Source organism: Canis lupus, chromosome 13, assembly GCF_048164855.1.
Source record: "Canis lupus baileyi chromosome 13, mCanLup2.hap1, whole genome shotgun sequence".
Lineage (NCBI taxonomy): Eukaryota > Metazoa > Chordata > Mammalia > Carnivora > Canidae > Canis > Canis lupus.
In genome coordinates this window covers 5,646,240-5,717,771 of record NC_132850.1, presented here as the reverse complement: position 1 = coordinate 5,717,771, position 71,532 = coordinate 5,646,240, and the positions used below count along the sequence as shown (strand labels likewise).

Here is a 71,532-nt window from a genome sequence, read left to right as displayed (position 1 = left end):
TGGTGAGGTCTTTGTCTGGTTTTGGAATTAAGGTGATGCTGGCCTCATAGAATGAATTTGGAAGTACTCCATCTCTTTCTATCTTTCCAAACAGCTTTAGGAGAATAGGTATGGTTTCTTCTTTAAACGTTTGATAAAATTCCCCTGGGAAGCCATCTGGCCCTGGACTCTTATGTCTTGGGAGGTTTTTGATGACTGCTTCAATTTCCTCCCTGGTTATTGGCCTGTTCAGGTTTTCTATTTCTTCCTGTTCCAGTTTTGGTAGTTTGTGGCTTTCCAGGAATGCGTCCATTTCTTCTAGATTGCCTAATTTATTGGCGTATAGCTGTGTGAGCCACTTAGTTTGTGATACTTTGCTATAACGGTTCTAGAAAACGAACACCTTAGCGAAAGCCTCTCTCGCTCTGATGTTCTCTGAGTCTATAGTACTAGGATTCAGCCTTGGGTAGCAGCGAGGACAGGGACACCTGCCTTGGGGCTGACGCCACTGGCTCTCTTTGTCCCTGAAACCAAAATGATTAGAAAGGCTCAGGAGTCCAGGAAATGCTGCTTGTCCTTCGGAAAGAGTGGGGAGAAGGAAGGGCTACTTTCCTTGCAAGTGTAGGAGCCCAAGCAGAGGTCTGATGCTGAGTTTAGGGTCCTCTAAGTCTCTGGATGAGGGGCCTGGAATCCCCACCTGGAAACATGAAACAGGGAGTAGGGGGGTCTCTACTCTGGACATTCGGGACAAAGTGGGTGCGAAGGTTCAAATTCAGGTCCCCCCAGGGGTCAATTTGTTTTTCTCCCAAATGATAAGTCAAAAAAAATTTTACACGGTAATTCAAGCCCACTTGAGGTAGATAATCGGGTGCATTATAGAAAAATAAAGTTAAAATTGCTGCACAGCTGAGTGTGTGGTCTGGAATACAGACCCGTGAATATTCACGGAGCACCCAGCACCACCAGACGGTTTGTTAACTGAGTTCCATCGGTCCTGTCGACAACTCTGTTCCTCCGTGTTCCAGGTGAGGACAACTGAGACACAAGGAAGGGACATGACTTACCCAAGTCACATAGACAGTAAGTGGTACTGCTTGGATTGACCTTGCAGGGCACTGACCCCACAGTGCCCAGGGGTGGGTCCCTCAGAGGACTGGCCCCCCTAGTGGCAATCTCCTCATGAGAAGGCTAGGAGCTGGCGATCACACAGCGACCCAGGAAGAGTGGGGGGCAATCATGATGTCATCGAAGGTTTGACAAGCTCATCCTGGCTGTACGGTGTCGGTTCTACAGAAGTACCTGGTGATCCAAAGGGCTGTGTTTATTGCAGGCCCACCCTATTTACCCAACTCAAGTTTTGGGGGCCGAGCCAGGACCCTATGCTCTCTGGTTCCTGGGAGGTGGCTGGGTGGGGGGCAGCGTCTGCTCTCGGGTGATGGGTGATCTGGCTGGTGCGTGACTCCGTCCCGGCCCCTCTCCTACGTGGCAGGTAGCGCCAGGTGTACTGGCAAAGCCGCTGGGGCAGGCCAATCAGCGAGAGTGAGCCGGGCTGTGCAGGGGCGCGGGATTGCTGGGGATTGCACTTGCAATCAGGGCATTTCACACAGCAAATTGTGGTCATTTAGGCTTCTCTACAGCGAGCTTAATTTCGGGTCCAAGCACGGAGGATATTCAGAGACACAATGAGGTAATTTCACATTTTAAAGCAGAGAATGCAGCGTAAATTAGTAGAAAAATCATGACACTTATAAACCCGTTCTAAAGATGTATTGTTCCTTTTTCTTCTGGGAGAAAAAAATCAGCTTCTATTAAGATTGAATTAACCACTGGAGGAGAATTCCTCAGACGGCCAATTCATAAGGAGAAATCTATTTTAAACTTGGTCAAAGGCTTTTGTAGAAAGTAGTAGGAAGAGAGTTCCTAAGGAAATGCAGGTGCTCTGGTAGTCATCCCCGCATCTGGGTGTGGAGGGCGGCCGCGCATGCCCGCTGTGGGTTGACCCCTGGGTACTGCCTTGAGCAGTCCAGTTGCTGAGCTCAGATGCCACGCCCTCCCCCCCGGCAATGGGGTCCACCACCTTCAAGTGCTATGACTCTGGACTTAAAATGTTCAGTGAAATGGTTGGATACACAGATTTGGGAGTCCCTGACTCTAGTTGGCTCTGTGACCCTGAACAAGGACTTGATTTTCCATCCTCTGGTCACATCATTGGCAATGGAGTAATAAAAGCACTTGTTTTGAGGCTCATTTGAGAGGAGAGATGCATACAAAGAGCCTGACACACAGGAAGCCTTCAGATAGGGTGACTGTCTTAGTTTTGGGATCCCCTCAGAAGAGGACCCTGTGCCAAGAACTTGAACATAAGGTTAAGGCAGGGGAGAGGGGACATGAGGTGCCAAAGGTAGACACCACCAAAGGTACAGCAGCAAGGCAGCTACCTCTGGGTTCCCTGGGTTCCCTCCTCCTCATGTAGGAGATGCACCCTAGAGTTAGCTGACATGAATTGCGAGGGAGCTGGGGTATGTATACACCAAATCCCCAAGTCGGTCCTGGAGGGCTGCTCCAGGGGTTTAATTTCGTGGTGTTTCCGGCCTCTCCCTTGAGGTGTCAACGTGAGCTCCGGGAGCCAGAGAAGGGCCCTGGTAAGGACTGGCGAGTCATGGAGAGAGTCAGGGAAAAGGGACACAGGCATCTATTGGCCACCCCGCTGCTGGCACTGTTATTCCAAGCCCCACCCAAGGGCTCTTCCTTGGGCTTTAGCATTTCTTTTACTCCAGACAGACACGTGCCATGCCAGCTGTCGGTGTCTCCTGTGCCCATGCCCGGGAGAAAAGTTCTGGGTCGCAGTCCCAGCTTTTCCCTGAACTGCACACATCAGCTCCTTCTTTTTCCCTAGGTCATGATGTTCTGGGATGCCCTTGGAAGCCCTTTCTTGCTCCGAAGTCATAGCCTTGATGGAGAAGGGTGGAGAGGTGATGGGCACCCAGCTCTGGCTCGTGGGGCCTGGCAGGCTAGTCTGGCTTTGCTGCACGGGCCTGAAAAGTAGAGCTTGGCCAGATGCACAGGCTCCTGATTTCCTGAGCCAGAGAGAAGCCAGGGTACCAGCCCCACAGAATGGCCCTGCTGCCTCTGAGCATGGCCAGGGTGGGGGCCAGGAAGTGCTGGGGAGAGGTGGCTCCAGGCCAGAAGCCTGAGCTCCAGGCCCAAGACACCAGGATGCTTTTTATCCTTAAAATGACACCCAATTCAAGGCGAATCCGTCAGCAAACGGGTGAATTTGTCTGCACGTGGCACACACAGAAGCAGGAGACCGAACCTCGCTGGGTGTCCCGCTCTTCTCCGCGTGCTCCTGCCTCGACCCGTGTCACGCAGGTTCCAAGCACACTCTGCCTGTAGCCCTCACAAGCCTTTTTAACCCACCAAACTTTTCATGAGAAAAATCCCCCAAGTACCAGAATATCCCTTGGCTTCCTCCCACCCCCATCCTTTTCCAGCGAGTTTCCAGTTCATTTTTTCAGAAAAATCCATTTTGATCTTGATCAAAAGGCTTTCTCCGAGAGTGGGTGACAGATCCCAAGAAGTCAGTTCTTAGGGCAGTGGGAGCTCCCGGAGCTGGTCCCCAGAGCTGGAAGTAGGGTGCAGGGGTGGCGGGCGGCCCAGGCCGCGGAGCCCTCCCTACTGCCACCTGAGCCTCCCGTCCCCACCAACCCAGGCTAGTGGCCTCTCGGGGCCTCGTCCCCAGCCCCTGTGACAGCCCATGGCAGTGAGATGGCTGCTCTGAGAGTCAGCTTTCTACAAAGACAGAAATAATCAGGTTGACCAAAGGGGAAAACAGGGGAAATTGAGCATTATGAGGGTGATAATTCAGAAAGTGTCAGCCTCAGAATAATTGAATCGGATGACATTTCGTGCTACGGGAAACAATAGCAACTAGCCCGCTGCCCGTCTGATTCATGTCTGGTTCATGTTTAACAAAACAAGGGCAAGGGTCACGCAGCCACGAGCCCCATAAATAACCCGTTAATGGGATTTCCAAACAAGCTGTCCTCAAAGTGGCTTTCCGTCTCACTGAGAGAATATTAAAATGCAAATGGATTCGGGCTGTGTCTTCATAAACAACCGTGTTCATTTAACCTCCGACCTCCCCGCTTAACTGCCCATTCCAGCAATTTGTACCGGCTCCTCGGCCGGCTCCTCGCGGTAATTCAGGGAAAGTGCATTAACGGAAAGGGTTACAGTTGGCGATGCTCAGTTAATCACGCTATTGAGATGTTTATGGACAGAATCACGCTCCTCCTCACACTTGTCTCAGGTCCTGGGCCCCTACCAGCCGGGGGTGGCCTGGCCACCCCAGTTCCCTTTGTTGTCTTGAGAGTCTGGGGAGGTGGGTGCGGGCCCGGGCCTGCCTTCCCCGCAGAGAGGGCCCCTCCTCAGGCCTCCAGTCACCAGCCCGATCGCCTTCCTTGGTGGCTTTCCCCCCTTGAGGGCTGGCCAGAGACCCCCAGTTAAATGTGCCTCCTCTTAGACCGTCTCAAGGCCCATCCTCCTCGGTAGAAGGGCCCAGATCCTCCCGAGGCAAGCGTCTGTCCCCAGTGTTCTTGCACGGAGCCCCCCGTGTGCGTGTGGTTTCCCGCAAGCCTGCCCAGACTCCAGCCCTGGCATTGGCCTGACAGAGGGCCCCTGCCTTGACCAGCTCTTCGAGGGGCAGCTGGAGTGTGTACGCTTTCTCTGCAGCCTCCGGGCTTTCTCCTCGAGCCCTGACCCTCCATCCATCTAGCCGTGCAGAAGGACAGGACGTGCACGAAGAGAATAAGTGGGGATGTGAGCCAGGGGCCAGGGCGTGAGGTCTGACACCCTGGGCATACATTTCAGGGAATGAGACAGGCGCTCTGCTGCAGGAGGGCCTCGTTATCTCCTCAAATGCCCACGCGGATCACGCGCCCACTGCACGCTGGTGTACAGAGGACTTTTTGCAGAGAGGATTTCAGCAGATTGTTTGGCATTTAGGGGCTCAGGCCCGAGGTTATGCTCCACTCTCAGAGAGGAAGAAAATGAAACTCAGAGGGGCCAGGCGACTTGCCTGTGGGCGCCCAGTGAGCGGAAGGCGCAGCGATTCTGCAGACCTGGCCTGAATCCAGGTGCGGATTTACCACTTGCCCGGAGGAGGCTCCCTCCAGGACCCGACAGCCTGTGTCTTGCTGAATGTCGGTGCCATTCTCCGGGGTCAGCACCTCTGTCCTTCAGCTTTCCCTGCTAGCACTTTACGAGGATGAATCCCTGAGAATTTTTGCAGTTCACTAAAGGAAACTCCGTCCTCTGGAGCTGGTCAACAGAGGAATATCCAACTGGGCCTTCCTCCCTTGCTTGATCAACTCAAAAATGCTCCCAGTTGCAGATCTGTACGTAAGGCTGGAAGGGCACGTGAAGGCTGGAAGGGCAGGTGGCAGCCGGCTAAGGAGCTGGGCTGAGGCCACGGCCGCTGGCTGCACAGGCCTGCTGAGGTGACCCCCTGCCCCCTGCCCCAGGCCTCCCCACCCCGCCCTGGGCCTCATCTCCACCCCAGGCCCAGCACCTGAGACCAAGCACAGAGGGTGGTGGGAAGGCTCCCCTAGACTCCCGCCCCCCACATTTCCCGCCAGGCTTCTCCCACTTTCTATGCCTGGATAGAATTTCTGTCTTTCTCTTCCTCTTCCCATTTGCCTGTCTCTGGTTCTCTCTCTCTTCTCTAAGTCTCCTGGACTCTCTCTCTCATTCCCTGTACCTTTGTCTGTCCCCTTGTCCCTTCTTGCATGTCTTTCCTCTGCCTTTCTGTCTCTGCTCTCTCATGCCCTCATATCTCCCTAGGCCTCCCTCTGGCCCCACCCTGCCACCCCCCGCCCCTGGTTTAGCTCCCTCATGTCCTGCTGGGTTCCCCAGGACATCCCACTCTTGTTGTTTGTCTCCAGGCGCATCCTATTCCCTGCTGTGTCCACATAGCGATTTACCTGAAGTCTACACTGGACTGTGTCCTTCCCTGACCTAAACTCCTATAAGGCTCCCTATTACCCTCAGGATCCATCCCAGACTCCTTACTGAGACATGCTGGGCCCTGATCAGATCAGTCTCTGCCTCTCCAGACCCATCTCTCCCTTCCCTCTCTTCCCACCCATTCTGCAGAGAGTGTGTATGGAGACAGAAAGAGAGAGAGAGACAGACAGAGAGAGAGAGAGAGACACGCATATGAACAATGGCACTCTAGAGGAGAAAGACACTCACCTAGAGAAATAGACACAAGAGAGAGGGGAGAGATGGAGACAGAGAGGCAGAGGAGCCGCTCTGTTGGAAGAGGAGTGGGCCATTTTTGTCCACTGCAGGGCCAGGCCATAGGTGCAGGGACTTTCCACCCACTCAGACCATCTAACCCCAGAACCTGCCCTCCTGACTACCTTGACACATTCACTCTCCTGGAGTCGCCATAGGTGGGGGGAAGGAGGACTTTCTGACTGTGGAAGGTAAGAGGAAGACAGGGGCCTAGACAGGCAGGCAAGTTTGCAGGTGGCTGCAGGATGTTGGTGGCCCCGTTTCTTGGTGAAAAGGGAGGTGACTTCACTGCCTGTGGAGTGTTATAGGGCATTAGTAGGAGAGGAGAAGTGTGAAGGCTTGGATGGGCCTGTGGGCCATGGGACAGGAATCCAACCAGGCAAACACAGAGGCCTGGCGGGCAGCAGTGGGACCTCGGATGACAGCCATGAGTCTGCGGGAGGGCCACCCCTGAAGCTGGACGATCGGCAGTGGCAGTGATGGGCAGCACAGAAGGGGGCGGTGGGCTTGATCCAGGAACGAGGTTTCTCCAAAGGTGTGATGTGAAGACAAGGGCCAAAGGAACTGAAGGCTTTGGCAGATGGTGTAACGGGCATGTGATCTGGGGGGTGGGGGGGTGGGGGTGGGAGGGAGAAAAAGACAGGATGGGCAGATGGGGAAAATCAGAGGGAAGAAGGAGTTGGTGATGGCCCTGATGAAACGGAAGAACTGGAGTGAAGATAGGAGGGTGAGGGGCTGCAAGGGAGTCAGTCTCGGGTCAGAGAGTGGGGGACAGATTGCCCACGTCAGAGGCGCGGGGTCCCGGGTCACAGAACGGTGGCTGAGGCACAGTTCAGGGTGTTTGCTGCCGCGTAACAAACTACTCACAGACCTGGTGGCTCAAAGCAACCACAGCTCATTACTCCTTCCAGGTCCAGAGTCAGCGGGGAGGCTCTGCTGGTCTCGGCCAGGCTTGGCTGGTCTTGGTGGGCTCACTCCTGTGTCTGAGGCCGGCTGGCAAGTGGTTGGCACTGGCTGCTCTGAGATGGCCTCACTCACAGGTCTGGGGTTGGGCTGGCTGTTGGCTAAGGTGTTGGGAAGAACCAGACGTGGTGTCTATCTGTCATCACCTAGCTCAGGTCGGCACTGAGAACGTGCGCAACCTCCATTCTCCTGCATTGTATTGGCCAAAATGAGTCCTAAGCCCCGCCCCAAATCAAGGAGCAGAGAAATAGGCTCCTCATCCTGCAGAGGGTAGCTGAAGAGAAGTGTGGCCATTTTCTAGTGTAGCATAGTTAAGACCCTGAGAGTCGGGGGGGTGGGATGGATCATCAGTCCAAACACAGAGGTCCTCCAGGACAGAGACTAAGATCTGGGTGCTAAGGTGCCAGAGAGTGAGGGGGAGCGACACGGAGTGTCAGGAAGGACAGAGGTGGTTCAGGTCCTCAGGGGGGTGGCCGTGTGTGTGTGTGTGTGTGTGCACCTGCACGCGCGCACGCGGGTGGTGGTGGTGGGGTTGAGCCATGGGGGTGTTGAGAAGATGCCAACCTCTGACAAGGGGTGGGGGGGCGGCAGTGACAACCCTGGGAAATAGTTCCTGGTACTTTGGGGAATCACAGCATTAGCAATTCTATCCCTTTCTTTGCCCTGCTCCACCCCCACTGCTGCTAACTGACAGAAGGTCACGGCCCATCAAGGCGCTGCCCAGGGGAAGGTTGCTACATCAGCTCTTTCTTATTGACCGGACTGTCTTCACTTTCTTTCACTCAACAAGTAATTATTGAGCATCAGTCATGTGCCAGGCTCTGTGTGGGGGACAGGAAAGAAGACACAGTCCCTGCCCTTGGGGAACTCAACATTGAGGCATTATAGCCCAGGTGTGTCTGCACGCACTGCTCCCCTGGCACCCACATGTGCTTTGTGAATGAAAACACACGCACTTGTTAATTAGAAAAAACAAAACTTCAAAATCATTCCGATCATTTGTCTTTCTCCCTGACTCTCGGATGAGTCTGAGATTTTTCTAGAATAAAAACCAATATTTTAAAAAGTAATCACGGAATCTATTCTGTGGCTTATCTGAAATCTCTCGTACGCAGGCTGATTCTTGAATCTTTTTCTACGAACAAAGGGAACGCCAGGAACCCTCCTTCAAAAATCAAAACGACACGAACAACAGTCACAATAATTGTGATGACCTTCCTATCTGTGACACTCTGATTCCAGAAGCTCAGCCATGAATGTTATGTAGCTTGTCCCATAAATAGCAACTTGAGGTTGGTCTTAAGGCCCCTGGGAGGCTTATGGAACAGAGTGTGGCTTGCAATCCCTGCCCTACCCGAAGGGCAGGCTAACCGGGTCGCTAGATGCAAACCAGCTTTGGAGGGTCATGGTGGGCCCTTCTAAGGGGAAGAGATGCCTCCTCGGTCCGCCAGGCTTGCTGCCTCTTTTCCAGCAGGACCTGGGCTCCCAGCAGAATACTTGAGAGCCAGGGTGAGTATTAGGCTCTACGGCCAGAGTCATGGCTGGTCCCCATGCATCAGGTTCAGGAAGAGCCATCGTATCAAGGAAACGTTGGAGCTGGAAGGGGTGCAGGAGACCCCTGTGTCTCAGTTACCATCTGTCAGACAGGGCCACCATTCACCCGGACTTCAGGGTTGTGGTGAAGTAGAAATACTACAGGTTGGGATGACATTGGGACAGATGCTCTAGAGACACTGACTATGAAGTAGTGTTGGGATGGTTGATCCCACCTCCTCCATGTGAGGTCTTCGTGGAACTTTGTCGCTTTGACCTCCCAGTCCATGCTACTTTCTCCTTTCCTCATCTCTGGAGATTTTGCTCAGGCCCCTAACTCCATGCTTTCCAGAGCTACCTGGGTCCTAAACTTTCAACCCATGTCCCAGGGAGCAGAAGATCTTGCCCACACGCATGTGTGAACCAGCTCAGATGCAGAGAAATGTCTCTCCCCCCGCAGCCAGTAGTGCGTGAGCTTCCATACTGGATTAGGTCAAGTGCTGTACTTGGGATAGAGATGAATCTGCAGGGAGCTCACAGTTGGTGTGAGGAGACAGACAATAGATGATCCCGAGGCAAAGGGGTGCAAGAGGAATCAGAGGGGGAAAGGACATGGACCAAGTGCCTTGGTCCTCCTGGGGAAATCCGGGAGGAACTTGCGCTGAATAGGAGTTCCCTGAACTGCCAAAGTGGGGAAGGGCCATGCAGGCAGGAGGATAGGGACCAGGTATGCTGGAGGCGCGGCCAGAGTAGACCTTTGAGGAAGGCACGGCAAGAAGTTGGTGAGGGTCAGGTGAGGGACCACCCGATGGGACTTGCCAAGCAGTCTAGGCTGTTCCCACTGGATAAAGTTCATAGGAGCCATTGAACAGGTCTTAGGGCACGCCCAGCCCGTGCCAGGCTGGAGCACAGGTATAATTCACCACCCACGTGGCTATGTCAAAGCGTGAACAGTGGGGTGTTTCCCATTACGAGCTGGGGGGCTGACAGCAATGCCCACCATCTCTTCCTGATCCCTACACTGTCCCTGCCCTGTCCCATCTCTTCTCATGTCTCGAGTCTTGTCTACCTCCCCCAAGGCTCCCTCATCACTCAGGCTCAGGGAAGGAATGGCATTCTGGGATGTCCATGTTACCTGTTATTTGGTACTAACCCAGAATGGAATGTTCAGTGATTTCTTTTATAAGCCACATCAAAAATCCCTGCTTGAAATGGCTGCATAAAGACCCCTGAGTCTGCCCACCCAGGGGCTACTCCTGGCAGCAACCCAGATGCTACAGAGACAGAGGCCAACAAGTAGCTTCCGCTCCGTGGGAGACGGACCAGGACCTGTAATTTTATCCCATATCTTAGAGGCTTTTGTAGAAGGGCTCAGAGGGGTTTGGGGGACTCCAAGAAAACAAACCTAACCCAGCCTGGGGTGGAGGGCATTCTGGGAGGTGTCTCAGGTCAGCTTCCCTGGAGGTGGAGTCTGAGGCTGAGACTACGTGGGGAAATGTTGCAGGGAGCTGTTTCTGGGAGCCGTTTCTGCGAGGAAGTGAAGGGAGCAGTCGAGGCAGAGGGAGAGGCTTGACTACTGGGCACAGGTTGCTGCGGAGCTGGGAAGGGCAGGGTTGTCCAGAAGTAGTCAGGGGAGCTGGGTCTGGATCCCTCACAGTCTCAGTCTGTGCTCCTGCTCCGGGTATTGGACACCGAGAGCCTTGTCCCAGAGGGTGATGCCCAGGCCCAGACTGGAAGAAAGGGCAGGAGGGATTCAGGCGAGGTGGGCGACGTAGTGGGAATACCTTGTGCAAGGCCAGGGGCCTTACATTTTGGGACAAGAACAAGTAATTTAATGTGGCTCAAGCCCAGAGCTCGGAAGGTCGTGGTAAAAGAAGAGGCGGGGTAGGTAAGCAGGGGGCAAACCCCTGGAGGGCGTCGTCTGGCAAGACCAGGTTCGGAAACTTGAACTTCGTCTCAATGGCAATGAGGAGGCCAGAGGGCTGCAATGTCCTCTGTCCTCTGGAGTCACTCTGGGGATATAATGAAGGGGACAAATCAATGGAAGCAGAATAGTTAGGAGGTTTTTGGAATAAGTCCTGAACTTACAAGTATTGACAGTGTGGGATGAAAAGAAGGTTCGGGCAGCATTTAGGGGACAGAACTGATCCAGTTAGTGACGAATTGGATGAGGTTATTCTTCTAACTTTATGTGGATTAACTCATTTGCGGTTCACAACAACTCACCAGGTGAGAACTATTGTCCCCTTTTGCAGATGGGGAAGCTGAGGCTCAGAGAAATAAGCAGTTTGCTAAGATCACACAGCTGTTAAGTGTTGGAGCCTGGATCAAAACCCAGATTTTCTGGCTTCCCGATTTCTGTCTCCGCCAGATGGATGGATGTTGGTATTGTTCAGTGAGACGGGGGGGGGGGGGGGGCGGGGGGGGGGGACGATGCGGGAAGATAGCTGGCTGGTGACACTTGCTTTGGATACGTTGACACCGGGTTTCCCGGAAAGTCACCTGAACCGGGATGTTCAAAGGGTGGTTGACGAGCCCTGGCTAGAGTGGGTGATTTGGTGATGGTGGTGATGGCGGGGTGGGGGCAGTCGCCTGGAGGTGACACACGGAGCCAGAGGGCTGGGCGACCTCATCCAGGGAGAAGGCCAAGGGTGAGAACACAGGGTGGAAGCCAGTGGAACACGAACTGTTAAGAGGAAGGCAGAGCAAGAAATCCCTGGGATCTAAGACACCAGGGGCGCTGGGCCAGAGATTTTGGAGGAAACTCAGAAGCCAGAGGAAGGGAACATTTTCAAATTAGAAGCGTCCGAGGCCGCAGAGGTCCACTGAGGTGAGGACTGAAGGTTGTCGTCAACTGACTGAGGGACAGACTGGACTGCCCAAGCGCCCACGGCCTGGAGGACACGGAGGCCCCGGGCACAGCTTAACACCAACTTCCTCACTCTTGGCAGGAGTAGCAGCGAGGGGCTTTCAGAACAGAATCTCTCTTTGGAGACGGATTGGAACAAACACCCCGTTTATCATCCCCACACCACCCTCCCCGGGATTTCCCTAGCACCTCTCTGCTGAGATAGAAATCTGAGGCTTGTCATCAAAAAGGGGGAGACAGATCATGACAGCATGTCCTCTGAAACCTGCCCGCTGCCTCCCGCACCTGGAGAGCCCCCGGAGGCTCGGGCGCCGGCAGGCGGGGGAGCTGCCCCCCCAAATCTGCTCCCCTCGGCTCCTGCAGGCAAACACCTGCAGCTCTCCTAGCAGGCCCGGGCTGTCCTGGGACAAAGGCCTGCATCTGATGGTGCTGCGCGGCTGCGCCGTCCCACCTGCAAGCTCGCGTATGCAGGCGCACACACGTGCACACACACATGCATGTGCACACGCACGCCCCCCTGGCTGTTGTGTACAATCGCCCAGTGTGCTGGGGAGACGGAGAGGAAATGATGCCGGTTTGGGATCCAGGATCTCACACTTCATACTATCTAAGTATGCCAGTTACGTTACCTTTCCACATTTTTGTTTCCTCATTGGATAAAATGAGGGTCCATTTTAACTTATTTTATATTTTATATTTTAATTTTAATTTTAATTTAATTTAATTTAATTTTACTTTACTTTACTTTTATTTTATTTTATTTTATTATTTTATTTTATAGTGTCTGATATGCAGCAACTATAGCAATAGTCAAAAGTGCCAGGGATCACGTGAAATGTTTTACAGGCATTTCTCTTGTAATCCTCACCACAACCTCATGAGGTGGTTTCGCTAGTCTTCCCATCTCACCCAGGTGGAAAGTGATGCCACAGAAGGTAGTTTGATCCAAATCTCACAGGTTGTAAGGTCCAGGGTTGGGGTGCGAACCCAGGCAGTGGGGTTTTGGGCTTTTGGTCACTTTCTTTCCCTTTTGCTTATTTCTTTCCATACCCACTCCTTGCAAGTGGCTGGAGGCATCTGCTAATATTATGTCTGCCCAGGCCACCCTTGAGCTTAAAGTCACCTGCTGGCTTTCCTACAGCTGCATATTAAAACCCAGATGCCCTAGCTGGGCCTTCAAGACCTCATATATCATCCTCCCTCACACAGGCCTTGGACCCTAGCACCCAGCAAGATGTGCTGTTTGAGAAACCTATTGTGTGCATCGCTGTCCAGGAGGCAGGTGAGGGGTCCTGGGGGGCCGGGCTCACGTCTTATCTCTAAGCACCTCCAACTCTGGTATCTTCTCTGTCAGGCCCATGACTCCCCCCACCCTTCTCCTATCCTAATGTTTGTGCAGTAAAAGCTAACCATGGGAATAACAGCAGCAGTGGGAATGCTGGGAAGATGCAAATGGAATGGTTAACAAGCCCTGGGTAAGTGCCATCTATATGCCCAAATCTGTGGTTGGGCCAGGAAAGGATGAAGACACTCTGTCTCTATTCTCAAGGAGACGCGTGTCTATAAAACATGCAGGAAACAAGGAGATGCTAACAAGTGCAGCCCTGATGCTAGCTGGTGGTTGTAGCCTGCCAGGAAAGTAAGGAAAAATCAGGGCAGACTTCCTGGGAGAGACAGCATTGGCACTGAGACCTTAAGGACTGGGGACAGAGAGGGCATTCTGAGACGGGAGAGACTTGCATTACTCAAATGCTTCCATCCCTCTGGTCTGCCTCCTCCCATACCCCAAGTCCCCCACCTCTCGCTCTCAGGGCCTCTACCAATCCCTGCAGCTTCATCTCTCACCATCTGCACACAGTAGGTGCTCAACAAATTTATATAGAATCAATGACGGAGCACTTGACTCATAGTAACTAGTCGTCTTCTTAGCATCACCTTGAACGCTCTTCCCGGTCAACACCTCTCCCTCTGCCACTGACCCCTGCCTTGGTCTTTTGGGCGCCGGCTCCAACCCCAGCCCCGGAGTGCAGAGTTGTGTCCAGGCCCCAGGGATGCTGGTGATGTCTTGAGAACAGGGCTGTGAAAGCCACAGTGGGCCTGATCCAGAGCACTTGTCCCTGCTAATTATTACGGACAAGCCTCCTTATTGAACCTCGTCCTCTTATTGACATTCGGATGCATGAGCTGAGGCTGTTGTTTTAAACGCACTCATTAGCCACACAAATCAGTCCTGTTGACAGAGCGCCTTTGAATTAAGCATCTCGCTGTAGTCATTGGACAAGGAGCAATTTATAATGCCATTAGCAACGCTTTCGAAGGTTACAGGCATCAAAAATTGTTCAGCCGTAATTATTCTTAATGGATACAAGAAATAAACTGACGCAGGACAGCTTTTTCATTAGCCTTCAATCAAGGCTGATGGCTTTGAGAAATGTACAGTAAGTGCGTTTTGGGGAGAAATAATGATGTTACAGCACCTTTCCCAGGAAAATGCTCTCGGTACACAGCTTAACTTTTAATGGCCTTAATTTGACATAATTAAAAAAAATTTGAATTTGTTTTTGAAGATCTTGAAATAAATTATTTTGTTCCCATTTTTAACCCTTGGGAGAACTCAATAGCAGTCAGGGAGTGAGGGAGCCAGCCTCTGGGAATGGAAAGGCCATACAGGGAGCTGGGTTTGTAGGGTGCAGAACCCCAGAAAGCCCACGTACCCTGCAGTTGTGAGGTCTGTACTCCCACCCTAGGGTTCTTGAACGACCTTGGAGAAAGGATTGGTTTCCTGAATCCCAAAGGGATTCGAAGGCAAGTCTATACATGCAGAACCCTTTTGCATCGTCCAGGAAGTAGGGCCCATATTGGGAGGGAGAAAGGAATCCCACCCCCTGGGGCAGGGCAGACTAAGAAAAAGCAGAAATAGGAATAAACCCAGGTCCCGAGCTATGGGACCTCAGACAAGTGACAGCATCTCTCTAAGCCTTGGTTTCTTCATCTGTGAAATGAGGATGACAATACCTATATCTTGGGGCCATTGGAAGTTTAAAGGAACAACTGATGTGGAAGCTGTGGGCCAGTGCCCGGCACATAGTAGGTAGTAAATTAAATGTTCATTCCTGAGGTCAGGGTTTAATCCACTTTGCTATGGTAGTTCCTACTGGCCAAGCCTAGGGCACCCAAAACACTGGAAATGCACCAAGATGGGGACGACTGTGCTTGTCACAACTTGTCTCAGGGAGGACCCTGGATATGGCTGAACAGAAGCTGCTTAGGGTGGGAATACGATGTCTCCTTGCAACCTCCCCCCGAAGGCCAGAGGGAAAATGGGCGGCTTCTAACCTGTCTTCTAAGGACAGTGGGTCAGTTGAGTGCTAAAGACATTTGCTTTGCTAAGTGGAAGCATGCAAGTTTGGGGTAGAACGGAATTGCTCAGACAGTGAGGACATGACAGAAAGCAGAAGAGGCCGAGCGTCTGTCCCATCCTTCCCTCATCAGGCAGGACTCAATTTCTCCCCCAAATAAACACTAAACAAACCCTTTAAAATCTATCAGATTGGAGAGGGATCAATCCTGACTTGCCTGGAGAGCTGATGAGTGTGGGTGAGGCCCGGTTGTGCTAAGACAGTACGCACCCAAGGCTCACTGCACACTGTGCTGAGTAAACGAAGCGAGACATATTTACTGTCATCATTGCTGGCATTGCATAGGCTTCCTCAGTGCCTCCTCAGACTTGGCAGTTGCAGACACCTTGCAGCACCCTGGGCAGGCCCACAGACCTGGCGTCAGGGCTTGGCTCCATGCTGCCCACTGTGTGACCTAGACTATGATGCCCCTTCTCCCTGGGTCTCAGATTCCTCATCTAAAAATGAGAGAGGAGCTGGGAGTCACTCTTCCAGACACCAGGACAGCTGAGCCCACTGCTCCTCAGGATGCCATCTTCACCAGGCCCACCTCAGAGCAGAGACATGCCCAGACAAAGGCTTCAGACTCTTTCATGGCAGAAATGTTGCAAGTGGGAAGCATTTTGTCCATTGGCTTAGTGCCTTCTGGGACTTGGGAGGGGCGGCCCCTGTTGCATCCACTGGGCCGTGGGGCACTCAGGCTAGCAGAAGCTGATCTTGGGGTTCCACTCGTGTGCAGCCTCAAGGCCAAATGGAGAAACAGTGTCTGGAAGCTGGCAGACTGGGATTCTGCTCCTGGCTTGGCCATAAATTCCCTATATGACCCCATGGTTGTCTGTTAACCTCTCAGGGCTCAGACTCCTTATTGTTACATCCTATGGAGTTTGGACCTAATGCTATTTGTTCCTCTTTCTCCCATCCTCTGTCCCTTCCTTTCTTTCTTCTCTCATCTTCCCTTCCTTCTTTTCACCTGTCAAATCCCATTTTCAAGTGGACTCTTATGCAGATATCCAATATAGGAAAGAAAGAAAGGTGGAGCTCATCCTGCTGGAATGTGGGTGGGGGCCCCCGAAACCTACCTTCTACAGCTCCTCTGCAGACCTATTCGGCTCCTCAGAGCAGGGATGACCGCTCACTAGATGGCTCTAGCCTACCGGCGAAGCTTTATCTCCTGCTGTCTCCTCACCGCCACCCCCCACCCCTGCCCCAGCATTGGCCAACTTACTGGTGTCCCCAAAAATGTTCTGCACGGTCATGCTTCCCTATCTTGCTTCAAGTTGTTCCTCTTCCTGGAATGCTCTTGCCTTGTTTGTCTGGCAAACTCCAACTCCTCCTTTGAGACCTGCCTCAAAGGCAGCCTTTCTCAGGAGGCCACCCCCACCCCCGACCCCATGCAGAGTGATCTCTCACCTGTCTAGGTCCCTATAGGACTTTGTAAGGCAACCTGTAAGAGCTGGCCCAGAGGGCATTTTAGCAACTGGGTCATATGTCTTTTTACCCCAAGCTGCAAATGCCCTATAGACAGGGATGATCTCAGATTGAGCTTTAAGGCCCAGCACTTGACACTGATGGCATGGGAACGTGGGACACCATGGAAGCCCAGCCATCCCATGGTCTGCGACCCACCAGGTGCCCACCTGGCATAGGTCCCAGTGTGTGCTGGTGACTCCCCCCTCCAAGGCATGGCACAAAGCAGGCATTCACGGAGCTTAGCTCCCAGTAGGAGTGCGGGGCCTGGCTCTCAGGTGCTCTGTAAGTATTGCTGAGTGGAATTGCAATGGGATAGAAGGCCCATTTCTGGGAAATCTGTTGGCTTTTTCCTAGTCAACAAAAATGTATTTTCTCTTCCTTTGCCACTGGTCAAAAGAGCGAATGTAATCAGCCCCTAAAGCCAGGAGCAGGCAGGGCTGTGGGTTTGAGGTGGTGGGAGAGGTCCCCAGGGTAATGAGCAGATACTGTTTCCTTATCACCATCGGCATGTTCTCAAGCTATTACTCCCCGTCACCCTCGCGGCTCAGCCTCCATTTGGACTTCTTCTGATAAACACCAATATCTGTGCAAATTCTTGAGGCCGACTGCCTCCCCAGCCCAGGGGCTGCTCTGCTGGAACTCCAGATGTGTGATAAGGCAGGGAAATACATTTTCAGTCCACTAAGTCATCACATTTTCTGACAAGGATTCTCCGACGCGCACCGATCTCTGATGACTAATATTGCCTTCACTCAGCAGAGGGCTTCAGAAACCATCCAAACCATCACCAGGCTGTCAGGTGTCAGCTCATCCCCTGCCTTCACATTTTGAGAGGCCCTCTGAGGAGCTCTGGGGCCTGATATGGAAAAGCAGCAGGCTCTCTGCAGGGGAAAAGGGACTGGCCAGCGGTCCGCCGTCGTGGGCCCCAAACTGCTCAGCATGGGTGACTTTGGTAGGTCCGTTAACTTCTCTGGGCCTCAACTTCCCCACCTGGCCAGTGAGGGAGGGATGGATCCCACAGTCTGAGGGACTTTTCAGCTCTGAGACTTGGATTCTCTTACTTTTCTGCCCAGAACGCAGAATCGCAGCGCTGGGAAATGTAACGGAGGGGCTCAGGTCCTGGGGAAAAAGTAGCAGGAGTAGCTGCATTCATAGGAGTAGTAATAAAAATCATAGAGCTGTCATTTGCATGAGTTATTTCACCTGTTTTTGGCTCTGGACTCAGCCCTAGATTCAAAGCCCTGTGCGTCACCAGCTAGCTGTGCGACTTTGGGCAAGTTACTTAACCCCTCGGAGCCTCAGTTCCCCCCCACCCCCGTGATATAAGGAGATAATAAGAATTTAATGAGACTATATAAGGTACTTGAAGCACAGGGCCTAGGACACTGGGGACACCCCTAAAGGTTGCCTTTTTCAAGATCAACATTACTAACCATCCTTATAATCCCAATGTTGTGACTCCTAATAATCCTTACGAAGTAATGATCTACTAATCTTGATTCTACTAACGAGGGACGTGAAATATAGAGAGTTTAAATAACCTTCCAGAAGGTTGGAGCCTGGGTTGTCCCAGGTCTGTCTGGCCCCAGGCCGTGCACTTAACCCCTGCACCGTGTGCCGTTGCAAGGACCCCTCAGCCCGCCGGCACTGCACCCCTTGGCCAGCCAGTGCGGGCGCCTGTGGAAGTGGAGGCGACTGGCCGAGAGCCGGTGAGTTGGACAGGATTGTGGGCGAGCTGCCAGCCTTTGGGGGCTCTGAACCCTTGGAGGGGCGGGCCGGGACTGAGGTATGGGAATCACCTGGTCACTGCAATTTGGGCTTCTCTCTGGGGAAGAAAAAAGTTGGGAAGAAAATAGATTGCAGTCTGTTACAGACCCAGTGGCTGCAAATCATTCTGAAAATTAGCTTTCTATGGGAAAATCTATATACTAATTAACTCCATGGCCTCTCTAACGAGTTTAAGCACAATAAGGCCGCTGAAAATATCGAGGCATTTTGCAGCTGCCTTAAATTCTACCTTGGGAGACATGCTCACAGCTCATGAGGCTGTTTGAGAGGCTCCAGAATGAAAGAGGAATCTTAAATGATTCATTTCCAAGGGCAGAAGGTGGGGAGTTGGGAGTCTGGTTTATTGCAGAGGGAAGCACAGAGCTCCAGGCTCGTCGGGACGGGATAGAGTCCCTGCTTGGTGGCCTCGGTTGGCATCTGGGTGTGGCCCAGGGTTTCCCACTCCTCGGAACTCTGTCCTCAGTGTGAAGACTGAGAAGCCACCACCAGGTCGAGGCAGAGACGGGCTTCCTGGGACTTGGCCCCAGAAACCAGGTTGGGAGCCTCCTGCCAACAGCTGTGCAGGGGCGACATGACGTCAGGCCAGGGAAGGTGGCAGCCCCATTCCCGTGTGTGATGCAGGAGAGAGCGTGGCCGTGGAGCCCTCGAGCACTTTTCCTAGGACATCACTTGGCTCCTGGGCTGGCTGCTGCCCCCAGACCTCTAGCCTCTGCCCATCACTTCTTTTACTTGTGCAAGGAGCGGCTGATACGGTGCAGCAGAGCGCACAGGCCGGCTCACCCGAGGGCACGTGCACACCCGGGAGTGCCCATGAACAGTCACATGTGTGAGCTGCCATGCTCTGTACGCCCCACACTTGTAAAAGCACACATGCAAGAACACCACTCACACGCACATCTTCATCCATCCCTATACACAGCACTGGGGCAGGGTAGATGCCCTTACTGTTGCTCCCTGGAGACCGGTCACCAACTCACAGCCCCAGATAACCCAGCTGGGTGGGGGGTGAGGCTCAGCGTGTTTCTGGGGGGCAAGACCCCAAGCCCTGCTCTGCCTCTGACCCTTCCAGGGAATGCACACTCGTGCCACCAGTGCCCCCCTCTGTAAAGCGACAGTCCAGCCGGGGTTCTGAACAGAAATCCCAGCAGGGCCTGTCCAAGGTCTAGACATCCCTCCAGACATCCCTCTGGGTCTGGCCTGCTACTGCCCTCCAGCCTCTGCACTGTAGGCCTTGCTCCCAACAGGCCCCCAAGGAACACCTCATGGCGAGCCCACTCCCCACGAGTGAGGCCTCCTCGTTTCTCAAAGGGAGGATGCCCCAGCCTCCGCCAGCAGTTCCTGTTGGCTGTGAGTCTGTCCCACCCACTCTCGAGAGGTGGGGACGGTTGTCCCTGCTTCCCGAGGAAGAGATCAAGGCTCAGAGAGTTGGAGTGACCTGCCCGAGGTCCCACCTCTGATCCCCAAGTCTGCTCTTTATGTTAAACTGCCCCCTGGGGGTCTGGCTAAAATGTCCAGATCCCTCTCCAGCCTCGAGGACGAAGGTCTACGAGACCAACACACGCTGCAGTCAGATTGTGGGGCAGAGGAGGGCGGCCCGGCTGGATGACCCTGAGCACCTGGTTCAACCCTGCAGGCACTTTCTGGTCCCCCCTCACTGGGCCTCAGAGCACAGGACAGAGCCGACCACCGCCTCCTCCTTGAACCCCTCCCTGCCGCTTGTCTTCCTGGACAGCACAGTGCTCACAGCCACTCCTTCCTCACTGGCCACCTGCCTGGGGCTTTCGGCTGCCTCACTCTCACCTGTCCAGCGTGTAGTGCCACGGCCCTGGCTCCTCCTGGTTTACCCCAACCCCCTATGATCTCATCCAGCCTCGTGGTGTTAAATGCCGTCTTGGGCTCACGCCCTGCAAATGCACCCCTCCGTCCCAGAGCCCCCTCCAACCTCAGGCCCGTCAAATCTCTTGGGCCTAATGACGCCTAATGACGTCTCAAATGAACGCCAAATGCTTTGGTTGCTTGGGTCACAGAGACCCGGAGGCCTCCTTACCCCCCTCTTTCCCTCACCTGCCATATCTGCTCAATTGAGAAGCTTCACAGCCTCTTCCTTCCACAAACATCCAGGATCTGACCGCTTCCCACCACGTCTACTGCCTGGAACAGTCCTCTTCCCTGCCTCGAGGTATCGGCGGGGGGCACCCTGGTCCAAGCCGCCGTCCTATCTCACTTGGATTATTCCAACTGCCTTCTTAATGAAGCGCGCTTCTTCCATTTTTGCCCTCTGGGGTGTCGTTCAGCAGCCAGAGAGATCCTGTAAAATACAACTCACGTCATTTTCCTGGGCTCAGAGGCTTGCAGGGGCTCCCCTGTTTTGCTCAGAGCAAAAGCCAAGGTCTATGATGGCTCAAAGACCCCTACGATCTGGCATCCTCATGATGGGTATATCCCCTTGGCCTTGTGACCCCCTTTCTAGAGCCTTTTCCCTTCACTCACCACGTCAACCACAGGGCATTTGCCCTTCGTGCCCCATTGTCTCCAACACTTCCTGAGATAGCCACGGGGCTGACACACTTACCTATGCCGTGTCACCTTTAGGGTGAGGTCTACCCTGGCCATCCCTCTCCCCTGACCCCATGGCAGGTGTTCCCATCCCTTCTTACCTTGCGTATGCCTTATCTCCCTTCTGACTTGCTCTTTGTTCTACGTACGCTTGTGTTTATTATTCTATTGCCCCTCTAGCCAGAACATCCGCTCTGTCCAAACGGAAGTCTGTCTGCCTGCTTTGCTCCCTGAACATCCCCAGTGTCCGTCCACTGTGGGCATCCAAATCTATTTATTGAATGATTATTGTTTCTCAACCTCTACGAGCCTTGGCTCCTTCATCTGTAGAAGTGGGTGACTTTGGGGATTAATTACTGTGTTTAAACCCCACACTGGTGCAGGCACAACATCCCTCCTTGGCTCTCGTGAGTGTGCTGGCTTCTCTCTCAAGTCTCTGCCTCATTTCAGACACCATTGTTTTGGTGCCTTTGGCTTTCTTGGGGGGGCAGGGACAGTGGTGTTGGGAGGGAAGGCAGTGTTGGGGCCTTGAAGCCCTTCCCCTGGAACCTCATCCCTGTTCCACCACAGGCTCGGGGAGGGGGGACTCCCCCAGGAGCTTTCTGGGTCCCTCTGGCCATAAGCATAACATTTGACCAGGATGTGGGGGGATCCCAGGCCCACGCCTGCCCTGTAGATTCCAGGAGCAGGGGGAAAAAAATCTGTAAGGGTGGGAAAAGCAATAGAATGAAAGAAGAAATTTGCTTCATAAATAGTGAAACAGGTGATTTTAATGCTTAGGAAGGAAGGACTAGGAAAGAGCAGTAAGATATATTTGAGACCAATCTACTCTTATCAGGAAGCTTGCGACTGCGGTGCTGACGGCTTCCTAATGAAGGTGTGCATAATGAAGGCACTGTTTTTCTTGGAGTGTACATTATTGTGGTAACATGGCAAGTTTAAATAAACTTTTTCCCTCTAAACTGCAACGCATGCAACACACTAGCGAAGCAGAAGCCATAACCACTCTTCTTCTTCCATCAGGATGGAGAGTAAAATCAAAGAAAAAAAACCTAGGCAAAACCGTGAGTGGCTGAACAGGAGTCACCCGTGAACTAGAGCCGGAGCCATGAATAGTGACGGGTGTGTCTGGCTCTTCCTTCCCTCTCCGAAAATAAAGAATTTAGTCGGGTTATTACTGTATCTTGAGCGAGTGGCAGGTAGACGTCCACAGCGGGAGATGGCTACAACTGGCTGCTTATGTTTCTCTTCCCTTCTCATCCCTCCCCTCCCCTTCCCTCTTTCTCCTTTTTTCCCTCCTTCCCTTCCATCCATCCTTCCACCCTCCTCCTTCTCTAAATCTTTTTAAACACTTGCGATGCCCTACCTCGTGCTTGGTGCTTGGGATGCAAAAACGAAAGGGGTGTAAGAGCTCCGACCTCAAAGAGCTTTGGTTTTGTGGGAGGGGCATGCTTGGGAGCCAGTGGCCACATCCTACAGCAGATGTTGGTGCAAAGTCCTATGAAAACCCAGAGGAGGGAGGAGCTGGGAAGGCTTCACGGAGGAAGCACCACTGAGTTGTGGCTGGAGGTTCTGGATGAGTGGTTTGAGGGGTGGTGAAGCCCTGTGGGAGGAAAGAGAAGACAGACAGAGGCCTGGAGGTTGAGCTTGTGCATTTGGTCTCGTTTGTATGTGTGCATGTCTGTGTGTGTGTGTGTGTGTGTGTGTCTGCAGGTGTACATCTGTGTCTGTTGGTGTGTATGTGTGTGTGCATGTGTGTATCTGCGTGTGCATGTCTCTGTGTGGTTATGTGCACATGTGTATATGTGCATTTGTCTCTGTGTGGCTATGTGTGTGTCTATGTGTGTGTGTGCATGTGTGTATCTGCGTGTGCCTGTGTCGGTGTGTGCATGTGCGTGCGTGTCTATGTGGCTATGTGTGAGTGTGCATGTGTGTATCTGCACGTGCGTGTCTCTGTGTGGTTATATGCACGTATGTATATGTGTGTATGTCTCTGTATGGCTATGTGTGTGTCTATGTGTGTGTGTGTGCATGTGTGTATCTGCGTGTGCATGTGTCTGTGGTTATTTGCACGTGTGTATATGTGCGTATGTCTCTATGTGGCTATGTGTGTGCATGTACATGTGTGTAATTGCGTGTGTGCATGTGTGTATCTGCATGTGCGTGTCTCTGTGTGGTTATGTGCACGTGTGTATATGTGCATATGTCTCTGTGCGTGTGTGCACGTGTGTGTGTATCGCGGAACAGCGTGCCTGAAGAGTTGACAGTACTGATGGGAACAGCCCTGCCTGTTGCCTCAGGAAGCCCCCCTTCCTGTTGGGGGTCCCCATAGTCATTTTCGGTCACCGGGGGATGCTCTTCCTCGGAAGTCCCGGCCCGGGGAGCACGGGTCATGGCCCTGGGACCTTCTCTGCCCCTGCACTGCATGGGGGGCGCCGTACTCTCCCTGTCACTGGGTTGCCCTCTGGTGGGGCTGCTGTGCGGGGGGCTTTGGGGCCGCACCAGGACACGGGCCATGACTCTCTCAATAGGAGGTTTCGTTTTGAGACCCGGGGAGAGCTCGGCCGGACTCACCAAGGACAGGCTGAGCCATCGTTGGGCTGGCGGCTTGCACGGCAGGGCCCTGGGCCGTGACCCCCGGTAGGCCCCGGTCCTCGGTGGATGGGGCTTGCCCACCTCTGGGTCGCCTCCCCAGAACAGCTCAGGGCAGCTAAGGTGCAAGCCACCCGAGTGGCCTGCTTCCTTTGGCCTTGGGCCGGGCCGGGAGCCCCGCTGGAGGAGAGGCGCCCCCTCCCTTTGTGGGAGAGGCCGGGGGCCCCTGAGCAGTGAAATCCGTGGGTACCGCGACAAGATCCCAGGCCTCTGGCAGGCTGAGGACGAGGCTGAAGAGAGCTGAGGCGGAGTTTGGCACTTGGTAGGCACCGGGCGATGGTGGCTGTGAGCTCCGGGAGCGCGGGGACATCTGTCTCTCTACGGTTGCCCAGTACACAGCCACATGCCGAGGAGGCGCTCGGGTGAATATTATTGAATGCACGCATGCATACATGAAGGATTTAATGAACCTTTCCGCCAGTCCTGCGACTGCCGCTCCAGGCCTCCATCCCACTCCAGTCTGCTTCTCTGAGCTTGAGTCTGGCACGTTCTTTCCAAGGAGCCAGGCTCAGGCCCGTTCCTCGTTCCCACCTCTTCGTCCCAGGCTGAAGTTAAGCCCGCTCCGGCCCACGAGGCACCCCGCACCTATTTCCAGCTGCCCATTTGCTAAGATCTCTTCTGTGATTCCCCAAATTTCTTCCTAATGAACAGAAGGGCTTGAAGGACCTTAGATTGCTCGTCTCCATCAGAGAAGAAGCACAGTTCATGGTGTGATCATGGCCCCAAAGTGTAGACAAATGAAGTGGCTTGCCCAGAGCCCCTTAGCCAGGAAGCAGTGACTGGCTGTACCAATAATGTGCTGGCTGAGTTCGGGGGAGTCGGGGGCCTACGTTTGGATTCTGGCTCCAGGACTTCAGCTCCTGGGGCCTCAGTTTCTCATCCACAAAGAAAACACACTACTTCCCACCTCAGAGAGCTGGCGGGTGGAGTCAACGAGTTAATGCCTACGAAGTTCTTAGAAGGGACTTGGGAGCCAGCAGGCGCCCACTGAGGGTTGGCTATTGCTGTCACCTGCTGTGTACATCCTGGCCCAGATCTAGAGCCCAGTGTTTTACTGGAGTGACCCCCTGAAGCCTGACGACAAATCTAAGGAGTCCTACAGGGGAGGCCACCGAGGCCTTAGGAGACGCCGCCGCTTGCCCCAAACCCCAGAGCTGGCCCCTGCACAGCCTGGGCAAGTGTGGCCTCAGCCCCTGCTCACTCCAGGGCCCTTCTTCTGATGGGGTGCTTAATCTTCCAATTCCTTTGCCAGGCTGAGGGTGCGGGTCGGAGTGGGGGGGACGGGGGAGGGAAAGAGGGAGAGAGGTGTGGGGCTCGGAGAGGGGGCTGAGAAACAACTGCCAGTGTAGACGGTGTGCAGGGCAGGACAGAGAGCCGTGGGGAGAGGAAGCCGTCAGCGCTGCACCTGCGGCCGCCCCACCTGAGCTCCGCAGGTAAGCAGACCAGGCTGGAACCAGGAGCCAGGCCCGCAGCCGAGCCCCCGCCCGGCCCCTCCCGGCAGCAGCAAGCTTCTTCTTCAAGTCAAATGTTGCCTGGAAGTCATTGCTTCAGCAATTACCTCTGAAACCCATTGTTTCCTCAGCCCCATTAACATGTCAGATCCTGGCAGCCGCTGTCGGGGCAAACACCCCTCCGAGGGCTGCAATTCAATTTAAGATCGCCTCCCCTGCACAGCCAGCCTCGGAGCCGGCCCATCTCCAGATTTCACCAAATCGAGGAGAGGGTCTCAGGGCGCAGTTTGATCATGCTGCTTCCTAAATTAAAAACAAAATTGTAAGTGTTAAACATCTTTAACAAGTCATTAAGCCCCAGCCATAATCCAGAAAAAGTCCCTTAATGAGTAATGACATATGTTGTGAGCGCAGTTATCTCCTAATGCCGGGAGCCGAGATGGCGTGATGAAATGGCAGGGCGCTCAGAAGGGATGGATCACCACTAATGGCAGGGTAATTCCAGGCTGTTGGGCGGAGGGCCCTGGAGGGCCCAGGAGGCAGCCCGAGCCGGGAGGCAGGGCACTGTCCCCGGATGGGGCGGTCCTCACGAGGGGCTGCCCTGGCCCCGCTCACAGGCAGTCTGGCTCTGGGTTCGGCCCCGGCAGGGGGCCTGTGGGGACCCAGAGGTCGGGCTCTAGCCCTCGTGCTCTGTCCCCTGGTTCTCCCGAGCAACCCTCGTGTCCCAGCCCGAGTCCCCTGGCTCTTGGACAAGCCATGTACTTTCTCCCAGTCCTACTAATGTGAACCCCTACTGTGTTGGGGTTTAGAGCAAAGAAAGAATTCTTGAGGCGTTCTTCGGTGCCAGAAAAGGGAGATTTTATTAAAGCCCCGGGACGGACCCGTGATTGTGAGGCGTGACTGGTTATGTCCTTTGAAGCTGGGAGGGGGTTGGGGACAGCATTCGTCCCTAAGGAATTTGGAAGCAAGGTTTCCAGGACCTTGAGGGGCTGGTTGCTGTTAGGAAAAGGTCATTTACTCCCATCTAGTAAAACCTGAGTCATGAGACCCTTCAGATGTATATCGGGGGGCCGTGTGCTTGAGCGGGATTGCTAACATATATCTTGCCGGGCAGAGATAAAGGAAGTTTCCAAAGGAATTTTTATATGTTAGAGGAGGCTTACAGGCTCCTGGAGGTCAGGGTAGTGTTAAGCCAAGATTGCCTTTTGCCCTTAGCAAAGTCTCGACGTCGGGGCAGCTGAGCTCCTAGAGGAAGGTCACCCCGCCTGTCTGTCCGAGGACTTGTCAATGAGCTACATGCTGCAAGGAAATTTAATTTTTTCCTTTTGCTTTTGTTCTCCTCAGCGTCTTTACAGACACTTGGCCCCGTCCCTGTGTCCCTGCCGGCCTCTTTCTCTGCTGCTCTTCCCTCCCTCCTGGGCTCGGGGTCCTGCCCTGGGTCCACTCTCCGTGGGTTGAGGCTGTGTGACTTGTTGCCTGGGCCTCCGCTTACTCCGTGCCCCGGCCCTGGCCGCTCACCCCTCTGGGCCCCTGTCTGATGTCTCTTTTCTCCTGATACAGTTCCAGACACGTGAAGAAACGAACTGGCTGGCCCCCACCCCCAGGTCCCAATTCTCAAAGGAGTGACCGTGTTTGCCCAGCCTGGGTCAGGTGGCCGCCCCCGGGGGTCATGTAATGTGGCCCACCCACGGGGTGATAAACAGCCCTCAGAGAGAAGGGCTTCCTTTTTTCTCCTTGGACTTCTGTGCCTTTGGCCCCACACAGTCCACCCACCCACCTCCTCCCTGCTGGGCCCTGCTTCTGGGACGCTCCCTGCATGCGCTGCCCTGGATCCGCACCCAGAGGGTGCCCCTCGAGCCCCTGAGTCCTGGGAAGGAAAATCCAAACCAGGCCCGAGCATTGGGTAAGGGACAGGGGAAGCAGGGCGAGGAAAGGGAGGAGGCCGGCTGAGGGGCTGGGGGTTGTGACTGCAGGCAAAACCCGCAGAGGGTAGCTTCAGTCCAGGGATCTCTGGAAGGGGAGTTAGACCCCCAGCGCTCCCCTCCAAGCCGCCTCCCCGAGCTGCAGGTGCAGGTGCTGGGGGTTAGAAGCCAAGCAACCACCCCACCCCGCTCCCTCCCTCCCTAATTATTCAACATGTTGTGAGTGTTTGCTACCCGCCAAACATTGTGCTAAGGACTTTATATACCGAATTGAAAACACGATCGCCCCGTGACATAGGTGCTATTATCAGCTGCGTTCTAGGAGACAAGGAAACTGAGGCCCAGAGAGGTTCAGAAAGTGATCCACCCACGCTCAGGCGCTCCAGAAATCTTGGAATCGGGGTATGAACTCAGACTTCATAGCCAGTGCACCGGTGTCTCCTACAGAAGAGCCCTGGAGAATATATATAGTGGAATATATATATATATATATATATATATATATATATATATATATGTATTTTTCTCTTCTGTCCTAAATCTCAGGCCTCTAACAGTTATTCGAGACGGCCCAGCTAAATGTCACCACACTGGTCCCCAAACAAACTCAAATCATTTAAATTTTAACGGCCAATAAAATAGAATTTCAGAGTCGGGAAGTAGTTAAGGGGTCTCCTGGCTTCACCCTCGCATTGAACAGATGAGTCAAGTGAGGCTGGGAGAGGAATTGTCTTGTCCAGAGTCACTAAGCGAGCGTGCGACGGCTGCCGGGACCCCGGCCTGCATAAGATGCGACGGGAACCAGGCTCCCCTGTTTCGCAGCGGTCGGCAGCTTTCACGAGAGTGCGGGAGAGCTCCTCACTGTGCAGTTTACTTAGAAACAACAGAGCAACATCACAGAAGAGGATCAATTCCTGGCCATGCATTCGAGATTCGACTCTTACAGGGGTTCCCTGCAGAGCGCTTTTGACTGGTGCCAAAGGGAAGGCGAGCTGCTCATTGGGGGGCCTGGGGTGGGGGTGGAGTGGGGTGCAGCCAGGTAAGGACCGAAGCAGGGGCAGGAGCCAGCCTCAGACCCGGGAGGCTCTCAGCTCAGGCTGGCTGACTCCTGCCAGGCCTGTGGACCTTCCACCCTCACTTCTGGATCTTACACTAAGCTTGACTCACGTCTTTGATCCCTTTGATCCCTTTGGTTCTTTTGTACCTAAGAACTTCTTGGCTATCCTGTCCTCGGGAGTCGCTGCTTTCTAGCTTCGATGACCTTCCAAAGCTGGGCCTTTGCTTGATGCTCAGAGATCATCGCTTGGCTACAAATCTAGCAGCGTCAGCCTCTCGGGGACCTTTGGTGTCAGAACAGTGCCTAGGGACCAGCTGGTTGCTCTGGCACTTGAAGGGAGGACACTGAGGCTGAGTCACAGGCGTCGGTGCCCGGCAGGAGATGGTGGTGGTGCTTGATTTGGGGAGGCGGGGGGAACTGGACTGAATCCGAAATAATTGCCACTTCCAGGCTGATAAAAGTCGACTGTGTGACCTTGGGCGAGTCCCTGCCCCTCTGAATGTTGAGTGTGGAAAGGGCCAGGTTCAAGCACACACATGTCCGGTCCCCTGGAGTGGAGGAAGAGGCTGCACATTCTACAACCTCTGCATGCTCTTTCACATATCGACCTCAGGGGACCTCCCCAGGCTCCAGATGGAAAATGCTACTTGGAGGTCCGCCGCCGGAGAAAGCTGCTGACCAGAGACTTCTCTTTCCCAGCCTCTGAGCCTCCAAAGTGGCTGGGAGGGAGCGGGCTCTTCTCAGCCATCCCATGCTCGCAGTGTGCTGGGCCAGGTGCTAGTGGGACACCATGGAGCCTTCCCCCAGCGTCTGCCCCATAGCAGTCACTCTCCCATCCTGGGACCCCAGGAGGGACAAGAAAACCCTCTTTGTTCTGGCCAGACAGTACAGAGCCCCGTTGCCATGGCAGCAACAGCCATTTCCTCCAGCTCTGAGTCGGGGCAGCAACTCAGCTGGGCCCGGGCTCAGGCCTCGAGAAGCCGGGAGCAGAGGTCAGCCTTGCATGTGGGGGGTCTGAGTCCCTGAGACCCCAGCTGAGCACTGGCCGAGGAACAAGAACTTGGCAGGCACCAACCAAGGCTGCCTTCCTGTCATCCAAAGCTGGGCTGGGGAGCGGCCAGGGGCAGGGGCAGGGGCCAGAACTGTAGGAACGGGGTTGCCTGGGTGCCTAAACCCAGCACAGCCGGGAGGCCATGGGGGGCTGCCCTCACGGGGGCTACAGACTGGAGGAAGCCGTAGAGACAACCCGGAAGGTGGTGTGGGGAGTGGAAGGACGGAGACAACAGTCCTGGCCCTCTTGGACCCTGAACCAGAGTCAGGGACAAATCAGGGACAAAGAATTCAGAAATGAATGAATGCTCACTCGTCTCTCTTCTTTATCTGTCCAGGCCTGTGGGGTTTGGTCCTGGGCAGGAAGGTTGGAAGGACTAAGGGGAGATCCTAGGGCTGCCAGCGGGTGCAATGGGCTGAATGGGAAGCGAGCACCTGGCTCAGCATCTGGCTCTTCCTCAGCAGGGAACAGACGTGCTCTGTGCTCTGAAATCACAGAGGGAATTCAGCTCAGTTCTGCCGGTTACTGGTGGACCGTGTACGGGAGGCTCGTCTCTCAAGGCCTCAGTCTCCTCACCTGCAAGTCAGGAGTCCATATACTCAGAGCATTCCTTGAGAACATTAAGTAAGATAATACAGGCAAAGTGCTAGGGGTACTGTTCGCTCACAGGACGTACTCACGAAGTAGGGGTAACTAATAGCACTATTGTTAGGTTGAAGCCGGATCCAAATGCCCCTTTCGTAAGTCAGAAGAGGCTAAATACCAGCAGTTTCATCTGATTCAACCCAGAATCAGTGAGTGCAGTGACCCCCGTGTCTGGGTGAGGCTGGGGGAGAGAGTCGAGAGCCCTGCCGCTTGCTCCCTGGGTAACCTTGGCAAGCCACCTCTGTCCCTCCCTGGGAAACGGGGATGTGAAAGTGTCGCGTGCGTTACATGGATGGATCTGGGGAAAGCACTTAGCAGGGCGCCTGGCCCAGAGCTGGGGCTGAACGAATGCTTGTCAAGTGAACAAGAGTGGTCAGATGGGAGAGCATGGTGGTTCTTCCCATTTGCACGCGAGTGAGAGAGGGATTGGTGCAGGTTGCATGCCTGGGCTGGAACCCAAATGGTAGGACTCTGGGTCCAGGAGGGTGCTCTTGCCATTGCACCCACTGCTTGTCCTCTGTAGCCTCCTGTCCTCTACACTCCGGGGATGGTCCATCTGTCTGTCCAACTGCTCAGTGCCAGCTGCCACTCATCCATGGATCCTTCCATGTGTTTATCCAGCCCCTCCCTCCTTCCCTCCCTCCCTCCCTTCCTTCCTTCCTTCCTTCCTTCCTTCCTTCCTTGAATTTGATTGAGATGATCTAGAAACCTAGACATCAAACCTAGACAAGTTAGGCCTATCGAGGTATAATTTCAATGCAGGAAAGTTCACTCTTCCAAGGGTACAACTTGATGAGTTGTGGCAATCCCGTATAATCACGTGGCTATCACCACAACCAAGATCCAGAACATTTCCATCATCTTGCCTCCCATTCCCCGCCACCAAGTTTCTGAAGCTCCTTTATCAAGCACTTCCCTTATCCTCAGCTCCTGGGATGTTACTGATATGTTTTCTTTCCTTACAGCTTTGTCTTTTCTAGAAAGTAGTATAAATGGATTCAAACATTATGCAGCCTTTTGCGTCTGGCTTCCTTACCTTGATGCATGTGAGATTTATCCTTGTGGGTATATGCATCAGTAAGATGTTTGTTTTTATTGCAGAGTAGTATTCCTTTGTGTGGATATACCATAGTTTGTTTATCCATTCACCTCATTGGAGGACGTCTGGGTGGTTTCCATTTTTTTGGACAATTATAAATAAAGCTGCTGCGAACATTCGCCAATAGGTTTTGGTGTGAACCTGACTTTTCATTGTTCCTGGGGGAAATGCCTGGGAGTGAGAGGACTGGTGCATCAGACATGCTATGTTTAACTTGATGAGAAAGTGCCAAACTGTTTTCCAAAGTCACTATATCATTTTGCATTCCCATCAGCAATCTTTGAGAGTTGCAGTTGCTCTGCAAACTTCTTAGCCAGAGGTATTGCCTTTTAAAAATAGTTTTTAGCCATTCCAATAGGTTCGTGATGCTATCTTGTAGTTTTAATTTACATTTCCCTGATGACTAATAATAATATCCGACACCTTTCAGTGTTGTGCATGTGTGTGTGTGTGTGTGTGTGTGTGCACGCTTCCATCCACGGATCGTCTTTGATGGAGTGAACGTTTAAAATGTCTATCTGTTTTAAAATTGGGTCATTTGTTTTCTAATTTCTGAGTTTTGAGAGTCCTCTAGTTTTTTTATATGTTCTTTAGCAGATTTGTGCTTTATGAATATTGTTCTCCCAACCTGCGGCTGGCCCTTTCATTTCTTAACAGTGTCTTTCAAAGAGCAGAAGGTTTTAATCTTGTGGAAGTACAATTTATCAATTTTTTCTTTTATGGATGATGCTTTTGGTGTCACATCTGTGAGGTCTTTTCCTAACCTAAGATTCGCCCTTTGTTTTTTCTAGCCATCTTAGGAGATCATGATCTATTTTGTGTTCATTTTTATATTTATGGCACAAGGTATGGATCAATTTTCTTTTTTTCTTGGCTTATGGGTGTACAATTGGTCCAGCACTATTTATCAAGTTATCCTTTCTTCATTGGATTGCCTTTGCACTCTTGTCAAAAATCAATTGACCATGTATGTAGGAGTCTATTGCTGGACACAATTCTGTTCTGTTGATCTCTGTGTTTATCCTTTTGCCAATAACAAATGTCTTGATTACTCTAGCTTTATAGAAAGTCCTAACATGAGATACTGTGATTTATCCAACTCTACCTTTTTTCAAAATTGTTTTGGCTTTTTTCTTTTCTTCATTTTTCCATATAAAGTTTAGAACCAGCTTGGTAGTTTCTATAAAATTTTGCTAGGATTTTGATAGGGATTTTGCTGAATCTATAGATCAGTTTGGGGAAAATTTATATCTTAATATTCTTCCAATATATGAACACCGCACATCTCTCCATTGACTTAGGTTATATTTGATTTTTCCTTCAGTTTTTATAGTTTTTAGCATACAGATTTTGCAATGCTTTGCTAGATTTATGACACGTTGGTGCTATTATAAATGGCTTCTTTAACATTTTACTTTAAAAAATATATTTTATTTATTTATTCATGACAGACCCAGAGAGAGAGGCAGAGACACAGGCAGAGAGAGAAGCAGGCTCCATGCAGGGCGCCCGATGTGGGACTCGATCTCGAGAATCTAGGATCACTCCCCGGACTGAAGGGAGGCACTCAGCTGCTGAACCAACATTGTGATGGTCTCCCAACATTTTAATTTTCAATTGTTCATTTCTGGTATATAGACCAACAATTGATTCTTGGGTATTGATTTTGTATACTTTGACCCTTTAAGTAACTTTTGTGTAGATTCTTGGAATTTTCTATATAGATGATTGTGTCCCAGCACACAGAGACAGGTTTATTTCTTCCTTTCTATCTGCATGCTTTTATTTTCTTTTTCTTGCCTTATTGCCCTGGCTGTGATCTCCAGTACTGTGTTGAAGTACTGGATCTACTATTAGAAATCATTTTTGATTCCTCTTTTTTTCTTTTGCTCCCAACTCCATCCAATCTGTCTTTGTGATTAAGCTTCCAAAGTATATCCAGAATCTGAACAATTCTCACCATCTCTTCTGCTACAGGCTCTTTTGCCTAAATACAGTCACCATCTCCTCACTGCTGTCCCTGTCTCCCTCTTGTCCCCTTTTGTCCCTTCTCCACAGAGCAACTGATGTTATATTTCTGTTCCAATTAGAGCAAAATTCAAACATCTAACCACAGCCTGTAGGGTCCTATAGGATTTGGTTCCTGCTCTCCTCCTTGACTTCATTCCCCTTACTTTCTGCATCTCAACCGTAGGAACCTTCTTGCTGTTCCTCAAACATGCTGAACATATTCTCACCTTGGGGCCTTTCTACTTGCTGACTGTTCCTTTTCCTGTCAGTGGTGGACTGTTGTTTCCTTTTCCTTCTCCTTAAATATTAATGCTCCCTAGGGTTATGGTGTGGACCCAGTACCTGTTTAACTAACGTTTTGATTTTAACTGCCTTTTTACAAACCATGTGGTTCAATGACTCTTTAGGGAGCTCCCAGTAGGTATCAGGTACTGGGAAGACATAAGTGAGAAAGCCAAGCATGGTCCTTGCCCTCTTGGAGCTCATAGATCAGAATGTAAGCCTCATGGTCATTGTTGCCTCTCCAGCATCCTATCTAATGCCAGACTCTCAGCACATATTCAGTGAATGAATGCATGCATGGGGCAAAGAGACAATCAGTGGGAACTACACAATATTTATATAATCATAGTGATTATAAGTGCTATAATGGGGAAATACAGGGTGCTACAAATATGTAAATCCAGGAAATCTGATCTGGTTGGAATTATGAGTCCTGGAAAATCCTCAGTAAGAGGACACATAAGGCTTAGCCATGAGGGATGAACAGGTGTTGGTGAGTCAAGTGCAGATACTGGCAGATTAGAAGATTTGATCTGGTAGTGGGAAGCTGAGGAAACGCCCAATCTGATGGTTTCTGTGTTTCTATAACTGTAAGAGAAGTTTATCTACTGAGAATGGATGATGGGTAGAGAGAAAGACTGGAGGTTTGCAGAGAGACATGAAGGTGTGAAAAGAGTACGGATGAGCATAAATGTAGTAAGATTTCCAGGCATTGCCCTCTGAAGTAAGGGATCATTGATCTATGGTGATTTCTTTGATGCCCAGTGGTGTGATTTCTTTGATGCATTCAACCTCTTGGGTCAAGTCGTGAAGAAGGGACAGTTGGGCTCATTCAAGGTTGGGCTCTTATCATGTGAGTGCAATGGCCAGAAGGACAGGAAGGGGAAGTCAAGGACATTTGACAAGAAGGACTACCATGACAAATTATGTAATTTAAGCTAGATGAACGGAAAGTAAAGTCAGGTACCCAAAGAATCTTGATTTAGCTTGGGACAGCAGTGTGCTGAGTTTAAAACACTCGCTTCCTACACACCCTTTCATCTAGACTGGCATGTGAAAGAGTTCTGGCCAATGACATATATGGAGAAGCTGGGTGTGGCTTCTCTATGAGTTTCTTCAAGAGGAAAAACTCACGTAGGATGTGCCTTTTGCTCTTTGTCCTTCTTCGTTCCTAGAATGAGATGGAGAGACTGGAGGTGAAGCTACTACCCAGGAGATCATGAGTGTATCTGGTAGCCATTGCCACACTAATGTTGCAAAAAACCCACCCCCAAACTTAATGTGCCATAAAATTACTGGTTGTCTGCAATTCCACTGATCCAGGCAGGGCAGGGTGGCCAGTTCTGCTTCAGACTGTGGCAGCTGGAGTGGTGCTGTTCCAAGTGTCTCTTATCCTCCCTCTTTGGGCACATTCTTCTCATGGGCAATGGAAGAAGACCAAGAGGACAAGTGAAAATGCATAATGTCTCTTTTAAGGCCTAGGCTTAGAGCTGGCACATAGCCACTTTCCTCCTCATCCTATTGGCCAAAGTAGGGCTAAACCCAAAGCCAAAGGGTGGGGACATATTTCTCTCCTGTAGTAGGAAGACCTGCTAAGTTACATGATGCAAAGGAGGAGCAAAGCATTGGGGTCAATAATGTAATTTACTACAGAGGATGTTAAAAGCTACCCTTCAAGTACGGCAGATCAGGAATCCGATGATGTCTTCAAGCCAGCCTCCATATTCTTAGGGAAGAACAAATCAATTCCCACTTGATTAAGTCACCATCATTGGGTTTCCATTATGTGAATACAATTTCTGAGTTACATAGGGGGCTTAAGGATGGGAAGAAAGTGGGGGACCACTGGTTTGGAGCCTTGGTGAGATCAAAGAAGGGTACTCATGGAAAGAAATTCAAAAGGTAATATGTTTTGATTGGAGAGTGGGTACTTCTAGTTGGTGATTTCAGAAGTGGTACAGTTCCTGGTAGTGGCAAGTCCTGAAGTGTGACAGGTATGGAAGAGCGGACACCGGAGGTCAGGAGGTCAAGAATTGACAAGCAGGCATCCCATCTGGATACTCAAGGCATCGCACATGTGTTGGGTAGGAAAAGCCTGGGATCCAGGGTGTGAAGCCTTCCCTGTATGAGGAGGAATGGTCAGTAGAGACCTGGAACAAGAGAGGGTGGGATAGCCAGACAGGGAGGGTCTCAAAGGAGCGGGGGGGTTTATCAGAAGATGGGCGAGAAGTGAAGATGCCCAATTTCACATTTGCAGCGCAGGCTGCCCCTCTAGATCTTTGCCTTTCATGATACTCAGGTGTTTCCAGCTCAACATATCTGAGGCCAGGCTCACCATATTTCTCTGCAAATCCACCCTCTTCCTGATGTGCCCCCCTTCAGTGAATGACCTCCCATGCACTCGCTCAAACCAGAAACCTGGAGATCCTTCCAGGGTCTCCCTCTCCCTTATCCTACCACTTCATCCTACTAATTTTAAATCACAAATATGCTCCAATCCGTCCCCTCTACTTTGTACCCTATTGCAGACCTCCATCATCTCCTACCAGCTCCTCTGCTTCATTCCCCTAACCATGCTCCCCGCCTCCAGTGTCTCCCCATGAAATCCATTATCTGACACCTCAGGGAACCACTCCAATGTTGGCTGAATCTGAAATCACACTCAGCACAAGAGACGATCATGAAATACCTGCTTTGTCTCTCAGACTCATGAATATGAAAATGGATTCCTGAAGCTAGCAGGATGGGGGAGTAGGTATAGGGCATAAAGGTGGGTTGCCCTGAGAGGCCGGGGCTCACCCAGGGAAGCCGGGGCTTATCCAGTCCTGGGGCAAGAGGAGAGGTGAGTCCTCTCTGTACACCAACTGGATGGCCGCGGTTGTTGTGATGACCGGAATAGCCTGGCATTGCTAGCTGCCCTGGAGGTCCCACAGATGTCTGAGTGTGGGACAGGGAGCGGATGTCTAGCAGAGAGGCCTGGGGGAGGGGAGGCCAGATGGCAAGATGTGAGGGGTGAGGATGGCGGGGAGGGGCCGGCGGCAGCTGGGAAGGATCAATGGCTTTTCCCTTTCTGTGTTTGCCTGTGTTGCTATCCCTGCTCAGATGAAAGAAATTCAAATAGTTATTGATTCGCACTGAGGGGAGAGCGTGGGGATGTGGTCTGGCTTCCTTACAGCTGCACCCAGCCCCAGCGTCCTCCCCTGGGCCCTGCTCCGGCTCCTGCCTCCAGCCTATTCCCAGCCCCTGTCCCCGCACCTACCCTGATCTTTGGCTTGGGGAGGCCAGGTGCTCAGCTAAAAATCCTTCCCTACATGCTTGTTCATTCAGAGCAGCCATGTGAAGCAGTTCTGGCCAAGGAGATGCCAGCAGAAGTTTCTGGGTCGTAAGACCAGGCTCCTCTCCACTCCCTCCCACCCCTGCCGCCATGCCTCCCACCCCTTAGCCCGAGGTGATGGCCTCAGATTGGACCAGGGGTCACAAACTGTGGGCACTGAGGGCCAATGCCAGCCTCCCTGCTCCTGGAGCTCAGAATGGCTTTTACTCTCTTGAAGGGTGGTAAAGGAAAGCAAAGAGGAGCATGCGGCCTGTGGGCCGTTGCAAGGCCTGGAGCATTTGCTATCCAGCAAAAGCTTTACTTTACAGCAAATTTGTGCTGAGCCCTGGTTGACACAAAGCTCGTGGCTTTGCAGGCGAATTTCCCCCAAGTCTAAGCATTAGGAGCAGAGAGCCTTGGGCTGCCTCCCCAGGGACCTCAGCCCTCTGCAATGCCCCCTCACGCCCCCACCCCCGCCCCAGGGACAGGGAAGGGGTCAGCCTCCTCAGGGAGGGCCTACAGCTGCTTTGCAAGGGCTGTTGTGGCTCTACTTGCACCCCACCTCCTCATCCTCTGGGCAGACACACAGGGATGCCTTGACCTGCTGAGGCCAGTCAAGGAGCAGTGGCCGCAGGGCAGATGGGGTCCAGATGTTGCATGTCCCTGACACACAGCTCCTGGCCCAGGGCTTGTCCTGACTTCTCAGCAGCCTTCAGCTCTGTGGGTGGGACCGCAGAACTCCGTGGGGGGGAGGGGGGGGCTGGCGGTGAGGGACAACTCAAGGCCTTTAGTCCCCATGTCCCATGGTGTCGTCATCCTTGCTGGGTGACCAAGGGCAAGCCAGCATGCTCCTCTGAGTCTCAACGTCCTCAGCTTTATAATGGGAACAACCATAATTACCTGCAAGGGCCGTTTTAAATAGTTAGGATAAAAGATTCTGGTTCTATATCAGTCTTTAGGAGAGAGACGACCAGGAAAACTGCATGATAGGGATGCTTCTGGCCTGCTCTCTGCTGGCCCAAGGGCTCACGCGCCAGTGTAGAGGGGGAGCCCTGGTCTGGGAAGAGGACCTTGTCACGCCGGCTCCTGGGGCTGGGCAGGGCTCGGCTGAAGTTCCCCGAGTGGGCTTGAGGCCGAGGGGCGGTGGGGGGGGGTTCCGAATCCCAGGAAGGGTTTGGGGGCCTGGCTGCACCTGATGGCCTGAATGGCCCCTCCTTGGGCGGGTGCTGGGAGGGGAAAGGCCACGGCTCGTGGGAGGTGCTGAGCTCCCAGCTGACCCCACCCAGTGGGCTGCGCAGAAATCAGCAGGACTGGCATCGATTGCCATCGGCAGCTGGGCCACGTGGGCCGCCTATCGATTGCAGGCCTGTCTCCACCCCCCCCCCCCCCCCCCCCCCCGCCCTTCCCAGTGGCGGCGGTGGCAGCGAGGGTCCCTCCTCAGCCGCTTCTGACAGCACCTGGGAGGGGCGGGGTGGGGAGAGCAGGGCAGGGAGAGACCTCGAAATCCCCCCTGATCCCCCCGGACAAAGAGCAAAGAGATCGCGCAGCTGCCCGTAATTCGGGACTCCGATAATCCTTAATCCAGCCCCATTTGCACATAAATGCAGCGCCTGGCTTCTGACCCCAGGGGTCCTGGGAGCTCTTTGGGGGGTTTGCTCCCCTTTATTTACTCTGTGAGTTTTCATTGGCAGAAAGCCCCTCTGGCCTCCTTGGCACTGAAAGGAAGAGGATTTCCCAAAGAAGTCCCTTTCTTGGGACGGGGAGAGAATCCCTGCAAACAGAGCTCCGCAGCATCCAGGGCTCCACGCGGCCCCCAGAGGGGCTGGGAGGGGGTGCCCATGGGGCTGGCACGACAGGCTGCGCGTGGGGGGAGCCTCCAGGCTGGTGTGGGGCGGTGCTGAGATGGGCTGAGCAGGGCAGGAGGACAGGCATCTCAGCATTTGGAGCTGGAGCATTTGCAGCTGCGGGAAGCAGCCCCTTGGTGGTCTTCCTTGGGCGGGACACAGATAGAGACGTGGAGAGCTCTCCCTCCCTCTCTCTCTCTCTCTCTCTGACATTTACTGAGAATTTACTATGTGCCCGGTACTGTCCTCAGTGTTTTACAAACATGATGTCATGTCATCTTATGCCCTAACAACGCTTAGCCAAGATGATCCCCGTTTTCCAAGTCGGGACCCTGAAATTCGGATAGGATAGTCGAAGCGAGTTACTCCGCATCTTCCTGGTTGTAAGGCTTAGCTGTCTGTGTCGGACTCGGACTCTGAGCGCTCTGGGGCTGCAGGCTGTGTCCCTGGAGGACGCCTGGTACAGGCCGGGCCGTCTTCCAGGGTCTTCCAGGCACTGGCCAAGTGCTGGGGCTCTGAAGTCAGATCGTCTGGGTTCAGATTCCTGCTCTGCTGAACTCTTTCTCTTGCTTTCAATGGGGCCCTGCTCTGGCCCTCCTGTGGCCACTCCTCTCCTCCAGGGTGACGAATCCAAGGCCAAGTGCCCCTCCCTGGAGCCCTACTCCCCCTCTAGATGAAGATCATGTTCCAAGTACCTGGGACACCAGGGCTCCCCACCCCAAATGGCCCCATGCCCACCCCCAGGGCCTGTGTGAGCCTCTTCCTTGGGTCTGTCCTCCTGGGGCCAGGCCACGTCGGGGTATTATGTGTGGACAAAGGAGGACGCCAGGCTGTGGCGCGTGTGAGACTCTGCTGAGTCCAAGAATCTAAATGCAAATCTGCCTTTCTAGGTCCTTGTGGATGTTTGTGCATGAAGGTATTTCATTAGAGATATTTATAAGCTTTAAAAATTCAAGCTTATGGTACGTGGGCCTCCCTTCGCGCTCTCTGGATGCTGGAGGGGGCCTGGCTCAGAGTCTAGAGCCACACGGAACCAGCCTGGGTTCAAATTCTGGGTTCCGTCTGTACCAGCCATGTGGCCTTGGGGAAGTTACTAAGTCCCTTTGTGCCTCCCGTTTTTTTCATCTGGAAACCACCAGCACCTGCCCAGAAGGTTATTGCAAGAATTAAGAAAGATTCTACATATGAAGTACTTAGAAACACTGCCTGGAACATAGTTAACGCTGACTTGGGTTTTGCTTTTTTTTTTTTTTTCCATTTCAGAATGGCTGTTTTTTAGAAGGATCTGATATCACTTTGTGTGGCCCCGGTTCGAGGCAAGGATGCGGGGTGGGGAGGAGTCGAGAGGGACGCACAGCACTGCAGTCGAGCTCCAGTACTCTGCTGTGTAACCTTTTGCAAATTCATGTCTCTTTCTGCATCTTTCAGATGGGGACGATTTAACCCACATCAAGAGGGAGAGCAGATCGGGCTTGAATGAGAAAATATCTGGCGGTGCCTGACGCAGTACCCAGCACACGGTAGACAGTTGGCAGGTCCCCAGTTTTTCTCGTACAACACCCCTGTCTCATCCTTTGGTCCTCCCTTCCTTCTCCATTCCTCGCTCAGGTTCACAGGCACCTGCCTCAGTTCATCTGTGCGACCAGGTGAGGTAGGTGTTCCAGACGGGCGTGTCGATGCTCAGGGAGGGAAGTGACTTTCCCAAGGTCACACAGTGATCAGTGGAAGAGCCAGGGCTTGGGACACCGGCGGTGGAGCTAAGGACAGAGGGACGCTGCCCCTCCCTGCACACTCACTCTGTGCTGGGTGCTCAGGTACCAGCATGCAGTGCTCATGGGCACCCCGAGAGGTGAGGAGGCTTACAGACCATCCCCCCCTTTTACAGTTGACAAGATGGAGCCTCAAGGATGTGAAGAGACCTTTCTATGGTAGACTTCTCCGCGCCACCAGTTTTCTGTTTTGGCAAGTGTGATAAGTAAGCATTCCTAAAACCGGCTCCAGCTTCCAGCAGGTTCATCTCCACAATCTGATTTCTCACTGTCTCCCAAAGGATGGGCGTAACGACTGCGTGATGATTGGTACCTTCCCTCCCCGGGTTGGACACCAGTTTCAAGAATTCCCTGAGGGGCTAACCTCTAATTTCAATATGTTAATGTGTGGAATCTAATGGCGTATTTATTGCTTATGTAGATGCTAGTTATTTACATGGGAAACTGATTTATCTATTAGATAATTAGTAAACTTCAATAATTGCAAAAACCTTTTAGCAATCAGTTGACATTTAATTAACATACAATAACTGTCTTATTAAATCTACATTAAATGCCTATTGGAGTTAATTAAAACTCATACCTATGACTGCACATTCTTTGGGAATCCTCATTAAAGCCCACCAGTAAGAATGCAGAGGGGAAAAATCCCAGGAAAGCCGTTTGTAATGGAGTTCATGGCCTCATGAATTGGACTCAAGCATTTATTTAGCGCCTATTGTGTACCTAAAACAAAGGCAAGCAAGATAGAAATGGTACTTGCCTTCAAGGAGCATACAGTCTCGTGGGGGATATGGAGATTATTCAAATGGTCGCCCTGACAAACGTTACTTTGGAACTCTGACAGGTACAGGGAAGGGCAGGGGGGCAACAGGATGACCCAGAGTAGGAGGATTTGACCTGGTCTTGGGGAGCAAGGTGGCTGCTTGAGCTCTCCAGGGAAGGAGGGAGAAGCATCTGCCAAGGCTCTGGGGAGGGAGGGAGCATTGCCAGTAGGAGGGACAAAAGCCAGTGTTGTACATCAAGGAATGAAGAGGAATGTGGAGACAAGGAGTCTGGTCCTTCTCCTACAGGTAACGGGAAGTGTGAGTTAGTGTGTGGGCGTGGGCGTGCACCCGCATGTGAACAGCACGATTGGATTTGTGTCTAGAGAAGGCATTCTGGATGCACCTAGGAAATTGGGTCGGAGAGGGTATGTGCAAACCAGTCAGGAGGCTGTGGCAGTCTCTCTCTCTCCAGGCGAGAGACTCCGGGGGATGGATGACAGAAAGTGGTGAGGGGGCTGGGAGGATGTTGAAACGTTTGACCCTCAACAGGACCTGGATTGCAAGGGAGGGCTTCAGGAGGACCTCTACGTGTCCGGCTTTTGCAACTGGCTGGCTGGTGCCATTCACTGGAGGCAAGAGCACTGGAAGGAGTTCAGATCTGCGGTGAAGACCAGGATAGTCTTGGATATGTTGAGGATGAGAAGACCAAGAAAAGATGTGAGATAGGCCTTGAACTCAGAAGAAAGTTAGGGCTGAAGATTTAAAAGATCCTCATGCTCGGGTTCACTCCAGAGATCCTGACTTAATTGGTCTGAGCCGCAGGTGGTTCTAGCACGCAGCCCAGTTTGAGAACGGCCGGTCTAAGTGATTATCGACTGCCTTGATGTGAGCATCTCTGGTTCGATTCACCTCCACCAGAGCCCAATCTCAGCTGCCCATATCTATGGGCTCATATTATTGTTGATGCTAGAAATAATAATCATGTCACCCTTGGTACAGGGGGCTGCTTCCTGTGCTCTAAGGCCACGGCGAATGCGCCTCCTCTTTCATTTGATCTTCACAACAAAATCATGAGCTAGATATTATCTCTATTTTACAGACAAGGAAATAGAAGCTCTGAGAGGTGCAGGGCCTTGCCCCCTGTCACGCAGGTGGTGCTACGTGGATTTGAACCCGAAGGCGTTAGACTCCAAAGTCTCCATGCTCCATCACTATGATCTACTGCCAGGCTCAGAGTGCAACCGGGGGAGAGGTTCTTCAATGTGCCTGTCTCACAGGAGTAAGTCTGACGAGCAGGATGGAAGGATCCATGATTGTCATATATTTCTAAGGCAAGACCCTCATCCTCAGCAAGAAGCTCTTGTTTTTTGCTGGAAAAAGAAAAGAGGCAAGTTTGCCAGCGGCCTTCCCCCTTCCCTAGGAGAGGCCCTGGTTTGGAAGCATAAAAAGCTAGCAGAGTAGCACCTGGGGGGCTCACATGGTTAGGCGTCTGCCTTTGGCTCAGGTTAGGATCTCTGGGTCCTGGGATTGAGCCCCACGGCGGCGGGCTCCCGGCTCAGCGGGGAGCCTGCTTCTCCCTCTACCTGTCCCCCTGCTCATGCTTTCTCTCTCTCTCTCTCTCTCTCTTTCTCTGTCTCAGTTGAATAAAGAAAGTATTTTTTTTTTTTAACTAACAAAGAAGAAAGAATTCACATGTATTGAAGAGGTCAAGAAATTATTGTAATGGACCCCACTTCACCTGTATAGTGTCAAACTTTGTTGAAAAGCCAACACTTCTTAAAATACATCCTAAAATTAAATGGTATTACTTGAGGGAACAAAGGGCTTTTGTGGCCAAATAAGTTTAGATACCGCTGGCCTACTCAGATCCTTTATTATGCTCTCGTGAAGCTCCAAGAGAGGTAGAGAGTATGGGGTTTCCTGATTTTTTTTTCTAAAGATTTTTTATTTATTTATTCATGAGAGACACACACAGAGGCAGAGACACAGGCAGAGGGAGAAGCAGGCTCCCCGCGGGGAGCCACATTTGGGACTCGATCCTGGGACCCCAGGATCACGCCCTCAACCACGGAGCCACCCAGGTGCCCCCTCCTGATCTTATTTAAACCAAAGAATGCTTCTTTTCTTTTTTATCTTTTATTAAAATAGAGTATATAGCTCAGAGTTCCTCAAACGGTGGGTCCCCAAACCACCTGTGTGAGAACCACCTGAGGGGAGGGTTCTTAAAAATGCAGCCTTTGGTCCCCACCTAGACCCTCAGACCCTTCATGGAAAGCTCCCCAGATGGGGCCCAAGAGACCTGCCGTTTGATCAAGCACCCAGGACGATCCTAGTTACCCACTAAGCTTTTATGACCGCTCTCCCGGAAGGCTAATGTTCTGAAAAGCCCACTTTGGGAAATGCTGCTCTGGACTGGATACATCTTTATTTTCCATGAATTGCTATTTCAAAGTGGTTATAGATGCTGTAATAAACAAAATGCAGATCTACTCGAATTGTTCCCCAAACCCAGGGTCCCTTCTGCTCAACACAGGGGTGGAGGCTGGAGGGCTGTGAGTGGTGGTGGCTAAAGGTGCAATCACCCTTCTGTGGGAGATCGCTGGGACATCTGGAAATTAGCAAGGGGTTCCCAAAACGTGGGATGCAGCTGCAGACATCGCCCTGCCGCAGGGGCTGTCGGGCTGAGCTCTGCATGGCCTGGGATTCCAGACCGTTCGTAGGGGCCTCAGAAGCCACAGAGAGGGGAAGGGACAGGTAACCCTGCCCATCCCATGTCAAGCAAGCAGAGCAGTTTTACTATGATGTGTTTAAATTTTGTTTGACATCAGGGTCTAGCTGCTTAAAAAAAAAAAAAAAAAAGAAAGAAAAGAAAAGATAAAGAAGTTTGCTGACCGCTGATAGGCTTCCTTCGTCTGTCGGGGGAGGGATCCGTGACCCAGAGAGGGAAGGGGCTTGTCCGGAGCCACCCAGCGGCCTAGGGCAGGGCCTCGGAGCCCCGGGCCAGCAGGTGGCCAGAGCATCGGGGTTGGGATGCAGTGGGCGGCAGCCAAGGTCAGCTGTAAGTCAGAGCCGCCCCCACGTCCTCCTCGGGGCTGACCTCCCTCCCCGGCCTCCCCGCTCCTCTCCTCGCTGCCTTTCCTGAGCACCTAAGCATATGTATGAAGCGGAAATCAAACGCCTGCCTCGGTCTTGACAGAACTGCTGAACTAAGAGCCATCCGACGTCCTCCACTGAAGGACATCACCTTGTCAAGATAAAGCTTGGGAACGTTCCACGGGAACCAGGCTTCCCGGGCGCGATCATGTATATTCATGGGGCCTCAGAGCTGCCCCCTGCGCCCCGCCGCTCCCTGCCAGCCCGCTGGCCAGCCCCGGAGGCCGGGGGCCTGGGGCCAGAGGCCGGGGCGCAGGGCCCTCCGTCCTCCCCGGCCCCAATCGTGCTGGGATGAGAGCCGGCGGGGCTCCTCTCCTGCCTTCCTGGATTTCAAGCCCCGGTTTCCCTTCACAGCTCTCCTGTTAGCTTTCTCCAACTTGGGGGGATGCAGCAAAGGAAACCAGCGAACCCCAAGTGTGGCCTCCCTCTGCGGCCTCCCCACCGAGGCTGGCCTCCCTCTGTGGTCTCCCCACCGACTCTGTGTGAGACCCACATGGAGCGCTTTCTCTCCTTGGCCCTCCCCTCCAGACCCCCCCTTACACAACTGCCCCTTGGCCCCCGTGTGGTCCCCAACCCCTCCCCACCCCCTGTCTATGACTCCTTTTCCCCTTTCCCCCCCACTTGGGAAAAGGGGAAAGGCCTCTACACCCCTGTACGGTCCAGCTCAAAGGTCAGCCCTTCCTGAAGCATCTCCTGGCCCCTCCAGACTGACGGGTCACCCCCTCCTCCTGGCAACCAGACAGTACCTGGCATCCCTGTACACCCTCCCTTACACACTTTGAAGGCTGCTTTTGGGTCTCTTTCCCCGTTTCTACCCAGAGCTCCCGACGTCAAGGCAGCACCCTGAGAACCCAGCCCAGGGCCCGGTCCCAAGCGGGGCCCAGAACGTGTGCACTGATGCTCCGGCTGCAGTGCTTCTGCGAAGCGGTGTGACCTACCACAGGGCCGAGGCTCTGGGGACTTTTATTGTCTCCATAGTCTGGGGCTGGAAGTCTGACATCAAGGGGTGGGCAGGGTTGGCGTCTTCTGAGGCTTCTGTCCTTGGTTTACAGATGACCGTCTTCTCCCTGGATCTTCACATGGTCCGCCCTCTGTTCTTGTCTGTGTCCTAATCTCCTCTGCCTGTAAGGACAGCGATCCCGTAGGCGTGGGTCCACCCCACATGTAATCACTCCTTTAAAGATCCTATCTCTAAATGCAGCTATACTCTGAGGTGCTGGGGGCTAGGACTCCAACATATGAATTTTGAGGGACACAACTCCGTCTACAACACTGCGTAACCCGATTTCCTCCAAACTTAGCATCTGAAGACTGTGATGGCATTATGCTCGTAGATTCTGTGGGTCAGGGCACCTTGGGAATGGCTTATCTCTGCTCCTCGATATCTGGGGTCTCGGCTATGACAACTCCAAGGCTGCGGGCTGGAATCCAGAAGTCGCATGTGCTCACATGTCTAGCCTGTGGGCTGGGATGCCACAAAGATTGGGACTGGGACCCAAGTGCCTACATGTGTCTTTTCTTCCAAGGAGGCTTGGCTTTCTCCCAGCATGGTGGCCTCCGGGGACTTGGGCCTCTTACCTGGTGGCTCAGGACTCCAACAGCAAGTGTTCTAGTGAACAAGGTGGGGTTGCATCGCTTACGTAGGACCCAGCTTTGGGGGTCATACAGCCTCATTTCCCTGTGCTCTATGGGGTTGAAGGAGTCCCACACCCACGCTGATTTAAGGGGAGGAAAATTAGGCTCCACCCACCTTTTGATGGGGCAGTGACAAGGCTGCCTGGAGAAGAGCGTGTTGCGAGTGGAGCATCGTTGTGGCCCCGTCTTTAGAAAATGCAACCTGCACAACTGAGCTAAATACAAGTCAAAGGAACACCCTGCGGTCATTACAGGGCGTGTTGGAGTTGGTTGCAAGGCAGGGGAAAACAGTGCGGGTCCCTTTGTTTTCCTTGGAACATCATTTTGCACACACATATGTTTTGGGGTTCAGTGTCTTTAATCTTCCTGTTTCCCTGGAGTAATGACCACACTGATCACCTGTCCCCCGTCAGCTGCTAGCTGTGCGGCTTTGGAGGTCAGTGAACAAGCGGAGCCTCCAACATGGGGCCTGGAGCACGGTCCGTACCCAGGGTTTTTGAGCTCCCCGTGCGTTGAACATTTAGACTCCTCGGTCTCTCCTGCATACATCCCTCCAGTGCCCGACACGATGTTTAGGAACTTTTCTATCACTTGCACAGTCAACAGGGTGCAAGCTCTCTGTGTCATTCAGCAAACCCGGTCATTGTTCAGTCATTCAACAAACGCCAGGGCGGCATCCATGGCAGGGAAGCGAAGCGGCTGTTGGCAGAGGGGCCCGCTCTCCACCAACGCGGTGCTCAAGATGCGTCGGGCGGGATTCTAACAGCATCCGTGTGTTTCATTTTGCCCATTACGACACCATTATATTTTAAAGCTTGTCTTTCTAACTCACTTATTTTTCTTCTAGACTGCGCGCCTGCTATCTGGCTCCAGTTCCTCTAACCATTAGGAGGGTATTATAGTTACTGGAGATTCATCTATCATTTTATGAGCCTCTTTCAAGAGAGGAAATAACAGGTTGTTTCAAGTGTGAAGTGGCGGCGCACAAAGCCCCGTGGAACGTGCGTCTTGCTCCCGGGGGACCAGCCAAGCGGTGTTTATCTTTGACACAATAAGCAAAAAGATCAGAAATGATTACGACAAATGGCAGAGTAAACACACCATCCGCAGCAAAGGGCACCTGCCCCAAAGCCGGAAATTGGATCCACGCACGGCTGCCAATTCCAGACTTGGCAGGCCCTTGGTGGTCCTGACGGCTCCTCCGGGCCTCTGAGGGAGGCAGGGGGTGGCAGGGCGCAGGCTCACCCCGTTCCTGCCCTCAGTGTCATGCCCTAAATGAGTCCCTTCAGGGGCTCGTGTCCCCTTAGACTGAAGTCCAGCCTCCTGGGCCCTGGCTTCTCATGATCTTGTCTCTGCGATCCTCTGCTTTGTCCCCGCTGCTTAGGACAATGTCAGGCACAGACCAGACATTCAGTAAATATTTGTTGGCAGAGGGAATGAAGGGTCCAGCCCCTGCCTACCCCTGCCCCACCCCCCAGCTCCATCTCTTGCTCCCCCCTCCCTACAGTCTCTACTGAATTTCTTTCCGTTCTTAGACCACAGCGTGCTCTTCTGATTTTCCCTTCTGTGCATGTTTTGTCTCCTCCGCTTGGAACGTGCTCTTTCCCTATTCCTGGCTGACCTCCTGCCTCTTGTAGATCTCCGCTTAGATCCCCCTTCTTCCAAAAAGCCCTGAGCCCAATGCCCCCAGGCCTTCCCACCCCAATAGCTCTGCCTCTAGCACATTCCTTTTTGGGGCCTCTTGTCCATCTCCCCACCAGGGTGCAAGCTCTCTGGGGGGCGGCAATAGGGTCTCGTTCACTGTCGACCACCAGAGACTCACGTCCCCTCTTCCACAATGTGGGGCAGCTGCAGGGAGGCAGCTGCTCAGCGCTTCTCCATGGGACTGCTTTTTGCAGTGGAAGGTGAGCGGAAACCATGTATGTCCCTTCTAGGCCAATGAGGTTAAGTAGGGGGCAGCCAGTCCTTCACAGCATCTCTCCCCTCATTCTCGAACTAGATGCCAAGGAGGAGCTTGTGAGGAGCTTGGAAGGAGCACTAGGGGAAACGCCGGGGTTCCTGAGCTCCCTGGGGGAGGTGACCAGAGGCAATGTATGCATTGGACATTGTGTGAGTGTCAAATGAACCCTTAGTAGGTTAAGCCACTGATATTTCGGGGATGCTCGTTACAGCGGCTGGTGTCAGCTGACTGATTGATGGGCTGCTTTGCCTCAACAGGAATTTGTTAAGAGTTTCCCAGCGACACAGTCTCACACCATGTCTGCACAGCTCTTCCCTGGAACCCTCGCTCTGGCTGTGGGGAGGAGTTTGGGAATCCATTCACATCATCATTAAAAGCATGAGTTTATTGAAGAAAATGGATTGAGCCTTGTACTGTTGAGCAACATAAAGATTCGTTGCTCCTGGACAGAAATGGCATCCTAATTAAAATAGACAAATAATAATGGTGCAAATAATGGTTAATAATAGCATATTAACTAAGGTGAGCATTACCCTTGTCCTCCACCCTGGTCCCGTTAAGTCCTGTAGATTCCAGGTTTTTCCTTTGTCTCCTCTCCAGCTCCCCCCTCCCCCGCTATGGTTCAGTCCTTCTCATCCCTCCACAGAACCACCCAGACTGGTCTCTCCCTTGCCATGGTCAGGTGTGGCCCCTGCGCTCACCTGTCTCGCATCACAGTCAAATTTGTTCTTCTAAAGCCCAGACCCGACCCTTTGCCACCTGTTGCCTTCAGGAAAAGTCCACACTCCTTACTGAACATTCAAGACCCTTCAAGGTATGATTTCTGCCTCTCTTCCCCATCTTGTTTTCTATGAGTTTCCTTCATCTACACAGTTTCAGACAACCTAAGCCCTTCCTCTCCCATTCATGCCCTGGGGATTTCTGTATCCAAGACTTTGCTCAGGCCTTTCCTCCCATCAGTGCATGGCCAGGCTTCAAGGCTCCACCCAAATGCCACCTTTTCCTGGAAGCCTACCTAGATTGTCCTCTGAAATCCCATAGAGCCTCTTAGGTGTGTCTCTCTTAGGATCTCTCTTAGCCTATGTGTCCCTGAAAGCAGAGCCTGAAGAATAGGCTCTTGTGTGTTTAATTGATTTAGAAAAGGGTACCAGGGAGCGAAATGAGGAAGCACGGAGAGGTTGAACAGCTTGCTCAAGGTCCCATGGTTGTGTGCGGGAATGCTGGGGTTTGGATCTGGGGGGTGGTCTGATTCCCACATCTGGGTGCGGGCTCCCTGGGCGCAGCAGGGAGTACACAGGGCAGGATGGGGTGGCAGCCAGGGATGTCCTTACCACTCAGACCCTGCAAGCTGGCAGGGGCATGGGTTTGTTGGGGTTTATGTTTTGCGAAAGCTTCGATAAAAGTCTGCAAATGTAACATTCGTATTAGCTCCTGCCTCTGCCCATAGGGGAGGAATGAAATGCTTGATTTTATCTTCTGTTTTGCTCTCTCTCTCTTTCTCTCTGTTCCTGCAAACTGATAAGAAATAAAAATACGGATTTCAATAATAGGCAAAGGATATAGTCACAAAAGAAGAAATGCAAATAATCAATAAGGAAGTCAAAAAATTTACTCGGAATAAAAAAAAAATCAGTTAAAACAATAAGGTGCCTCCCCACAGCCCACCACCACCAAAGGCTGACTTCTTATTTCCTTAAGGCACAGTTGTAGGCTGGGTTGGCCAAGACCATGGGGAACAGGTGCTTCCATTCACTACTGGCAAGTCTTTCCAGGGGTAATTTGGCAATATGATCAGAAGTCTTAAAGGTTTGTACGTGCTTTGATCTAGTGGGTCCTCCTGGAACAGATGGTAAAGAAACAGCCAAGGATGTGCTCAGAGATTTAATTATAAGCGTATTTCCTGAAACATTGTAGATGGCAATGAAAATGGGAAAGTAACTTAAATGTCCAACAGTCGAGCTGGTTTCATATCACAGTGGATCATGAGGCTGTCAGTAAAGATGATGTTGCGGAATAATATTTAATGGCATGAAAAGATGTACAGTGAGAAAAAGCAGCTTATAAAGCAGATGAACTAGGGGAGGTGATAAGACATGTGTATAAACAACTCAAACAGGAGTGCTTGGAAGGACTCCGATCAGCCGAGCACTGTAAGAGAGAGAGAGAGAGAGAGAGAGAGAGAGAGAGAGAGAAAGTAGGCTCCAGAGACCCAGGTTGTCCAGATTCGAACCTCAATTCTGCTAAAAACTCGCTCCATGAACTCAGGCCAGCGCCTCAATCTCTCTGTGCCTTAGTTTCCCCGTGTGTAAAATGGAGATCCTCGTGAGAGCACCTACCTAAATAAGTCAGCAAGTGTGCCTGGGACCTAAGAAGTTGAGAGTTTGTGAAGCAAAAAATTGAGGGGGGGAGTTATGTCAGAAATATAAGGAAAGGCCTACGGAGAGGGAAGCTCGTCCTCTTGCAGGAGATGAAGGCCAACCTCAGCGAGGCAGCCACACTTGTTTGGATTCTAAATAATGAGAAGGGCTTCCATAGGTGGAGACGGATCAGATCGAAGGCTCTCCTTCCCCAGTTTTCTCCGGGAGGCCAGCTATGAGGCTCCCCCTGAGGGGAGGCCTGGAGGCTCCTCTCCACCGAGCCACACAGGGGGAGCTGCTGTCTCGAGGAGCCCCACTACCCTGGCCCACCTTTTTGTCTGTGCACTGCGTCTCCAGGATTGTGGAATGCAGCAGGCTCACCGGGCAAGTCGTAGGAAAAACACGTTAAGCCTTTTTTTCTAAAGAAATATGTATACTTTCTAAAGAAGCAGATTTTATGAAATAAAATAGGTATGTTTCACCAAAAGGTTCTGCTGAGCCCAAGTGTCAGAAATACACTTATCTTACAGGATTCTTGGATATCAGAGCCCAAGGCAGCAATTCGAAACATGCAATTCGGGACACTTGGGTGTCTCAGGAGGTGAGCATCTGCCTTTGGCTTGGGATGTGATCCCGGGGGTCCTGGGATCGAGTCCCACATTGGGCTCCCCGCATGGAGCCTGTTTCTCCCTCCGCCTGTGTCTCTGCCTCTCTCATGAATAAATAAACAAAATCTTAAAAAAAGAAACCCCAAAACAGGCAATTCATAGATGGAGAGATGATAGCGAGAGCCTGGGAAGTCCTGCTCAGGACCTCATACCCGAGCTGGGACCAGGGTCCAAGGGTTGGGTTTGGGCTCCCGGCCGAGTACGTGAGGGCAAAGCTACAACTGGGCACTGGAACCCTGGGCCGTAAAAGGAGGCAGGTTTTTGGCACAGGATGAGGATGACTATTTTACTGGGCAAGCCTGTCCAGATCTGAAGCGGGTTGTCTGGAGGTAATGAGCTCTCCATCACCAGGGGCATGAAAGCCAAGACCAGAGGCCTCTTGGGAAATAGTGTAGCTGGATTAATATACTTCTGAGTTTTCTTTCAAGTCTGAGGTTCCACTGTGCCATGATCTTTCATCATCTTTTTAAAAAAACACACCATTTTAAGATTTTTTTTATTTATTCATGAGAGACACAGAGAGAGAGGCAGAGACACAAGCAGAGAGAGAAAGCAGGCTCCATGTGGGGAGCCCAATGCAGGACTCGACCCCGGGACCCCAAGACCACGCCCTGTGGCCAAAGGCAGGGGCTAAGCCACTGAGCCACCCAGGGATCCCCCAAAACACACCATTTTAACAATGAAATACTTGAAATATGCACAAATGAAGGTAACAAATAATATGAGAGACACTCTCATCTCACCACCCAGATTTCAGAGGTTAACATTTTGCTGTATTGTTGTAACCCATTCTTCTTTTTCTAAGGAAGAAAAATCACAGATCTGGCTAAAGTCCCCACCTTTTCTGTTCTCCCTAGAGGTAACAATTAGTTTAAAGTTGTTTCATTTTTTTCTAATCACTCCATACCAGTTTTTATGCATTTAATGCATCTATCTGTAACCATAAACCATATGCAGTAGTATCGCTTTTTAAAATCAACACCAATTGGATCCTACTGTGTCCTTTTGCAAATGATGTTTTCCATTTAATGTGGTGTTTTGGAGACTTTTGAGGCATGTACTTTTGCTTCACTTAATGTAACAGCTGTATAGTAGTTTGCTCTATGAATGAACTGCCCTGGATTGATTTATGCTCCATTTACGGACATCGAGGTGGCTTCCTACTATTTTTTTCTATCAAAAATCTCTAAAGGTGTAATTGCTGGATCATATTATGTACACATCTTCAACTTTACCAGATGGGAACAATTTATTCTTCAAATGCCCACTTAGGGCCTTGCACCAACAATGAGAGTTCCTCATTCACCCATCCTCCAAAGCATGAGGTGTTAGCAGCCATCCTTATTTCTGCCAATCTGATAAGCATGAGAAATTATCTCAGTAACACTTACATTTACTCCCCCCTCCCCTGCGTTACACTTACTAGGACCTCCAGACATCTTTACTCTTGACTGGAAAAAAAAAAACTCAAAAAACAACTGCCAAGATTTCATCATTACGTATGATATTTGCTATTGGTTTTTGGTAGAGAGTTCTTACCAGGTTAAGATTTTCTTCCCAATTTAAGAGGGTTTTGTTTTTGTTTCTTGTTTTTTTAAAAATCATGAATTAGTGTTGCTGAATTTTATTGAATGCTTTTTTTCTGAATCTATTGAGATGATCACATGGTTCTTCTACTGTAACTTGTTAATCTGGTGAATTAAAATGATAGATTTTCTTTTCCTTTTGTTTCGGTATTTTTTAAATAAGTAAAATATTTCAGATATAATTGAAGTTCTCTGTATACTCCGCATGGATCTCATTTTCCCCCCTCCCTCCCCTGAGGCAAATACCACCCTAAATTCAGTGTTTATCATTCTCCTGCATATTTTTATACTATTGCTACATATGTATGCATCATAAACAATATGTGGTGTTGTTTTGCATGCTTTCAAAGTTTATACAAATGGTATGTTACTATGCATATTCTACAACTTGCTTTCCATTTTGATACTTGAATCTCTAGTTCATTCTAGTTGCTATATGACATCCCATTGTGTTGCAATATAATTGCCTTACTACAGTTTATTTATCCCTTCTTTTGTTTAGGAACAGTAAAATTGTTTCTAATTTTGCTATTGCAAACAATGGCAAGGATAAATATTCTCATAAAAGGCTCCTTCTGCATCATGCAAAACTGGTTTGTTGGGCCACAGGATATACTCTTTTTAAAAGTTGTCAAATATGGCCAAATTGCTCCCCAAAGCACACTTCCCGAAGTGTAGGCGGAGATCTGGTTTTCCATATCCTCACCAATACTTGGTGTCATCAGGCTTTTAATGTTTGCTGGTCTGATGGCTATAAAATGACATCTCATCCTTGCTTTGTTTTGACTTTTCCCAATTTACTATTGGCTAAGAAGTGGACATAAAGTAACGGTGGGAGATTGGCAATCTGGGAGACACCACCCAGACCAAAATTGAAAGTGTGCTCCAAATTGCAAGGACAAGTGGTCCCCCCATTGGGAAATGGTACGGGCTTCTAAAGACAAGACCCAGAAGATTATAGGACTTGTTTTGAAGGAATTATGATTGGTATTGACAGAGTTAAATTGAGTATCTAATACATGATTGGCTCTTTGACTAGTAGATGTTCCATTATTTCTGTTTCAATCCAAAGTTAAAAAAAAAAAAAAATGGGTTTGAGAAGGTGGTTAAAGTGCCATCGACAAGTTGCAATTTCCAAAAGTCCAGTTCCTGGTGTTCTACGAATTGAAACCTAAGAGGTGTATAGGTTCTGCTTCCCCAATTCTCCTCCCCACTCTATTTTCGATGAGTCTCTTAGCAATGTTTACTCTTTAAAAAACTTTTTAAATTTTGGAATCTTCTTTCACATGATCATGAGACTGAGAATTTTAAATATATATTAAATTAACTATTTAATAGTTAACATATATTAATTTATGGTTTATATATTTAATACATACATTAATTTATAGCCTTTATATATAATATATATGCTTATATATTTATAAATATAATATATATAAATGTAATATATAATTACCACATTGCTGTTCATATCTTTTGCCCTCTTTTTCTTACTGATTTGAAGACCTTATATATATATATAAGAATATATATGAATATATATATGACAATTCTGAATGTTAATCATTTGTTAGTCATATGTATTACAAAGATAGTCTCCTAGTCTGTAGTTTCAGCTTAAGACATAAGTGTTCCATATAATTACAAAGCGAATACTCACAGAAATTACCAATTTAAAAAGTAGAAAGTTACCAGCTCCAGAAATCCATCTTATGTTCCTTCCTAATATTTATTTTCCCCTCACCTAAATGTACCACTGTCTTGATTTTTATTCATCATGTTCTTGCTTTTTTGTACAGGTTGGCTACCCACACAGAAACCCCTAAACACACGATCGGTTTGTCTTGTCCACTTTGGAGCTTTATAGAAGTGAAATCATTTTGCAGTTTTTCTTCTACTTTGTGTTTCTTTGACTAGACACGGGTTTATTTGATTCATTCTTGCGGTGTGCAGCCATAGTTACTCATTTTCCCTGTTGGTGCAATTTTATCCAACGAGCATTCCAGTTTATCCATCCTGCTGTTGGTTTGTGTTTTTCCACCTAGTTTTTAAATATTTCAAACAATATCACCCGGAATGTTCTTGTACGTGTCTCCCTGTGCACACGTACCTGAGTTTCTCCAGGGATTCTACCTAGGAGACGAATTTCTCAATCATCAGGTATGCATATCTTCAGTTTTATTAGAGACTGCCAAATTATTTTCACAGTGGCTGTTGTAGCTTGTCTTCCACTTTGCTTGTGGTAGCTATTGAACAAAGGTTTTAATTTAAGATTTTATTTTTTATTTATTCATGAGACACAGAGAGAGGCAGAGACGTAGGCAGAGCGAGAAGCAGGCTCCCTTCAGGGAGCCCGACAGACTGGATCCCAAGACCCCGGGATCACGACCTGAGCAGAAGGCAGAGGCTCAACCATGGAGCCACCCAGGTGCCCCCAAAGTTTTTAATTAAAAGACAGTCACATTTATCCATCTTTCTCTTCTTTTATAATGCCTTGTCTAAGAAGTCTTTCTTAGCCCTGAAGGTGTTTTCCTCACTTTTGTTTAAATGTCTAAAAATTTTGCCTCTTTCATTTGGGTTCTTAATTTACTGGGAAATACTTCCTGTATATGATGAAAATTGTAAGAACCTAGATTTTTCAGTGGGGATGACCAATTTTCTCGGTGCTGTTGAGCGAAGAATTCATTCTTCCCTATCAACTGGTGACATTCCCTTTGTCACATATCAAGTCTCTATTTAAGGACAGATCTTTTTCTTGAGAAGGGGTTACTTTTGTTTACCACCTTATTTCTTTAACGGCTTGACTTATAGGAATAGTTTCCTGTTCCTTCTTAAGCTAATTTTGGCAATTTTTATTTTTGAGAAATATGAAATTTCTTTAGGTTTTCCCACTTAAAAACTGAAAGCCGGTCGTCGTTTATTGTGATCTTTAAAAGTCTCTATTTTAGTGATAGCTCCTCTTTATTCCTAATTTTGGATGCTTATGCCTTGTCTCTTTGTTCCTTTGTTCCACCTTGTTGGAAGCCAGTTTTATTAGTTTTTTGAAAAGAGAAATAGCTTTTGTCTTTGTTGATCTTTTCTATTGTTTTCTTGTTTTTTTATTTCATTAATTTCTGCTCTTAAATTATAATATTTTCTTTTTTCAGTTCTTGTTTCTGCTTCTGGTCTTTTTATTGGTCCTTGACTTGAACAACGCTGCTTTATTTTATATCTTTTATTTAAATCAGTGCATTTGCAGTTACAAATTCTAAGTACTCTTCTACCTACATGGGTTTAATATGCAACTTTCAATGAAAGGCCATGCTAAATATTTTGTAATTTCTATGGTTATGCCTTTGTCCACAATGAGTTGCTTAGTAATGCAGTCTGAAGTTTCTAACATGCTTGCTTGTTTTGTTTTGTTTGGAATTAACTTTTATGGGTGCTTTCTGATTTGGTTTTATTGTTACAAGAGGAAATGGTCTATAGATATTGATTTCTTTTTGGTGTTGAGATTTCTTCTGTGTCTTAGTATTTATTATATGTGGTTATTTTTTGGTAAGTGTTCCATGTATACTAGAAAAGAATATATTTTCTCTATTTGCTGGCTGAAAATTCTATATACATTTGTTAGAAGATATGTGTTGATTCAATTGTTCACACTTTCCACACTTTAATAACATTTTGTCTGTTCATATATAATTTCTAAAATGGCTTGTTAAAAATCTCCCATTGTGTTTCTCTATGTCATTTTTTTCTTCGTAATTTGCTCTATTTCTGTACTATATACTTTTTTTTTTAAAAAAAAGATTTTATTGATTTATTCATCAGAGACACAGAAAGAGAGGCAGATACACAGGCAGGGTGAGAAGCAGGCTCCATGCAGGGAGCCCAATGTGGGACTCGATCCCGGGACTCCAGGATCACGCCCTGGGCATGAAGGTGTATTATATACTTTGAGGTAATTTTGTGAGGCAAATATAAATTCATTATTGTTATATTTCCTTGGTAGATCGATTTTCTTATGTACTATATAAGTATATAATCCATAATAAGTTCCATAATATATTGTACCATAAATTTTCTTTTGTCTGATGCTTGTATCGCGGCAGCAGTTTGTTGTTATTGGTGATGGCGATGGTGATGGTGTATGTTTCCTATGCTTTCAACATTTCTGATTTTATTTCAAGTGGGTTTCTTGTAAGTGTTTCACTGGATTTAAATGTAATCTTGTAATCTCTGTATTTCAGTGGGTGGAGGGTTTTTTTTGGGGGGGGGGATTAACAGTTGTCTTAAAGACAGAACCTGAAGCAATCCCAGGACATGAGGAGAGAGAGAGAGAAGAGAGAACCAAGGTAGGAAATGCAGAAAACTCATGTAAGGACCTCACAACAAGCCATGAGACGGTGCTAACACTTGACAGGTGTACTTGCTTGGCCTCTCGGTACATCTCCACACATGCTGTATGGACATATTTGTGCCTTGGAAAAATCCATGGAAGAGAGGACAAGAGAAGGGATTTATCCATTGGCTTCTTCCTAACCCGGTCTCTAATTAATCAAAGTTTGCTTCTTAGCAATTTACCTCACCTGAACTGCAGGTTGAATTACCTAACCCACGTAGTGTGGCGTAAGATGTCAACCAAGAAGGTAGAGAATGTGGGCTGTGGTCTTTGCTACAGACCCACGCAGAGCTGGCTGTTGCTCGGCCGTGGCTGTAGCAGAGCCAAAGGCCAGGTCTGGAAGACAGATGAAGCCAAGAGAATTTGAAGGTGTGCACAAGACACATCTCCTGCAACATTCATTGTAGTTACTTATATATTTGTGCTTATTTTTTTGCCAACTTATTTTGGGTTTTATGTTTTCTGTTCTTGGCTCCATTTCCCCCCCACCCCTTTTCCTGCCTTCTGTGGAACTGAGCAAGGTTTTTCTTTTTCTTTTCTTTTTTTTGACATCTTCTTCCACCCCCAAACCTTTTCTCCCCCTGTAGCAGTTTGGAAAATAGGCTGTATTTTTATTTTTATAGTGTGTATCCTGGAGTTTGTACGTACTTAATTACAAAAATATACTTAACCATACATTTTTCTATCAGATTTAAAAGTCATTCAGATTTCTATCCTCTTCCAAAACATGACACAGACTTTAACCCTCTTTAACTAACTGAACACCATTCCCAGCTAGTTACTGTTGTTTCTAATGTTAGTTGTGCTATTAGTAACAAAACCATCTCTTTTTCAGTTAAAATTTAATTAAGTTGATTGATATATTTTTTCTTATCTCATTAGCTCCCCCCAAACTCACTTGTTTTTCTGTTGAGGTATATCCTTCAATGGTTTAAGTCCTATTTTATTCTTATTTTCTTAGTTTTTACCTAATGTCCTTTTCTTGTTCCAGGACCCCACTTAGGACACCACATTACCTTTAGTCCTCATGTCTCCTTGGGCTTTTCTTCGCTGCCACATTTTCTCAGACTTTCCTTAGTTTTGATGACCTTGACAATTTTGAGGAATACTGGTCAAGTATTTTTGCAGAATGCCCCACTATTGGCATTTGTCTGTTTTTTTTTTTTTTCCTCCTAAGACTGAGGTCATGGGTTGATGGGAGGAAGATCACAGAGGTAAAGTGACATTTTCATTACATCATATCAAGGATACATAACCTACTATCAACATGATTTATGACTGTCGATGTTGGCCTTGATCACCTGGCTGAGCTGGTGTTTGTCAGGTTTCTCCACTGTGAAATGTATTCTTCCCCTGGTCACACCCCTTCTCTGTTATATACTTTGGAAAGAAGTCACTATGCACAGCCCACACTTACGAGTGGGGAGTTGTGCTCCCCTTCCTTGAGGGCAGAGTAAGTATACAAACTATTTGGAATTCTTCTGCGTAGGAGATTTATCTTTTCTCAATCATTTATTAATTTATTCAATCATTTATTTATATTGACATAGGTTCAACTGACTCTCAAAGTGACTTCGGTCCACACCTTGTTCCCTTAGCCTTTGCTGCGAGGTGGTTTCATTTATTTGTAATAACTAGTAGTTTCTCTTGTCATAGTATGTATTCCTTTCTGGGATCCCTGACTTAACAGTTGAGAGTTTTTTGGCATGGGAGGCACAGAGAGAGAGAGCTCAGAGAGAGAATCTCAAGGAGGCCCCTTGCCTTAGTGTGGAGCCTGATGCAGGACTCAATCTCATGACCCTGAGATCATGACCAGAGTCAAAATCAAGAGTCTAATGCTTAACTGACTGAGACACCCAGGGGCCCTTTAATAATTGGATTTTTAAAATTGCATGCATTAGGTTTCATTAATTGTGCTGTAAAGGTTTGACAAATACATGTTGTTATGTATCCACCATTACAGTATAACATTGTAATTTCACTGCTCTGAAATATTCCCTGTGCTTTATTGATTCATTGCTTGCCCCTACTCCCAAACCTCTGGTAACCACTGATCATTTTATTATGTCAATATTTTGCCTTTTCCAGATTGTCATAGAATTGAAATCACACAATATGTAGCCTTTTCATATTGTCTGCTTTCATTCAGCAATGTGTATATAAGTTTCCTCCCAATCTTTCTGTGGCTAGATAGCCCATTTTGTTTTTATTCTAAATGCTATTCTATTATATGGATGTGCCAGTTTGTTTATCCATTCACCTATTGAAGGACATCTTGGTTGCCTCCAGTTTTTGAAGGTTTTGAACAAAACTGTTATAAACATTCACATGCAGGTCTTGGTGTGAACATGAATTTTCAAATCAGTTGGGTAAATAACTAGGAGTGTGCTTGCTGGATTGTATAGGAAGTCTATGTTTAGCTTTGCAAGAGATTGCCAAACTGTCTTCCAAAGTGACTGTACCATTGGACATTTCTACCACCAACGCATGAGAGTTTCTGTTGCCCCACATTCTCTCCAGCATTTAATATTTCAGGTTTGACATTTTTTCCCTCTAAAAAGTGAATAGTGGTATCTCATTGTTTTAATTTGCAATTCTCTGATGATGAAAGATGCTAAATATATTTTTACATGCTTACTTGCCATTTGTATATCGTCTTGGGTGAGGTGTCTGTTCAAATCTGTTGCCCATTTTTAAACTAGGTTGTTGAATTCTTTGCATATTTTGGATCTATAGATATATATGTGGCAAATATTTTCTCCAAGTCTGTGACTTGTTTTTTGATTTTATCTTCCATGTCTTTCACAGAGCAGAGCACTTTAATAAAGTTCAATAGATTAATTTTTTCTTCTTTGGATCATACTTTTGGTGTGGTATCTAAAATCCCATCGTCAAACCCAATGTCATGTAGATATGTTTTATCACATAGATTTATGTTTTCCTCTAGAAATTTTATAGAATTACATTTTATGTTTAGGTCCATGATTCACTTTGAGTAAATTTTTCTGAAAAATATAAGATCTGAATCAATATATATATATATGTGTATATATATATATATTTTTTTTTTAATTTGGAAATCCATTTGTTCTAGCAGTGTTTATTGAAAAGACTACCCTTTCTCCATTGAAATGCCTTTGCTCCCTTTTTCAAAGATTAGTTGGCTATATTTGTGTGGTTTTATTTTTGGGCTCCCTATTCCCTTGATCTCTGTGTCAATTCTTTTCTTTTTAAAAAATACTACCTTGTCTTGATTAGTGTAGATTTATAGTAAGTTTTGAAATCAGATAGTGTCAGTCCCACAGTTTTGTTCTTCTTCATGCCTTGACAGTTCTGGGCCTTTTGCTTTTCCATATAAACTTTAGACTCAGTTTGTTGATATCCATAAACTAGCTTTTTGAATTTTGATTGAAATTGTGTTGTATCCATACATCAAGTTGGGAAGAATTGACATCTTAATGATTTGGAGTCTTGCTATCCATGAACATGGAATATCTCTCCATTTGTTTAGATCTTCTTTGATTTCTTTCATCAGGATTTTGTAGTTTTTCTTATATAGATCCTGTACATTTTTGTTAGGCTTTTTCATACTATTATAAATAATTTTACGTTTTAAGTTTCAAATTCCAATTATTAATTATTAGTATACATAGAAGCCATCAACTTTTGTATATTAGCCTATATCTTACAAACTTCTTGTAATTACTTATTAGTTCTAAGCATTTTCTGGTTGATTCTTTGGAATTTTCCACCTAGACAATCATGTCATCTGAAAAAGCAGATAGTTTTCTTTATTCTTTCCAAATTTGTACACCTTTTGTTTCCTTTTTTTTTTTTTTTTTTTTGTCTTATTGTGTATGTGAGGACTTCCAGTACAAATAGTGAGAGGGAACATATTTGCTTTGTTCCCAAAGTTAGGGGAAAATGTTCAATTTTTTGCCACTAAGTTAAGTTAGTTTGTATTTCTTAGTCATATGAGAGCATACATTAATATACTTATAAGCTGCTCATATTTCAATTTTTCTGAAAACACTAAGCTTTTAAGCTAAAAAATATTTCCATCTCCATTGAGATATGGTTGACAAGTAAAAATTACATATATTTAAGAGGCACAGCATGATGTTTTGATATATGTATACATTATGAAATGATTAGCACAATGAAACTGATTAATAGAAGCATCACCTCACATAATTACCTTTGTGTGGTGGTGGTGAGATCACTTGTGATCCACTCTCTTAGCAAATCTCGAGTATATAGTACATTATTATTAACTGTGGTCACCATGCTGTATGTTGGGTCTCCAGCACTTATTCATCTCATAACTGAATGTTTTTTTTACCCTTTAACAATATCTCCCCTTTGCCCCATCCCTCAGCCTGTGGTAATCACCATTCTATTCTCTGTTATTATGAGTTAATTTTTTTTTTAAAGGTTCCACATATAAGTGGGATCATACAGTATTTGTCTGTCTGGCTTATTTCACTTAGCATAATGTCTTTTGGCTTTGTCCATGTTGTTGCAAATGGCAGTATTTCCTTCTTTTTAAACGGTAAATAATATTCCTTTATTATATATATATATATATATATATATATATATATATATATATATCACACTTTCTTTATCCATTCATCTGTTGTGAACACTTAGGTTGTTTTCATATCTTGGCTACTGTGAATAATGCTGCAATGAACACAGTAGTGTAGATATCTCTCTGAGATAGTCATTTTATTTCTTTTGGATTTGTACCCAGAAATGGGATTTCTGGATCATATGGTAGTTCTATTTTTAATTTTTTGAGGAACTTCCATACTCTTTTCCATAATGGCTGTACTAATTTACATTTCTACCAACAGAGCATGAGGGTTTCCTTTTCTCTGCTTCCTCACCAACACCTGTTATCTTCCGATTTTTTGATAATAGATATCCTAACAGATGTAAGGTGATAACTCATTGTGGTTTTGATTTCCATTTCCCTGATGATTAGTGATGTTGAGCATCTTTTCATATACCCTTTGGCCATTTGTATGTCTTCTCTGGAAAAAATGTCTATTCAGGTCCTTTGTCCATTTTTTAAATTTAGTAATTTATTTTTTAATGTTAAGTTGTATGTGTCCCTCGTGTATTTTGGATGTTAACCCCTTATCAGATACATGGTCTGCAAATATTTTCTCCAATTCCATAGGTTGCCTTTTCATTTTGTTAATTGTTTCCTTTACTATGGAGAAAATTTTTAGTTTGATATAGTCCTACTTATTTAATTTTGTTGTATGTGCTTTGGTGTCAAATCCAAAAAATCATTGCAAAGACCAGTGTCTATATATTTCCCTCTGTTTTCTTATAGGAATTTTATGATTTTGGGTCTTGTATTTAAAACTTTAATCCTTTCCGAGTTGATTTTGGACATGGTGTAAAGATAAAGGTTCTATTATGTTCTTTCTCAGGTGGATATCCAGTTTTCCCAACGCCTTATTACCCTTCCCCCATTGCATATTCTTGGTGACTTTGTTGAAAACTAGTTGGCAAAAAAAAAAAAAAGAAAAAGAAAAAGAAAAGAAAAGAAAAGAAAAGAAAAGAAAAGAAAAGAAAAGAAAAGAAAAGAAAAGAAAAGAAAAGAAAAGAAAATTAGTTGGTCATATATGCCTGGGTTTATTTCAGGGCTTTCTATTCTGTTCCACTGGTCTGTGTGTCTGTGTTCATGCTGGTACCATACTGTTTTGATTACTATCACTTTGTAATGTAATTTGAAATCAGGAAGAGTGATATATCCAATATTTTGTTCATCTTACTCAAGATTGCTTTAGCTATTCAGGGTCTTTTGTGGTTTCATAATTTTAGGATTTTTTTCTATTTCTGTGGAAAAATACCTTTTGAATTTTGGTAGGAATTGCATTAAATCTGTAGCTTTCTTTAGTTAGAATGGATATTTTAAGAAATAATTATTTAAATCTATGAACACGGATTTTAAAAATTTGTTTCAGTTTCTTTCATCAATGTTTTATAGTTTTCAGTGTATGTATCTTTCACCTCCTTGGTTAAATTTATTCCTAAGTATTCTGTTCTCTCTGATGCTATTTTGTAAAAAGGGAATGTTTTCTTCATTTTTTTGGATAGTTTGTTGTCTGTGTATAGAAATGCAACTGGTTATTGTTTGCTGATTTTCTATCCTGCAACTCTACTAAATTTATCCATTAGTTTTAATAGTTTATTTTGGTGGTGTACTTAGTGTTATGTATATATAAGACCGTGTTATCTGCAAAAGCAGCAATTTTATTTCTTCCTGTCCGATTTGTATGTCAAGCGTTATCAATTTCAAAGAACCAGGTTTTGTTTTGGCTGATTTTCTCTATTTTCCTGCTTTCAATTTCACTGATTTTTGCTCTAATTTTACTTCTTTCCTTATGCTTGCTTTAGGCTTCAGTTTTTCTTCTTTCTCTAATTTTCTAAGGTGAAGCTTAGATTGTTGATGTTTAGATCTTTCTTCTTTTCTAATATATGTATTCAATGCTATAAATTTCCCTCTAAGTGCTACTCTCACAGCATATCACAATTTTTGATAATTTATTTCTTCATTTAACTCAAAATATTTTAAAATTTCTCTTGGAATTTCTGTTTTTTTAAACTCACATGCTATGCGGAAGTGTATTGTTTAATTTCCAAGTATTTTGAGATTTTCTACCTATCTTTCTGTTATTGATTTTTTTTTGTTTAATTCCATTGTATTGAGAGCAGACATTGTGTAATTTCTATTCTTTTGAATTTGTTAAGTTGTGTTTTATGGCCCAGCATGTGGTCTGTCTTGGTGAATGTCCCATGTGAGCCTGTGTGTGTTCTATTGTTGTCAGATGAAGTAGTTAATAGATGTCAATTATTCCCAGTTGACTGATAATGCTGTTGAGTTCCACAGTGTCCTTACTGATATCCTGCCTGCTTGATCTGTCAGTTACTAAAAGAGGGATGTTGAAGCCTCAAGCTATAATAATGGATTTGTCTATTGTTCTTGAACTTCTATTGGTTTTTGTCTCACATATTTTGATGTGCTATTATTAGGTACATACACATTAAGGACTGCTAACATCCTTCTTGTTTTAATTGAGCATTTTATATGATCCCATTTTGTCTCTTAGTATATCAACCATATTTTTTTCTTTTCTTGTCCTTCAAACTTTTATGTAATGGCATTGATCTATGATGGATTCTAGATCTTGTGAAAAGCAGCCACGTCCATGGACTATATACATAGTCCCAAAAGCAGTGATCCACTCCTCCAGCATATCTGTTCCAACTTTATGGCCTTCCACTACCCACTGTACTTAGAGTTTTTTAAATTCCATATTCCATTGGAACTAGCTTAGATGAGCCCCAGACCAAGCTGTCTGCTTGAATGCTCCTGATGCACTTTTCTAGTTTTGCCCTACCTGTCTCATCTCAGGATTTCACATCTAGTAAGATGGAAGATCTGGCAACAAGTGCAGGTTTTTTGGCTTTCTTTGACTCATAGTGCACAAGGCATTCCTCTCTTAGCCTCTTTGCTTCTTCACTTTCTTCTTCCTCCACAGATCCAAAGGGATCAACGTCATTATCATCTTTACTATCCGTAGCTCCACTTCCTGTGGTGTCTTCCACATTAGCAGGGCCATACTTGCCCAAAGCTTTCTTCACTCCTGGAACACTGGCCTCTTTTTCATAAGAGCTGATGTGATTATATCAATGTAGGGCATGATAAGAGTCAGCAGGCATGGACTGGAAACTGCTTCAAATGCTGCTGGTTGGCTTATGACAGCATACACCCTTTGATGTAGCTCTTGTCTGCTAGGTAATTGTTGAACACCTGGAGGCTGGGGGTGCTTTTCAAGTCTCCAAAACCCCTGGCATCTGCGGATCCAGGAACTGGGGGACAGCGAAGGAAAAGAGGAGTCCAGGGGGTCTGCCAAACACTAAGGGGAAAAAAAGCTCAATTATATTCCTTTAAAAAATTGTTAGTGTTGTCTCTAGAGTTTGTGATATATGTTTATAACTAGCCTACATCCACTCTCAAATAACACTATATTGCCTCATGGGTAGTAAAGATACCTTTATAATAGAGTATTGCCAATTCCTTCCTCCTGTCTTTTGTTACATGGCTGTCATTTACTTCACTTAGCCATATACTATAATCTTCTAATATATTGTTACTATTATAACTGGGAGCAAACGATGACCTATTGGCTCAATTAACAATAAGAAAAACAAAATATTTTATTTTAACTTCATTTATTCTTTCTTGATGATCTTTCTTTTTCTGTATAGATCAAATTTCTGACCTACATAATTTTTCCTTTCCCCACAGACCTTCTTTATTTTTTTTATTTTTATTTATTTATTTTTTTTCAAAGACCTTCTTTAAACATCTCTTGCAGAGCAGGTGTATTGGTGATAAATTCTCTGAGGTTTTTTTGTTTGTTTTGTTTTGTTTTTGTCTGAGAAAGTCTATTTCTTCTTCACTTTTGAAGGATAATTTCACTGGATATAGATTTCTAAGCCAATTTTTTTTCTTTCAACAGTTTATTTTTGTTTATTTTAGAGAGAGAGTGTGTGTGTGCAAGTGAGGGTGGGGACGGATAGAGAGAGAAAGAGAATCCTAAGCAAACTCCATGCTGAGGGCAGAGCCCAACGGGGGGGCTCAATGTCAAAACCCTGAGATCATGACTTGAGCCAAAATGAAGAGTCAAGATGCTCAATTGAATGAGCCACTTTCAACAGTTTAAATATTTCCCTCCACTGTCTTTTAACTTACATGGTTTCTTGTGTGTGTGTGTGTGTGTGTGTGTGTGTGTATGTGTGTGAGTGTGTTTAAGATTTTATTTTTTAAAGTAATCTCTACATCTAACGTGGGGGCGCAGACTCACAACCCCAAGATCAAGAGTTGCATGCTTCACTGACTGAGCCAGCCAGGTGCCCAAGCTTACATGGTCTCTGATGAGAAGTCTGATTTAGCTCTTATCCTTGTTCTTCTATAGGTAAAGTTTTTTTCCTGTGTTGCTTTAAAGATTTTCTCTTTGTCTTTGGTTTTCTACAGTTTGAATATGATATGTTTAGGAATAAAATTTTTTTTTAATTTATTTATCCTGCTTGGTGTTCTCCAAGCTCCCTGAATCTGTGTTTTGGTGTCATCAATTTTGGAAAATTCCTAGCCATTACTCCTTCAAATATTTCTTTTGCTCTGTCCCTTCTTTCTTCCCCTTTTCTTCTGGTATTCCAGTTATACATTTGTCATACCTTTAAACTTGTTTCACAGTTATTGGATATCTTGTTTTTTTTTCTCATTCTTTTTTTTTTTCTCCTTTCATTTCAGTTTGGGAAATGTCTACTGACATATTTTCAGTCTCAATGATTTTTAGCTTGGCCATGTCCTTTCTATTGATGAGCCACTGTAAAGCATTCTTTATTTCTGCTCAATATTTTTTAAGATGATTTTTTAAGGGGCACCCAGGTGGTTCAGTCAGTTGAATGTCTGGCTCTTGGTTTTGGCCCAGGTCATGATCTTGTGCGACATGGGATTGAGCCCCATGCTCTGTGTGAAGTCCGCTGGAAATTTTCTCTTCTTCCCCCTCCCCACTCACTTGCTCACATGCTCTCTCTATATATATAAAAAAATTATATATATATAAATTTTTTAAAAATGTGATTTTTAAGAGAAATTTTATGTTCACAGCAAAATTAAGAGGAAGATACAGAGATTTCTCATAGACCTACTGCTTCACAACCTTTCCTACTATGAACATCCTCCACCAGAGTGGTACATTTGTTACAACTGACGAACCTACACTGATGCATCATAATCACCCAAAGTCTAGACTCTACATTAAAGTTCACTCTTGGTTTTGTATATTCTGTGGGTTTAGACAAATGTCTAATGACATGTGTCCATCATTATCATATCATACAGACTATTTTTTACTGCCCTAAAAATCCTTTGTGTTCCCCTTATTCACCACTCCTCAACAATCCCTAGCAATCACTGATCTTTTTCCTGTCTCCATAGTTTTGCTTATTCGAGAATGTCATGTAGTTGGAATCATATAGTATGCAGCCTTTTCAGTTGGATTATTTCACTTAGTAAAGTGATTTTAAGATTCCTTTATGTCTATTTTTTGCCTTGATAGCTTTTTAAAAAAATACTGAATAATATTCCATTGTTTAAAGGAACCACAGTTTATGTATCCAGGTGTCTACTGAAGGACACCTTGGTTGCTTTCAAGTTTTGGCAATTATGAAGTTAGAACTTACTTTCTTTCTTTCATTTTAAAAATTCTTTCATACATTTTCTGTCTCTATGCCCATCTGCTTTTGCATACAGTATACTTCTACTAGTGCATCTTTAACATATTAATCACAGTTATTTTAAATTCTCAGTCTGATAATTCTAAAATTTCTGCTGTATCTGAATCGAGTTCTGATAATTGCTTTGTCTATTTAAATCATATATCTTGTCTTGCTTTTTAAATCATGTCTTGTAATTTTTTGTTGAAAACAGAACATGTTGTATTAGGTAATATGAGCTGAAGTAAATAGCCTTTAGCATGAAGTTTTATGTTAACATAGCTAGGAATTGTGTCTAATGTTTATTGTGGCTGTAGGTTTCAAAGGCTTTAATTTCCTCCAGGATACTTGTTTTTTAATTTATCTTTTATCTTTGGGTTTCTGTAAAAACTCTCTCTTAAATACAGTCAGAACCATATATCTGCCTCAGTTGCAATCCACTGTTAACATACTGGAGCCCTATTGATGAGGTGGTAAGGGGTAGGGGAGGAGAGGACATCTATAATCCTGTGAATAAGTCTTAGTCTTTAGTGAGCTTGTATCCCTGAGCTGTGACCTTCACAAATGATTCTTATGTTGTTCTCTTCCTTTAGGTGAGACAGAAAGACTAAGGAGGCTTGAGTTGGATAAATTCCCTTCCTCCACATCAGATAAAGCTCTTTGCCATTAACAGATAGGCATTTGTTAAGGAGAATGCTCTGGACATTATTTCAAAACTATTACTATTCCCTTTCCCTTGCCAGAGACATGGGATTGTTGTTTTGACTCTTTATCATGACAACTTGGTGGGATTCCTGGGGGTAAGACCCACAAAAAATGCAAGGTAGCCTATGACTACAGCTCTGAGGTTTCTTATTTACAATAATTTATACTCCAATCTCCAGCAATTCATTAAAAGTACTGTTTGAGTTTACCTACCATCCATGGCTCAAGCAGCTTTTGATCAGGGTAAGTTGATCTGCTCTGTGATTCTTTGTATTAACCTGTTCCTCCAGATTTCAAAGTAATGGTTTGCACTTTCCCTTAATTCCTTAATGGAGCTAAGAAAAGTCACAATTTTCCATTTGTTCAGCTTTATTGTTGTAAGGATGAGAACTATGACTTATGTGTTGGAGATGAAACTTCAAATCTCTAGGAGTTCTTTTAATGAGATGGGAAACTCATAGCTGAAGAAGTCTTTTCCTCTTTCACTTTGAATGATAATTTATCTGGGTATAAAATTCAAGATTTCCAGCTATTTTCCTTCAGCACTTTACAAATGCTACTTTACTGTCTTTTTGCTGTATATTATTGCTGCTAAGAATTTTGTTGTCACTCCAGGTATCATTTCTTTGTAAATTATCTGTCTTTTGGTATTTTAAAGATATACTTTTTCTCCTTGACACTTTATACACTTTCTGTAATGTGTCTCTGTGTGTAGAATTATTTTCAGTTGATCTATTTTTTAATCTCATGAATTATATATTCTTTAATTCTGAAAATTTTTCAGTTCCGATATTTTCAAATGCTCCATTTCTATCATTTTCTTCATTCTCCTTTTTAATAATTGTCAATAGACTAATATTAGCTTGTCAATCCCTTCTCTGTGTCTCTACAAATCTATTAAAATCATATGTTTATTCTATGTTCTTGGGATATTCTTAGGCATTATTGCCCTAATTTTCTCTTTGTCTCTGTCTATTCTAGAGTTTACCCCATTATACTCTTTTTTGTCCATGAGAAAGATGTTCTGTTGAGCCACAATCTTCCTCTAGTCCTAACGTGTCCTCTGAAGATCCTTGTTCAAGTCTGCCTTCAAAAATCCCTTGAAATATTTGAAAAGAGAGATGCCAGTCTCCCCCTTTTCCTTAGGTTAAACACCACAGTTAAAGGCCATTGTGAATGTAGGCAGGTCACAGTGAATACTACCTTTTACAATATGGTGATGGGAAATGTGAGAAGCAGATCAATATCTAAATTTTAATCAATAATTCTGGAAGTGTTCACTAGGAACCTGGAGAACAGCTTGGAAAATTCCCCTGTGGTACCTAAATTAATCCTATGTGTCCCATCTGGGTTTAATTTATTTATTAAACAATAACTTATTATATGTTCAGTTGTATTAATTACCCTTCTAAATGCAGGAGCTATGCTGGGGATCAAGACATGGTCCTCAGTTGTGTCAGTGCAGTAGAAAAGAGGTTGAGATGATGAGCAGGGTGGAACGGGGTGTGATTATCCAGGAAGAGAGTACCAAGTGGAAGAATGCTCAGAGAGCACTCTGAAGACCCTTCCATTTTCAGATTCCCATGCAACATTTAGTAGCACTTCAATCATATTAAGTGGGGCCAGGTGTAGTCTCAGGGACCATCCAGCAGAAGAAGTTATTATCCCTTCATTGTGGAGCTACAGAGGGCCAGGCTCAGCTCTTATAGCATTTAATCCAGTCCTGATCAAGGATAGGAAGAATAAGTGACCTCACCCCACCAGCAAGTGGGTTTGGATTTAGTTTTGCTCCCATTGACTTTTGCTTCAAATGCTTGTTGATTCGTTCACTGTAGTGGATTAATGACACCAATGGCCCCTCATAATGGTCCTTCTGTATCCAAACTTTTGTCCTGTATCTTTGTAGTCCCCTCCTACCCTGATTCCAGGCTTGGCCGCATAACTTTCTAGGACTAATGTGATGTTTGCAAATATGATACAGGCAGAAGCTGGAAAAGTGCTTGTAGATTTCCATGTCTTCTCTTCTATCTCTGGCTTCCCTGTGATAACTAGACTAGTTTTCCTTTGGAACCTTGTCCAAGGCTAGCTCTCTCTTATCTTGGTTTCTCTTGTATCTTGCCTTGATTCCTGCTGCTGATGTGAGAAGATGCTTGGGCTATCCTGATGGAGGGCTGTGAGAGACATATGGAGGAAAGCTGGGCTGTTCCAGATGAGGTCATCCTAGACTATCCAGCCCCCAACTCACTTCCAGTTCACAGAAGATACACAAGCAAGCCCAGCTGAGATCAGTTAAGCCTGGCCCCAAATGGTAGAAAGCAGATTTAAATCAAAAGAGAGCTGGGACGCCTTGGTGGCTCAGCAGTCGAGCATCTGCCTTCAGCTCAGGGCATGATCCTGGGATCTGGGATCAGGTCCTGCATTGGGCTCTTTGCAGGGAACCTGCTTCTCTCTCTGCCTATGTCTCTGCCTCTCTGGGTATCTCTCATGAATAAATAAATAAAATCTTAAAAAAAAAAAACGAAACAGAGAGCCTAACAACCTATGGGCTTATGAATAATATTAAATGGCTGTTGTTTTAGACTACTAAGTTTTAGGATGCTTTGTTACAGAGCAGAGCTAACTGATACAGAAATGGTAGTTATCTGATGCTCAATCATTCCATGAATCTTTGTGGAATATCTACTTTGCTTCTGTGGGCTTGTGGGAAACTTTTCAAGGTCTTTTTCTATCTGCTGCCACACTGGTTCTGTTGGCATGACCGATTGTAACTCTGCGTCCTTGTCCAGAACTTTGTATCGCTGCTGAGACTGTCATGCCCTGACACCCCACTAGCTTGGCTGGGTCCCTGGCCCCTAAGTTCTTTTCAGCACCCTTCTCTTCCTTACTGGGTTCATTCTTTGAATGGATGAATTATTTGGAACCCTTATACCTCATGTAGAGCATTTCTTATCACCTAGCTATCCGCTACTTTGCTTCCCTGGTCAGATTGGACCTGTATGGCTATGGATAGCACCCTGAAGTATGCGCCTGTTTATTGCCCTCCTTTGGACTGCACTCACAGCTGGATGAAGAATTATCCTCTACAAGAGTTAGTTCCCTGTATTAGTTTGCTAGGGCTGCCATATGAAGTACTATAAACTGTATGGCTTAAACAACAGAAATTAATTTTCTTACAATTCAGGAGGCCAGAAGTCTGAGACCAAAGTGTTGGCAGGGTTGGTTTCTTCTGAGGCTTCTCTTCTCAGCTTGTAGATGGCCACCTTCTCACTGTGTCCTCACATGGTCTTCTCTTACTCTGTGTCAATGTCCAAATTTCCTCTTCCTATATGGACGCCAATCATAGTGGATTCAGGCCCATCCTATGACTTCATTTTAACTTAGTTACCTCTTTACAGACCCTCTTTCCAAAAAAGTCACTCTCTGAAGTGCTTGCTGGGCCTTCAAGCCACCTGAGTTGTGACAGTTAATCTCTCATGCATGTTGTCCCCAAAGTAGAGTCTCTTGGTCATTGCCATTTTGAGGTGATAATGCCCAGTCTTCTTCTCTTTACATTGTTTGTAGCTAATTGGCTGTCATGAATGTTAGCAATAGTAGCTTTGACCAAATGATACCAGTTTGCTGGCTGAAAAGAAAAAGCATTAAGAGAATATTAGCTGCTGAGGCCAAGTCCATGGAGGCACTTTCTGGGGGGTGTTTTATCCTGCATGCAGGAGCTGCTCTTCCCTCATTCAGTCTGTCAGAAGGTTACAGCCAAGGTGGTGTGTGCCTGGAGGTGGTGCTGCAGGGAGAGCAGTGCCCTTGTCAGCTCCGGAGGAATGATGAGATCTCCGATAAGGGGAAGACAACACCCAGGAGGCAGCATGGTGTTGCAGAAAAGGCTTTGGAATGAGGCAAGACTATGTTTGATCCTGAGTGCACCATTTGCCATTGATGACCTTGGGCAAGCCATTTAACCTCTCTGGACCTCAGTTTCCTTATCTGTAAATCAGGGAAAGTTACCCCCTACCTCCCAGGGCAGCTGTAGAGCTGGTAGGGCCAAGCGCTGTGCCCGACCCTATCAG

General features: G+C 47.8%; 1 long non-coding RNA gene and 1 pseudogene across 2 annotated transcripts; one reads left to right on the top strand and one right to left on the bottom strand.

The window, feature by feature from the left end:
• The first annotated feature begins 25,136 nt into the window (after positions 1–25,136).
• Positions 25,137–40,503, top strand: LOC140602111 (uncharacterized). Of its 2 annotated transcripts, none has more exons than XR_012005111.1 (3): positions 25,137–25,281; positions 39,611–39,833; positions 40,068–40,503. It is a non-coding gene; the product is annotated as an uncharacterized lncRNA (long non-coding RNA). The 2 variants fall into 2 exon arrangements; XR_012005110.1 differs by lacking the exon at positions 25,137–25,281 and adding an exon at positions 28,842–28,930.
• Positions 40,504–63,662: 23,159 nt separating this feature from the next.
• LOC140603231 (elongation factor 1-beta pseudogene) overlaps positions 63,663–71,532 on the bottom strand; it is a 9,602-nt pseudogene continuing 1,732 nt past the window's right edge.